At 34.7% G+C, this 72,089-nt stretch overlaps 1 protein-coding gene across 6 annotated transcripts; it reads right to left on the bottom strand.

Annotated features, from left to right (window-relative positions):
* Positions 1-17,972: 17,972 nt before the first annotated feature.
* On the bottom strand, positions 17,973-71,805 carry LOC129004116 (mucin-5AC-like). 6 transcript variants are annotated; one of them, XM_054432545.1, is made up of 16 exons: positions 71,691-71,805; positions 64,563-64,761; positions 63,301-63,330; positions 62,459-62,488; positions 50,129-50,182; positions 47,910-47,963; positions 44,896-45,000; positions 42,411-42,491; positions 41,046-41,126; positions 38,924-38,986; positions 35,320-35,382; positions 31,525-31,593; positions 28,815-28,901; positions 22,700-22,828; positions 19,116-19,247; positions 17,973-18,424 (listed from the first exon to the last, which is right to left on the bottom strand). In XM_054432545.1, the coding sequence occupies exons 2-16, from the start codon at positions 64,749-64,751 to the stop codon at positions 18,071-18,073; spliced, it is 1,521 nt and encodes a 506-aa protein (XP_054288520.1). In that variant the 5' UTR covers positions 64,752-64,761; positions 71,691-71,805; the 3' UTR covers positions 17,973-18,070. The 6 variants fall into 6 exon arrangements, with proteins under 6 accessions (XP_054288520.1, XP_054288525.1, XP_054288523.1 ...); XM_054432550.1 differs by lacking the exon at positions 22,700-22,828; XM_054432548.1 differs by lacking the exon at positions 41,046-41,126.
* Positions 71,806-72,089: the final 284 nt, after the last annotated feature.

Raw genomic sequence — 72,089 nt, 5'->3', positions numbered from 1 at the left:
TTACTTCATTTATTTTAAACAAAACTTTGCGAAGTTTTTTGCCAGTAACAGTCGTACACTACTCTCGAATACGGATTTTTGAGTGTCCATGAGGATTTCATCTCCGCCCGACAAAATTAAAAGAAAAACAAGTAATTTGGGAAAAGTATGAATTATGTAGGAAATAAGGGTTTATTTTATATTATTTATTTAAAAATGATTCGTTGGTAATGACTAATGAATGAATGATCGGTTATTTATAGTAAGCCTACACTATACACCTTTTATTCCATGACTATGAGCTTCTTTTGTACTTCGTATAACAGAAAAACTATATTCGCGTATGATTGTAAAATGTAAGGGATTAGCTGCTAGTGCTTCGCTGTGCTGGCTGATTAGCTGTACGGCAACATCGGCGCCGGCCGTGTGTTGGGCTCTGGCTTGGGCCATTCTCGCAGACGAATGCTGTCGTTGCGTTGTTCCTCTCATCGCCACGAGGTTGCGCCATTGCACTGATGCCGCCTAGAGCGCTAGTACTAGAAATCCCGGATAGATCGCACTGAAGTTTGCCCCGTTTTAGCCGTCCTCACCTTATAACATGCCGGCGGTGAATCTACTAAGGGAGTATGTTTAATCATAGATTAAACATACTCCCCAAGTAGATTCTCCGCGGGATAGGGGTCGGTATGTTCGAGCGCTTGTACGGCGAAGTTGCGTGCTGCCCACGTAGTTCAGCACGGTCAGGCTAGGAGCGCTAGAGGTCTCGCCGTACAGCCACACACACAAACACACTCTTACAGCTTAACTGCCCACACACGCGCGTCCGCACGTCCCGCGCGCGCGCCATCACACACCCATGGTACACACGCGACACTCACTCACCTCACAACCAGCTTGACTCCCTACAGCGCTCGCCTAATAACTGCATTTTTAACACCAGTTGTTTTATTGCGATTGTTCCATTTACTGTGTTGCGATGGTTGCTGTGATGTTGATTTAATTTTTTATTTTACTCGAATAGCCATCTATTTTATTTAATACTTGTAAGTCATATTTTTATAAGTTTACAACTATTAGTTTGGAAATAGTTTGTTGTGATTCCTTCAAGTCGACACACACTGGATTTATGTTATTGGTAAGTAAATGTGTTTTTACTGCATTCCAAGTTATTATATTCGTATTTACAGGTGAGTTTTAAATGAGCCACCCCCTACTTTTTCTACATTTCTTAATATATCAACTCCGGGCCACGTCAGATCATTGTAGAGTTGTAAGTACGGTACTGAATTTTCATTGGGTATACATTTTTGGCCGCCATCTTGGATTAGCCATATTGGATACAAAGTTTTTTTTCCAATGTAAAGGTTGGGTTTTGACCCATCGTTTCAAACTGCATTTTTATGCTGAATACGATGCTGCAATCCGTAAAAAAAATTGATCCATCCTAAAGTTATGATAACTTGTTATATATTTATTTTAGCCCAGTTTAACGTTGTGCAATTTACAAACTAAGACCATTTAATCTTAAAATAGTGCTAGATAAAGATAAGTATAAACCACCAGTTATTGCCAAACCTATTTTCACTTGGTTTGTTATGGATCTATTTTGTTTGGCCGCCACCTTGGATCCACCATTTTGAAATGCGATAAATAAAATTAAATGTGAAGGTGGTGTTGTGACCCATAATTTAGAAATACTTTTTTATGCCGAACTCAATGCCGCAATCCGTCTTTTCTTATCAAGCTTTCTTTATGGTATATTACAATTATTTTATATAACATGTAAATATTTCAAAAACAAAATATGAAAATAACGGATTGCGGTTATATTTACACTATCCTATATGTTTTGGTCTAAACCCGTTATTGACCAGCTTTCATTTGAGCTGTTGATCATTACAATCGGACGTACCTGAAGGCCTACCTGAAGCACGCTTGTGCATCACGATTCAACAATAATTAAAAATGTTTTACACTTAGGCTAGGATTAAGGATGCTGGCGTCCGAGAGGCTAGCGTCCCAAGTCGAGCCTAACCGGCGCATATTGAGACGCAGTCGGAGCAGCGCAGCGTAATGCAGCGCAGGGCAGTGTTTTGTAAACCATGTATTTGCTAGGACACGCGCATATTATGGCGCAGCGCAGGGCAGTCCCGCACGTGGACTGCGCGCACTTGTGGTCGAGTCACAAGTGTCTGTGCCGCATTGCTCACCTGCGCCGGGTTGACTAGTGTTTTGTGACGGATCTAGAGGATAATTAATAGAAATTGTGTGTTTTTAACCATTTTTTATGTTACCATTCATAGTAAGTATATAAAGAGTAATTACAGGAATGAAATCTGGGAGAAAATACGAAAATCACTAAACATTGCACATTTTTCGCCCTTTCTTTCTTGTTCTCTGGTAAAGAAGTAACAATAAATCTAAATCAGCACCTGAATCTGACTCAGAACTCAAATCCTAATATTTAACAACATGTTCACACAAGAAACTGTATCACCCCTACACGAAAACTGTACGACACTGCTTCCCAATATGCGATGTCAACTGTGCAACACAGACTTTTTGCCCAATTCTGCCCTGTGCTGTGCTGCACTGCCCGGACCGTGCCGCACAGCCCAATGTGCGCCTGGGCTAAAATGACGTGATTTGTGTTGGGATGCTAGCCTCTCGGACTGCCATTTTATTTCAATGTTTTGTCACTTTTTGTTTATATCTATTTAAATAACATTAGGTTTAACGAGTACCCAGATTGGCTGCTTTAAAGAGGCTAATATTGTGTGTTTTTAGTAAAATATTAATAGCTTAATATGAAACAAATTGGCCAAGTTTGACCAAAATATATCCATACACAAGCAAATTCCAACAGTTAAAAATATTTTCTATAAGAATAACATGGGATTTTTTAATTTACACTTATTTGAATTTTATCCGTAACTAATAACCGTACAAAAACACTTTAATATACTTAATGATATGCTTTTAAGCTAATTAAAATTGCCTAGAGAAAAATATGACAAACCCCCTTTTTTACCCCATAAAACCCCGTTCCCAAGGAAGCACAAAATCGAGCGTCCGTTGGCTTTTTTAGCATCCGACGCATCCCTAGTATTATCGCCCCCATTTGATTTAATGCCCCGCTAGCGTCCCGGACGCCGGCCTCCCGGACGCCAGCGTCCTAGCATAATCCTAGCCAACTGCAATCAATAAATTTTCACTTTACACACTTTAAAATAATTGTTATTTTTAGGCTAAACAATGGCGTCCAGTTCATCCAATGCCAAGAAACACAGTCGAAATGTGTGTTCCTTCACTGGCTGTGGAAGAAGCAAGGCAACTTGTCCAAAACTTCATTTCTATTCATTTCCTGTGAATAGGCCTTCCATTTGCGAATTATGGGTTGAAAATTGCGCAAACGAAGTTTTGGATACTGTTGATAAAAAAACATTAAACAAAAGAGTAGTTTGCGAAAAACACTTTGATGAAGACAGCTTCCTAAGTACTCTAAGAAATAGATTACACGCATGTGCAGTTCCAACAATCGTGTCTGTACAAGATGACCTCACAACATTACAAGTTGAAGTGGGACAAAATAGCCAACTGGCCCAAGAACTCGTTCCAGTACAACAAACTTCTACAAATATTTCCTACGAAGATGATCTATCGCCACTACCAACAAACACTGTAGTTGATCAAACACCAACACCAGGAAACAAAGCAAATGGACATAAACTGCCTAAGTCCCCGGGCACACCAGCTCCCGAAGGTCATTCTCGGAGGACTTTGTTTCTAACACCGAAGGACAAAAAGCTGAAAAGTGTCAAAGGACGCAAGCCGACACCTGGTAAAATAATAACTCCAGGAAAGATAAAATTGCAACTAAGGTTGCAATCAACACGAAAGTTGAAAAGAAATTATCAACAAAGATGTAAACGACTGGCAAGTAAGCCGACCACGGTTACCAATGAAATGATTATGGCAGCTATCCAAACTCGATTGCCTGAAAATGTATCAAATTTCTTCATTATGCAATTGGCACATTCTGATAAGAAGAACCGGATATGGACAGAAGGCGAAAAAAAGCAAGCTTTAGCTATGAGGTCAGTTATTTTTAAAATTGTTATAAGCTAGAGTTTTTGTCTGCTCGGAACTAATTTTGCATAGATTTTTAACTAACTTACTGATAAGTAAAGACTTGATACTTTAATCACAGCTCAGAAATGGATTATAATGCAATAATAATTTTCGTTAAAAATCATTTTATTTCAGTTTTAACTCATAATAACCTAAATGCAAACACGTATGGGGATAGGCTACAATAAATCATACTTTTAAGTCTGCTTGTAAGAGGCGCAACCCGCACGCATCTAAGTATATCCGCACGGTTAGTGTCTGACCTTGAGCCGTATCGATCTATACTCCCATGGATAGAGCAGTGTTAAAAAACGGACAGTGCGTACAGTCGGAAATGGTGCCATACTGAGGTGGACGGGTCGAATGATATTTGCAGAGGGGAGACAGTTTAAATTTAAAAAGTTTTGAACTAATTATTTAAAAAAATTATGTTTTCTCCATAAGTGCATGACATAAGATTAGGCAACTACATCTGCTGATAAGGGTTTCGTTTTTATATTATTGTCCCTATAGGCCTACATTATTATTTTGTTGTTTGTTGAACTTCCCCATATTGTTACAGATGGGAATAAATGGTTGTGGATTATTCGTCTAACTATTTTTAAATGTTACAGATACAAATCTCCAGCATTATATGAGCAGATGAGGAAAGATGGGTTTGCTTTACCTAGCCCTTCAACAATAGCTCGCTGGCTACAGGCTGTAGACTTAAGACCCGGCATTTGCCCCGAAATTATGGAGATGGTGAAAACTAAAGTTGAAAATATGGCTGTGTGGGAAAAAAACGCAGTATTGCTATTTGATGAAATGAGCATAAAGTCTAGCCTAGACTATGATTGCAAGAGGGATGTCATAGAAGGTAACGTATGAATCGTAATCGCATGTTACGATGTAATAGAGACAACACTAAAATGTAAAGTAAAATAAAATAAAAAATAATCACCTTTATGAGTAAAAATGATATTTGAAAGAGCGCGAATATTTGTATTCGGCTTTAATGTATATGTTATGCATTTGAAATTTTCTAAATACGCAGGTTTGCTGCAACGGGAGTATTTACCATTCACTTAAGCTCTACGATACAATCATGTAAGATCATGTTACAGTATATAGATTCTGATTCTACTTTTTTTATTTCAGGTTTGCTTGATCTTGGAGAAGATGGCCGTAGACCATATCCAGCGACACATGTCCTCCTGTTTATGGCTAGAGGATTGACATACAGATGGAAGATGCCGATTGCATATTTTGCAACAAACCAAATGGTAGATTCTGCTATAGTGGCAAGACTAATAGCTAAATGTGTAACGGCTTGCCAAACTTCGGGCTTGAAAATCAGAGCTGTTGTCTGTGACCAAAGCTCTGTAAACAGAAAAGCTGCCAAGATATTGAACATTTCTGCAGCCAATCCTCATTTTTTAGTCAACGAAGAAAAGGTGTTCTTCATTTTCGATTTTCCACATGTTATTAAGTGCATTCGGAACAATTTGATGAAGAGGAAAGGCGGATGTTTTGTTGGCCAAATTGCATTCAGCAAGACATCAACTTCTGTTGTAAGTTTAAAATTATTACAAATAAATAATTATTAAATGCACGGAATCATGGAGGGAGGTTAGTTATCGTAGTCAGAACCACAAATACACAATAACCATACAAACATGCAATAAAGTATTATTCTATGATGTCCCACTATGGTATATATAAATAAAACTTCTTAAACGTGTTAAGTTAAATAATAATATCATAACCAAACAATACACTATTTCTATGTAAAAAACTTTATAACCGGAAGTAAACTTGTGAGCGTAAATGCACATGTGATAACAATGTACTGTATGGCGGCAGTCCCAATGCTACCGCTACGTCAAAGTGTTGAGGGGGGGGGGAGCGGAAGCACCAGGCGGCACCGCGTTCACTTCAAAGGACCAAGGACTGGGCCTAGCCCTTCTCTCTATGTTTGAAGTCTTGGTCCATGCCACCGTCACCGCACACACACACTACGACAATACCACAGTGGCTAGTGGGTGGCAGTGGTATGGACCAGGACTTCATAGACACGGGTGACTTGACGTGTTTCAGTCACCAGTTGCATTGCCTCCCATCATTCCCATAATCCATGTTTTTTAATTAAACTAATATACCACTGAAAATCGTTGCTTCGATCAAGTTTGGTGTCATTTTTTAAATCGTCGGTCTGGTTCTGTTGCACAGCTTGGGCTGATTCAAGTGTCGCAGTACCGCGACACGGTAGCGTTCCTTCTTATGACAGTAATGTGGAGAGTTGATGAAAAATTGGGAGACATTTGAATACCTGAGATAGCACGAACGATTATTATTCACTTAATAATTTATATTAAATTGTGTGGGTATAGAAAAAAGAAAAAAATACCAAGGCATTGCGATCCCTTTTATTATTTACTAGCTGTTGTACCCGTGCTTTGCAACGGGAGATGGCACAAAATAGAAACATTTTAATCTTTACATCTGTTACATATAATAGTTACACATCAGCCAATGCTTTTACGCTTTTCTTTGACAACAGCTTGCAGCTACGGCAAGATGGCGGGTCCACAGAATAATGTTCATTAGTTTTAAAGGTTATGTTGCATAATGAGTGAAATTTTTTTCAATGAGGGGGTTATATTATGTAATAAATAATAATTTTAAATTTTATTCCGCGAGGGCAAGTTTGTTCGTATGATTTAAATAGTGAATGTGTAAATTATAATCCGATGTGTACCGTAAATCGGTGAATAACCATTCTGGGATACCAAGACTCTTGCCCCGGGGCGGTACCGGTGAATAAGTCACCGGTTTATCATCACCGGTGCACTGGTACATGTTCCCAGAAGGCGCCCAATATTTCCTTTAAAAATCCTCACCTCAGAACTTTTAAAGCCAAAGGGGCAAAGCCTACGGTCAGTATCAAAATTTGAATAGTCCTATAATGGTCATTGGTATGGTAGCAATATTTTTGTAAAATTTAAGCCCAGTTGGCTTAGTATTTTTTGCACCTATTAGTAACACACATACAGACAGACACCATTAGATTTTTATATAATAGTATAGATAATACTTGGCATTAATCAAGAGTTTACGACAACGAGAAAATATTTGGAAATGTTTCAGGAAACAGACGATGTTAATAGTGAAGAGACCGGCGGTGCCGCTGTGATAAAGACCAGTGAATGTGACAACGTTGGTGTTGCTGATTGGGCACATGTTCAGATGCTATATAACATCGACAGCCAATCTGCATTATCCAGAGCCACCAAACTAACGGAAAAACATGTGAAGCCAAACTGTTTTGAAAAAATGTCTGTAAAGTTGGCAACACAAGTGTTTAGCCTGACTACAAGTGCAGCCATGAGAACGGCGGTTGAAACAGGCGAGTTGCCTTCATCTGCGCTCGACACAGCTTATTTTCTCGAACGGATTAATAATATATTTGATGTCATGAACAGCAAAAATAAGTTCCATCCCAACCCTTACAAATGTGCCATATCAGCGTCGACAAATAGCCACCTGAAAACATCTTTACAGTCACTGCTCGCTGACATTGTTTGGGTAACTAGTTTGAAAATGTTGAGGGACACAAGAAGACCCCCTTGTTTGGAGAGTATTCATCACTCACTGTTCGCCACTAAACTCCTGTGGGATGACCTGAAGGCAGAGGGGATCAAGTACCTGCTTACCGGAAGAATAAATCAAGATCCTATCGAGAATGAATTTTCAGTTGCTAGACACAAGTGTGGGTAAGTAAATGTAAATGACAGCCTTTCTTGATAATTGTCATGTTACAATGATTTATTAAAAATTAATTTCTTTAGTCCTACCTATATTGTTTGTTTGTGACTCCTGAATTAATATTGCAAATATATCCTTGTGATATTCTTAATGTATGATGTACAGTAATATAATCTAAAAATCACATAAGATATAAGTGTAAATTAATTAACTTGGCATACATTTCTGCTTGTCTTTGTCTTCATTTCAATATTGTTTATATGATCTAACGTAATTTTTAATTTTGTTAATAACATAATGAAAACAATAGCAAAAATATTTAGCTTCTGACTGAAGACATTTCATATTTTTAGGTTTGAAAAGAACCCATCTGTACGCTTGTTCCGCCAGAATCTGCGACATAGGATACAGGCAGCCCTGATCCAACCACCAGTGGGAGCCAACTGCGAGCCGGACGAGGACGAGCTCCTGTCAACGATGACAGCCGCTGAGGCCGGGCCCGTGTCCTCCCCAGCCATTCAGTCAGACACGACGTCTCAGAGTCGAAAAATTCACGACTCAGAAGAGAAAAATGAAAGCCCTATAACTGTATCAGATACCGAGGACGAGATCGATGAACCAAAATCACTAACGCCATCCTTGGAATCCTGCTCCGTTAGGTGAGATTGGAATTCATCGCTAAAATTATTATCAAATCAAACATTTATGATGAGTAAAACAATGGTAAAAAATAGCCTCATTTTATAAAAAACTAGCTGTTGTACCCGTACTTTGCAATGGGAAGAGAACACGAAACAGAAACATTTTGATCTTTACACATCAGTCTGTTGATAAAATAGTTACACATCAGCCTTTTAAAAACATAATTTAACCTTTATGACCTTTATAGGATAGATGTTGTCATAAATGTAAAAAAAATACCCCCGCCGCAGCAAACCTGCAGACTAAGCGAATTTCCATTTGCCTGATTGGATTTACACTAAAATGTCTCCTTAAAAATATCACATTTATTCCCTATTTAAATCAAATCAGTTTAACACATACTTAGGTTTGCTGCAACAGGGAGGGTTAAAGTGTTTTTTTATGTAAAATGTTAATAGTTAGTAAGAAATAAAAACATTTTCCAAATTTGGGCAAAATATGTTAATAAATAAGCAAACTACAACAGTTTACTTATCCTCCATAAGAATAACATGGGAATTTTAAATTTAAAATTTTTTTTTATTTTCTCCGTAACCATTAGGCGCATTATAACGCTTCAATATACTAAATTATTTGTTTTTTTAAGCTCTACAAAATGGTTTGGAAAGAAATTGCAAAAATTTAAGTTTTTTGGGTCAAAAATGGGAAAAACCCATTTTTACCCCATAAAAGCCCCCATAAACCCCCGTTCCCATGGTCCGATCATGCTGGTTCGCGAACTCGTTCGAATAAACGTAGGTTTACACATTTGTACCAAATTTCATTGAAATCGGATCATTTTTGCTCGAGTTATCGCGCTAACGGACACATATATAAATATATATATATATATATATATATATATATGAATTTGAACGGATGCTATTTTTGGCCTCTAGGAACCTCAAAATGAAGAAAAAAATCGGTCCCGGGTCCAGGTCTTACCATGAGTACTACGGTAATAGCTTATTCCCTATATGGGAAATTCGCTAATAATAGTACTGCACCCTGTTGGTAAACTGTTTAACTTTTTAATGCTATTCAATATCATAGAACCAACTTGTGTACGGTAGTTGAAACAGCTGTCAAAATTCTTTTATTCCTTTTAAATATGATTACTCATACAGTTAACATGGGAAACTCCAGCCAGCGTCACTGGGGCGGAGCCCGATAGGACTTTTGAGATAAGAATGCGTCTATATGTTAATAGGGAATGTGAGCTATCATCATACCAAATTTCAGCCCAATCCGACCAGTATTTTTCGCGTTTACTTGTCACAAACATACATCCATACATCCAAACTTTCTCATTTATAATATTAGTAGGATTACAAAATTATAAAACATAGCCTAATTTTATTAATACTTAAGGTTAATTAAAAGTTAAGTTGAATTAGAATTTGAAGCCTAGTTTAAAATTTGAAAAAAATAACATGGGCCCTATGGGTCGCCATGTTGATTACGTGTTTTATTTACAGTGTGGGGTGAAAAGAGGGTTGCATATTAAAAACTTGACCACGGGGCGAGCTCTGGTAATCTATAACAATTTTTATTTCTTATTGTAGGTACTTCGCCGGCTACGGTGTCCGAACCTGCTTGAGGCAATTTAATTGCGAGGACTGCAGAAGGGAGTTGATGAAGTCACCATCGAGTTCTGACACTGGCGGAGTTCAAGAGGCCCTGATCCGGAACAGGGAATACAGCGACGACACATCCAGCCTCATCTATCCACAGGATGAAACGGTAGAGGTCGTGGATGCACTTCTGTCAGTGTTTGACGATGTTTTGAAGAAAAGCATCCATGCTTTTATGTTCAAAAACATAGTGCTCTTAAAAGCAAAGCGACGGATTTTTCGGATGCATCCAGATTGGATGAAATGTAACACCGACTGTTACAAACACCGATTTTTCATCCTGAACAAGGTCCTAATAGCTAAAATTAAAAGAAGTCTGCAGGCTATGTCCAAGGATCTGCGTCAGCCCGGTGGTAAATATGGCGGAAAGTGGGAAAAGGTCATGAAACTCACAAACAAATAAATGCCAATGAATCAGTCAATATCAATTCAAAGTGATAGGCATTTAGAAAACGTTTAGATTAATGAAACAGTAAACAGTAAAACGTCATCAAACACACGACTTGAACAGAACCGGTGTGGATTGAATGAAGGAATGAAGTTAAAAGGAATGAAGTTTTTGTCCCGAAAATAAACACACAAACGTGGATATCTTAAGTATAATTCATACACTTGCAGTGGTTGCACTTGAGATTTTTTCATTGCCTACTTACAGTATCGTAGAAGCGAGACGCGCAGGAAACTATGGACGTTTGAATTCAGAGGGCATATTGGTAGAGATCGTTGGAATATGTGGCAAAAGATTCTTCTCCCTTAAATTTTCATTAAAAATTGTTGCTTCTAGCAAATTGGTCACTTTCTTCAGTCTTAATCATGTGCCATTACATAATCGTGGAGGGTTGGTACTCCTTATAACAATAATGGATTCACGGACTTTTAATTTATGTTATGTATGGTTATGTTATGTTAGGATGCATGATAAAAATTTTACTGTGATTAGGTTGTTTGGGGTGTAAGCAGATTAAGTAACCTAAAATGCTGTATGATTTTGATGGGTATTCATAGTATAACAATGTTATTATGTAAATATTAGAGTCAAGTGATTAAATATAAAACGTCAAATTAAATACATTGATGAGTTAATTACATTTCCTAATGATTTCCTTTTGATCCTTAAATTTACATAGGTAGTTTATAAATACTTTCCTAATGTTTCGCAATTACTTTCCAATACAAATAATAATTAATTCTATTTCCAGTTCATAAAGACTTTCAAAATTACACTCTCAAATCACAGACATTACTTAATTTATTTTTAACAGGATGTTGCTGAGTTTTTTGCCAGTAACAGTCGTACACTACTCTCGAAGACGGATTTATGAGTATCCATGAGGAATAAAATGATTCGTTGGTAATGAATGACCTATATCGCGTATGATTGTAAAACATAACAAGGGATTAGCTGCTAGTGCTTTGCTGATGCTGGCGGATACGCTGTAGGGCAACAACGGCGCCGGCCGTGTGCTGGGTTTTGTTTGGCTTGGGCTATTCTCCATCGCAGACGAATGCTGTCGTTGTTCCTCACATTGCCGCGAGGTTGCGCCATTGCACTGATGCCGCCTAGAGCGCTAGTACTACAAATCCCGGATAGAGCGCACTGAAATTCGCCCGTTTTAGCCGTCCTCACCTTGTAACACGCTGGCGAGGAATCTACTTGGGGAGTATGTTTAATCTATGGTTTAATCTATGATTGGACTTACAATCTCACAGTCCCGGGTTCCATCCTACCTTGCAGCAAAATCTTTTTGCTCATTTAAAAATTGTTTAAATATTAATTTGTAACATTTTATTTTCATTTAAGGGTTATTTCATTTTATTTGTAAGCATAATAGTTATTTTCTTTAATACATTTCATTTTGTCATAAATTGTGTTTTGTTATTTTTCACAGCAATCAAGTCTCAGGAATTAGCATAAAATTTCATAAGAGGTTAGAGTTAGGATTGTATTGTTTTAAAAGACCTTAAATTTCCTCTTTGGCTTTAACATAGTGGTCCTTCGAGCCGAATTTTGATTAGTTGTAGAATATTATAATAACAATTTATTTGAAGTAAATAGGCCTAACTATTTAATTGTTTACCAAATAAATATTATTTGTTCACTTATTAATCAATTGAATTGTGTAAGGTTGTTTATACTTGATTAGTGTTTATTACTGTATTCATTACTCATTATTTTATTGTACACTTTGCATTTCAAACTCAAATTGATAACAGCAATCATCAGAATAGTTGTTCAAATATTACATAGCATATAATTTATTGTTGAAATTTCACAGACATTTCAGAACAATTGTTTGTTGTATAGAATAAGTTTTTTAACTATTTTATCTGTCATGGTCCACTGCTTATTTGTCACTTGTATTTTCATAAGATGTATTTTGTTCATTTAATGTTTCATTGCAGGTCAGCACTTACAATCTGTTTTCAATCGTTTATAACTAATTGAATGGTTTCATACTAATGCACTTTTCAGTAGGTTGGTCTACTATTGTACAAGCTGTTTAATCATACTACAGCCGAACTAAATTTATTTTTTCATTCATTTTCAATTTTCCTTTGAACCCAAAACCTATCCCAGTCCAACATGGATGCTGAAGAGTTCAAACGCAAGGCTACCACTTTGAAGTTAAGTTGAAATTAGTAGATAGTTTCAAGGAAGTTCAAGTAATAAATGAAAAGGGCAGAGCAGCACTCAACAATAAGGATCAACATAATTCCTTTAAGGGCATGTTTAAGGTTCTTGAGAAATATTATTCAAGATTTGAAAATATTTGGGATGAGCTCACAGACCTGTATGAAACTGAGAAGTCTGCTGGAAAACAAACCTTTCCTCAAGAAGATGACCTAACAATGCAAACTAAAGCTAAACGTTACTACTATGAAGCACACACTTCACATGAAACTATTCTCTCAGAGGTTAGCACTACTTAATCAAGGCAGAGTATGGGACTTAATGAATCTTTGTCACCAGAAGCCAGAAGCAACAAACATTTGCCTCGCATCAATCTTCCACATTTCAATGGCCAGATTACGAATTGGCCCAAGTTTCGAGATGCCTTCACTTCCATTATCCATAATGATGCCTTATTATCAAAAATGGAGAAATTTCACTATCTCGTCTCTTCTTTAGGGGGAACTGCCTCTGCAGTGATAAGACATCTTCCTTTGGTTGACGACAACTATGATATTGCCTGGAAGGCTTTAAATGAAACTTTCAATAACAAGCGTATGCTTGCTTCAAATTACCTCAATCAATTGATGGCATTCAAACCACAACAGGGGAAAACAACTGTAGATTCACTACAGTCATTTCTTTCTCAAATTTCAGATAATATTGCTGCATTTAAACTTTTGAAAATACCTGACGAAGGTGACTTCATTCTGTTTCATATAGCAGTTAGGCTGTTGGATCATACAACTCGAGAGCAATTTGAGTTGCAGCATAAAGGAAAAGATTTTCCTGTTTTCAATGATTTGACTAAATTTCTCCGTGAACGCTCTCTAGCTCTTCAGTTGGCTGGAGGAAACACACAACAATTGGAGATAAGGCCATCCACTTCTGGGAAGAATAGTGGGAACTTCAAACCATCAAATAGTCATAACTTGAAGACTTCACTCATGTCCAGCTCTTTGCCTAAATCATCGGCTAACTCCGACAGCAATGAGGTATGCTTCATATGCCAAAGGGGGTCTCATGCTCTATTCAAATGCAATAAATTTGCTGATGCATCAGTTGATGATAGACATAAAATGTTGAAGTCTTGGCGTGGATGTAGAAACTGCCTGTCATACTATCACTCAACCAATAGATGCAATTCTAAATGGTCTTGCAAGGTCTGCAAGAAGAGGCATAATTCACTTTTGCATCTACCCGTTCCTGATAGCAACACAACCTCATTGGAACATGAAGATACAACCGCAATCAAGGCTAATGTCGTGAATCCACCAGATTCTGCATTAACAGCAACCCTGCCTGAACAAAGTCAAGTCTTTTTGGGTACAGTTGTTGCTGAAATTCAGGATGTTCATGGCAACTTCACTCAAGTGAGACTCGTAGTGGACTCAGGTAGTCAGCACTCATTCATCACAAAGAAATGTGCAAATAAACTTGGCTTGATAATTAAATCATTCCCTCACAAAATCAGTGCTATTGGCCAGACAGTTTTTAATGGCACTAAAGGCAAAGTACGCTGTCACCTTAAACCACGCAACTTGCAGTCACCTATTGTTGAAACTGAAGCAATAGTCGTAAATAACATTACATCTCACTTACCTAATTTTGTCATGCCCTCCAATATTTGGAAAAATTACGCTACCTTTGACTTAGCTGACCCTAACTTTTGGCAACCAGGTCCTGTAGATTTTCTGCTGGGATCAGATTTGTTCTCAGATATTTGGGATGGATCCACCGTGACAGTACAAGACAACCAGCCAAGGCTATTTTCTTCTATATTTGGTTATATAGTCATAGGACGAGTTTCTGGAACTTGTTTATTATCCGTTGATGGTAACAACTCCTTCTTCACTGTTAACAATGAAGCTCATGACTTGAGACAACAGATCCAACGCTTTTGGGAACTTGAAGAGCCCCATACTGACATTAGTTTCACAAACCCTGAAGACGAAGCATGTGAAGCTCATTTCAAGAACACACACTTCAGGATGGACGATGGTCAATATGTTGTACGCCTACCTTTCAAGACGCCTAGTCCACAATTAGGAAATTTTGAAGGAACATCACTGAAGAGATTCTACAATCTTGAAGGAAAACTTATTAAAGACAAGAATTTGATGTCAGAGTATTATGATTTCATGAAAGACTATCAAGATCTGGGTCACATGAATATCACAACTTCCCCTTCAAAGTATGTCATTCCTCACCACTGTGTGATAAAAGAGGATAGAGGCAAAACAAAGTACGTGTGGTCTTTGACGCTTCTGCTCAGTCATCGCCCTTTCCTTCTTTGAACAGCCAACTCATGGTGGGTGCAAAGCTGCAACAAGACATTAGGGACATTCTTCTGAGATTTCGTTTGCACCCAGTTGTCTTCGTGGCTGATATTGTCAAAATGTATCGGCAAATTTTTATTGGAGATTTGATCCAGCAGACCCAATAAAAAAGAATGAATTATGCACTGTCACGTATGGATTGACTTCTGCACCCTTTCTAGCACTTAGAGTTATGAAGCAACTCGCTTTAGACGAAGGCGAGAACCATCCAAGAGCTGCTCAAGCTATATCGCAGGATATGTATGTGGATGATATAGTGACTGGCACACTTCACTGAATGAAGCCTTGAAGCTTCAACAAGAAACTATCCAATTATTAGAAAAAGGACACTTTTCACTAAGTAAATGGGCGAGTAACCAAGAAGAACTTATAAAAGTGGCCAATTCAGGACAACAAGCAGACTCAGTTAACTTCTCTTCAAACGAAGACTCTAGTGTGAAGATATTAGGACTTCATTGGGATCCAACAAATGATGTCTTCATTTTTAAGCTTCAGGACTTCTCTCCAGCATCTACTAAGCGATCTATCCTATCTACTGTTGCTAAAATATATGACCCTTTAGGATTCCTGGCACCAGTCACATTTTTAGCTAAAGGGATCATGCAGGAGTTATGGAAGCTTGGCTTGAATTGGGATGAAGAAATACCCTTTCATCTAAATCATTTTGGGAAGAGTTCATCAAACAGCTTAGGAATTTGTCAGACCTCACCATACCAAGACTTGTTGTACCCAATAAACCCCTTTCTTATCAACTCGTGGGATTTTCAGATGCATCAGCACAAGGATACTGTAATACACTGTATCTCAGAGTTGTCTGTGAGGACCAAATATCCACACACCTTCTCGTCGCTAAAACTAAATTAGCACCAATCAAAACTGTTTCTATACCCCGTCTTGAATTGTGTGGGGCACATCTTTTAGCTAGACTTCATTCTTCAGTATCCAAGATGTTTTCTCTAAATACTGCAATCAAGTTTGAAGATCCAGTCTTCTTTACCGATGCATCAATTGTATTGAGTTGGCTCCATATGCCACTTTACAAGCTCAAGATTTTCATCTCAAATAGAGTGTCACAAATTACAGAGCTCACATCGTTGTCATGTTGGCGACATGTACGTACGAGTGAAAATCCAAGTGATTGTGGATCAAGAGGATTGTCTGTCGACAAGCTCAAGAACAACAGTTTATGGTGGCATGGTCCCCAATGGCTATGTCAACATGCAGAAGAATGGCCGAAATCAAATGTGGACCTGACATTACAAACTGAACTTCCAGACCTGAAGATTGAACACACTACATTGATGTCTACTGACTCAGAACCTCTCATCATAACCTTCATCTCATCACAATCATCATAATACAAGATCTTGACAGCAATTGCTTGGTGGAAAAGATTTATAACTAATGCAATGGCAAAAATAAATTCTGGTCAAATTCGCATCGGTCCACTACACCCTTCTGAAATGAGGGAAGCTTTAATTTATGTAGTGAATAAGCTTCAGTCACACTACATATTTCAAGACGACACTTGCAACAAGGAAGAAATAGCCAATTCCAAGTTTTCCAACCTCTCTCCATTCTTCGATGAAAATGGCACCCTTAGAGTTGGCGGAAGACTAAACAGAGCTTCACTTCCTTCCGATCAACGACATCCTATTCTGCTGCCAAAGTGTCACTTCACTACTTTGCTTGTGGACTATTATCATAAGCTGTATTTACACCCAGGACCTGGTCTCTTGCAAGCATTAATTCAGCTTCGATTCTGGATACCTGCATTACGAAGTCTCGTTCGTCATCGCACATTCAAGTGTTTGACTTGCTACAAAGACAAGGCAAAGAACCTCACACCCAGAATGGCTGATCTTCCTCCATCAAGAGTAAATCCGAGTAGAGCCTTTCTTCATGTAGGTATCGATTTTGCTGGTCCATTCCCCATGAGAGAATCTCAACGAAGGAAAGCGGCAGTCACTAAAGTCTACCTTTGTGTCTTTGTATGTATGGCTACCAAAGCCGTTCATTTGGAAATCGTCAGTGCGCTGAGTACAGATGCATTTCTGGCTGCTCTCAATAGATTTATTGGTCGCAGAGGACTCCCCGAACAGTGTTACTCAGACTGTGGCACAAATTTTCAAGGAGCTGCTAACAAGTTGAGAGAGTTTGGGTCTTGGTATCGCCAAAAATTGTTTAAATATTAATTGTAACATTTTATTTTCATTTAAGGGTTATTTAATTTTATTTGTTAGCATAATAGTTATTTTCTTTAATACATTTCATTTTGTCATAAATTGTGTTTTGTTATTTTTCACAGCAATCAAGTCTCAGGAATTAGCATAAAATTTCATAAGAGGTTAGAGTTAGGATTTTATTGTTTTAAAAGACCTTAAATTTCCTCTTTGGCTTCAACAACTATATTATTACTTTTAATTTGAATGTTTAATTATGTTTCGAAATGTTTTTTTGTGTATAAGATAAAATATTAACTCTATTTATATGGTGAAAGTTTATTTGTCTTAGGAGTATATTAACTTCCTTGTTTGTAATAAGTTTTTATCATTATTTCCTCACCTATGCCACAGACAAGGGAAACTACCTTAGTCAATGCTTATGCTCACTAAAAATCTGAACTCATATTGAAGTCTTTTCTCTAAATTTTCAACTATATAAAATTAATCTTGTAAATATTTCGTATTCTATGTATTATAATTATCTACTTAAAACTTTCCTCGAATTATTTTTAATTACAAAATCATAACAGTAATGCCTTGCATGTGTATTCGAATGAAAACGATATAAAAGATTGATAATAGTTTATTTATTGTATTATCCATATATTGCATTATGCGCACTCAAAAAAGGTGAGGATTTGGCGTTGTTAAGTTAACCAAAAGTTATTGTTGTTTCAACTTCAACAAGACGAGTTTGGTGCGAATGATCTCCCAAAATCCGGTAACAAAGGGATCAGAACAATCTCCTCTCAGACCTTGATCTACCAAATGTTGTATCACTTTTGACTTAACTTCTTCTCTCACCGGGTAGTAGACTTTGATGAGGGACGGATCCTGTTTTTTCAGAGCTCTCAGTATTTCCATAGTATTTTGCTCATCCATTGTTTCCGTGCAGAGATCCATCAGCTTTTCTGTTAGTGTTCTCGAACTAACTAAGCTGGATATTTGATTCCGATTAAGTGTTTTAACGTTTCTAAGTATGGCTTCGGCAAGTTTCTCAGCTTGTGTAGATAGGACCTAAAAATGTTAACACATAAAACTATTAGTGCCTTGGTTGTTTTTTAAACTGCAATGCCCTTCTTTAAGTTTGAGGGTCCTGAAAAAAATGAGATCCCCAGTAAAAGATAAAAGATTTGATGAAGCAACGCTGTTTAAGGTACATATAGGTTATCTAAGTAAAAATTTCACACAGCGCTCACTGAAATCTACAAGGAAAAGAATTTATCGAATGTTTCACTTTGATAGCAATTTTATATTTGACTGATTTTAATAAATATAAGTTAATTCAATAAGGAAAAACAAGTTGTGCAACGGAGTGCGAAACCATGGTGATGTAATATACTATCATCGCAATGCATTACCATTACTGTACATTCTCGTACTAAACGATACGGGCTCACATGCAGGCCCGAAACCCATGTAATCGTGTCAATACAAGGTTAAAAGTCTTGATAAACTCGTAAATCAAAGAATGTTTACATCTTATAACAATAATTTCTTTTACTGCTTCTCAAGCTAAAAAATTCCACGCATTTCTCATTGTTTTCCATGGTACGTTCTCCCAACGGCACTGGTAATATTTACGAAGAGGATTTCTTTGGATACAAAGTTGATTTAATACTCATCATCTCAGAATATACTTGCCAAAGAGCTAGAATTCATATAATACTAGACTATTTTTATATCGGCTTGCAACTCATAGTCTTACCCCCTGGTCGGGCGTAGTTGCTGCTGTTGATGTTTGTTCCTCCTGTTTTCCACCTCCTGAGCTTCTAAAGCTACCAAAGTTAGATCCACCAGCTGGTTTTCCGGTTTGGTATTGTCGTTGTCTTGTTGGTTCCTTCAAATAAAAAAAAAGATGAGTAAAAAAAGATAAGTATTACTTTTGATAGTTTAACATTACAATATAATTTTTTCTGTTAACTTTGTTAGGCTACGATATGCAATTGTTATAGGTTTCTATCAAAGTATGTGATCATATATTTAATGATCGAAACTGTGCCCAGCTTACTATGACCAAGTAACGATCAAGTAGTTATTGGCTTGAATAAATAATCCTGGCTAATGAAACAGCTGATCTTTGTCAGTAACAAAGCTACACAGATCATCACACACCATTTTACTTTCATCCTTCGTATTTGGGATAAAATCCGCAACTATTTGACCCCTTTATTGCAATTTATAACTATAATAATACAATTCTGCGTATTACCTAGGTTATATTGAGCGATGCAAAGCATAAAGTTTAGTCCATTTAAAACTTTGCCTATCCGTACTATAGAATACAGATTGGAACATCTGGTACAGTATAAAACACTCTAAAGTAGGAATTTTTATTTTATGTTTGGCTTTAATTTTAATAATTTAAGTTGAACAAGCCTAATCTGACCATTACAAATAATAACGTTAATAGTTGTAGAATAAATAGTGTTTGTGAACGAACAATTTATTTAATACTTTTGCCTGCCGCAATTGTTTATACGCATTGTCTACTCAAAGTGTAAAGATCCCTACTATTACTCATCTATTACATAGCTTTCATAAAATCTGTAGGCAATGAATACAATGCCTAGTTATTCTATAAAATGTTTTTATTGTATACTTTGCTGATAGCATAGGCCTACAAAGCGTTCCTACTCAATAACAAAAAGAAGGCTAGCATCTACGTGCGTGACTTTGACTATGCCATTAATTTCGAATGGTGTAATTTGTCCTTGTGGATATTACTCTTAGGCGTGCAAAATAATATTTACAGAAAACTATACCTGTAAGTAGAGGATGTGTCATAAAATGCTACACTCGCAATAAGCATATTCAAGCGTTCACGATTAAGGTTTACAATTTTATTTATTTTACAAAATCATACGTATCACGTAAACAATCATCTTAAATGACTCGTTTATTTTTAACAAATTGTTACTTCATTTATGAAATGAATATAGATTCAAATCAACAAATTAAAAAAATATTATTTAACTGCATTATTAGATATTTATTGTTAAGAAATCTCAGGTTATTTTACGAACTATTATATAAACAGTGTTCGAAAAATTTTGTTTATATCAAATAAGGTTTTATTTGATCATATATGATTACTTTTCGATATGTTGTGCTCCGAAAATGCCTTTCATATGCATTTTTGGTGCACAGCATATCAATATCTTTTTCTTACAGTTACCTGACAAAGTTGGACCCGGGTAGCCATCGCGCATCAAATCAAATCAAATCATTTTATTTGGTTAAAATTGACAATACATATTGCATTAGCTAAGTCATGGTACAAACGTAAATTATTAAAATTATAAAGTTTCCTTATAAAATTATTTACAGTAAGGTATTTACAAACTATAGCTAGACAAAAATAATTTACAAAGCTCAGCTGTCGCTATCTATACGCCAGGGTTTACAGCAGTCCAGTTTCTGTGGTCCAAGAACTCTTGGATGCTGTAACAGGAGATATTATCTAACTGTCTTTTTATGCATCTTTTAAATTTTGAGTGGTCTGATTCCAATTTAAGATAAAGGAGAAGGCTATTATACAGTTTGATGCCATTGTAAAGAGTATGTTTTTTTGAATAAAGATGTAGCATGTTTAGGAATTGGCAGATTATAAATATTTCGAAGTGAATATGGGCAGATGCGGAAGTTTTCTGGAACAGTGAATAGAGGAAGATTTTGTTTGACTAAGGTGAGAGTTTCAGGAATGTATATTAGGAAGAGTTAGGATTTTTGATTCTGAGAATAACTTTCTACATGATTTACGTTTGAGCAGAGATAAAATTGTTCGTACAACCCATTTTTGGAATTTAAATAGAAATTTAGTTTTTAAACTTTCTTAGCCCCATATAGGTATAACATACGCTAAATGAGGATATATCAGTCCGTAATATACAGATATTAGAACTTCGAAGGTAGACGTGTTCTTTAAACTTCGTAGAACAAAAATTCTAGAACTGACTTTTCTTGAAACCTGCTTGATGTGACCTGAGGAATCAAGATGTTTATCTAGTGTCAGTCCCAGAAACCTAACACTGTTAGTTGGATAGCAGTGTCTGTTGTGTCGTCCAGAAGTAGGCTGAATCCATTAGAGGGTCTCTTTGAAATAGAAAAGTGCAAAAGTTGGGGTTTTTCGGCGTTGACGGAGAGAAAGTTGGAATCAAACCACTCTATTAAGTTACTGGCTTCCCGAAAAGTAGTAAACTCCAAGCTTTCAATGTTGTGGCTGGAAATGGAGAGTGAGGTGTCAGCAATAGTGTTGGTTTGGCGGTTGATATGCAAGATGGAAGGGTGTTAATGAAGAGTAGGAATAGGGTAGGTCCTAAAACAGAGTCCTGAGGCACCCCTCTCAAAATGACGGTTTTATCAGAGGAATAAGAGCGAATGAACCTGGTCTCATCTACAGCCTGGATCTCTACATACTGTGTTCTGCCGCACAGGTAGGAAGTAAACCAACTCAAGGCTACTCCTCGTATGCCCACTCTACTCATTCTTTCCAACAGTAGGTTGTGATTGACCGTATCAAACGCCTTTCTCAGATCGAAAAATATTCCTGCAGAATAGTTTTTGGAATCAAGATCGCTTACAACTCCATTAATGAGGTTAAACATAGCAGGTAAGGTGGACTTTCCTTTTAAGAAACCATGCTGTTTTGAGGTGATAATATCATCGATTTCCAGAAAAAAAATTGGTCCTGAAAAAAAAATGATCCCCGGTAAAAGATAAAATATTTGATGAAGCAACGCTGTTTAAGGGACATATACGTTATCAAAGTAAAAATTTCACACAGCGCTCACTGAAATCTACAAAGAAAAGAATTTAGCTAATGTTTCACTTTGATAGCAATTTTATATTTGACTGATTTTTAAGAAATATAAGTTAACTCAATAAGGAAAAACAAGTTGTGCAATGGAGTGTGAAACCATGGCGATGTAATATACTATCATCGCAATGCATTACCATTACTGTACAAACGATACGGGCTCACATGCAGGCCCGAAACCCATGCAATCGGGTCAATACAAGGTTAAAAGTCTTGATAACCTCGTAAATCAAATAATGTTTACATCTTATAACAATAATTTCTTTTACTGCTTCTCAAGCTAAAAGATTCCACGCATTTCTCGTTGTTTTCCATGGTACGTTCTCCCAACGACACTAGTAATATTTACGAAGAGGATTTCTTTGGATACAAAGTAGATTTAATACTTATCATCTCAGAATATACTTGCCAAAGATCTAGAATTCATATAATACTAGACTATTTTTATGTCGGCTTTCAACTCATAGTCTTACCCCCTGGTGGGACGTAGTTGCTGCTGTTGATGTTTCTTCCTCCTGTTTTCCACCTCCTGACCTTCCGAAGCTACCAAAGTTAAAACCACCAGCTGGTTTTCTTGTTTGGTATTGTTGTCTTGCTGTTTCCTTCAAATAAAAAAAATATGAGTAAAAAAAAGATAAGTATTACTTTTGACAGTTTAACATTACAATATAATTTTTTCAGTTAACTTTGTTAGACTACGATATGTAATTGTTATAGGTTTTCATTAAAGTATGTGATCATATATTTAATGATCCTTTAGTATTTGGGTTAAAATACGCACCTAGTTGACCCCTTTATTGCAATTGATAACAATACAAATTCAATTCTGCGTATTACCTAGGTTATATTGAGCCATGCAAAGCATAAAGTTTAGTCCATTTAAAACTTTGCCTATCCGTACTATAGAACACAGATTGGAACTTCTGGTACAGTATAAAACACTCTAAAGTAGGACTTTATATTTTTTGTTTGGCTTTAATTAAAATAATATAAGTTGAACAAGCCTTATCTGACCATTACAATACTATTTGTACTAAGTGTATTTGTGCATTAAGTGTATTTTGTACTATTTGTACTATTTGTGTATTTACTACGTTACTTAATAGTTGTAGAGTAAATAGTGTTTGTGAACAAACAATTTATTTAATACTTTGCCTGCCGCAACTGGTTATACCTACACAATGCCTATTCAAAGTGTAAAGATTCCTACTATTACTCATCTATTACATCAGTTTTCATAAAATCTTGAGGAAATGTATCATAATAAAACACCATTGCAATACGTTTATGCAATGAGGCTATATCTCATTATATACTTTGCTGATAGCATAGGCCTACAAAGCGTTCCTACTCAATAACAAAAAGAAGGCTAGCATCTACGTGCGTGACTTTGACTATGCCTTTAATTTCGAATGGTGTAATTTGGCCTTGTGGATATTACTCTTAGGCGTGCAAAATAATATTTACAGAAAACTATACCTGTTATAGCAGTTAAGGTGGACTTTCCTTTTAAGAAACCATGCTGTTTTGAGGTGATAATATCATTGATTTCCAGAAACTTACAAAGCCGCAGATTCATAGCTTTCTCTAAGACCTTAGAGAATACAGAAATAATCGATATCGGTCTGTAGCTATTGCAAACCATGGCTACACTACATACCCCCTATCAGAGGAATAAGAGAAGTGTTTTTAGTGACTTATTGAGTTTTTGGGTGTTATTGAGTGTTTTTATTGAGTTTGTTGTTTTTAGTTTTTAGTGTTTAGTGAATAAGTTTTTAGAGTTTTAGATATTTTATATTTGGTTAAGTTGACAGTTTAATATGGAACTTTTTGGGTTTGTCGCTGTTATCCTTTCTTAAATATTGGTCTAACTACTGACTCCCTTAGACGCTCAGGGAATTTTCCACTACTTAAAGAGTAGTTAATTAGATGGCACAATGGCTTGAGCAGATGATTAGATACTTTTTTAAGCAAAACAGAACTTATCTCATCGACACCTGAGCTTTTTTTTGTTTTTTAAATTGTTTACTATGGACTTAACTTCTTCCTTCGTTACACGATACAGAAAAAGAGAATCCATATGTTGTCTTATGTTTTAATTGGTGTTTCCTTGACTTAGGGGTGTTTTAACATGCCCTTCAATGTTAGAGAAGAAATCGCAAAATTCAGTACAAATGTTGTCCGGACTTGTGATTTGCTCACCATTGTCACGCTCTGTAACTAACTTTCATTTGGATTCGTTTTTTGAATATTTTTTTGTTTTTATAATATCCCAAATAGCTTTTTTATTATCAGAATTCTCCATTTTATGTAAGTTGTTTTTTGACTTAATTTCTTGAATTATACGTCTGTATTGGCATTTCAGTATTCTATAATGTGAGCTAGCATGAGATGAATCTAGATTTTTAACTTCACAGTAAAGATGAAAGAGTAGATTTTTCAGTTTAAGGACATTATCTGTAAGAATTATCTCGTTGACTCTCTTCTTTTGGATCTTTTTGCTGGTTTTTGGTATTGAGACATTAAAGGAATAGATTATCTTGTCCATGAATTTATTAAATTTTGTGTCTAAATCTACAGCACCATAGACTTTTTCCCAATTTTCTTTGGAGATAAGATGTTCAAATAATGTTGTGTTAAATAATGTTGTGTTTGCATTAGAATAAGTTCTTGAATATTGGTACTGAGCTTTAGGTAAAGTTAGGACAGAGCTGAGGTGAAATTTTAACAGACTTTTGACAAAACTTGTTTCCAAGTCAAAACGAATAATACAATACTTTTTACCTTTCAAGGATTATGTTTGCTCACGATTGTTATTAGGTGAACAAAATTAATTACTAATTTAACATAGATAATTTGATAGCAGATCGTTATCATAAAGAGTTAATTATCTACCTGAATCTGTTACAAATCACAAAAAGAAGCCTAAGCTATTTAAATTATTTTTCATAAACTACCGTACGTACTTTTTTTCCTCTTGTAGACAATCTTATGGTAAATCGTCAAACTGTATTTCGGCTGTTATATTAGTTTACGCAACGATCGCGTTAATATAGTGTTAATGACACGAGTAGAAATTTAAGGTACAAGCCTTGGCAGTGCAAAAAGTGTCGTTAAGACTATTTACGTGGGTCACGTTCGCTACTTTACCTACGACAGTCTTAATTACCACAGTTACTACAATAACCGGTACTTACGTATTAAACGGAGGCCACATATTTTACAGCGCGCTGCAGCGGTTATGTTAGGTTGGGTTATCATAAATATATGTTTTTTTTATCAAATTAAACTATCTTAACCTAACCTAACCAACCAAACTTGCTGATGGTGAAGGTTTACTAATCGAATCGAATCTGTAGGTTAGGTGGCCTCCGTTTAATACGTAAGTACCCAATAACCTTCTAAGAGAGTTTATGTTTTCGTTTATAACCTCCCATTGCCACGAACAGTGATGCGACAAATCAAACAATAATCACACAAATCATTAACAATTAAATTGGCCTTAACAGCTGATTTGTTCGAGGCATTACAATTTTACTTCTTTTCTTTCAGTCCTTGGACCTCATTGGACCGTTTCTCGTGTTGTTAAGTAAAGAACGATGCTGTACCTATGCAAATACTGTATGTATATGATTTCATACCAAGTAAATTAGTATGTCAATTGTTCCGTATTCAAGCGCTACCTAGATATTTCCAGACGTTTCATATCATACAATAACCTTTGTCCTGTCACGTGATGTCTGGAAACCCCAATCTCGCCCCAGTTCTCTTGCATTCATGCAACTACTAACATGTCCCCGGCACAATTAACTCCCAATTGCTGCTCTCATCTCTTAACCCCAAAGTATATTTAATTATTATTAGTGACACATATTAAAAGTAAAAGTGAACTATTGAACATTTGTGAAGTGAAACACTACTACTGCCGGTCCGGGTCTGTGTACGAGCAATACGCAATAGCTGGCCAGCAGAAGAAACTCGTGTACGTCTACCGGCTTCGTCTTCTCAACACTTCAGTTAAAAGGAAGGTACCTCATCAATCTCATTATTGTCTGTTAATTAATTAGTGACAATTTTTTAATATTGCTCTTTCACTATACAGTCCATTTGAACATTTTTAGGCAAGTTTACCCCCCATCCGCTGGTCCTGTCGAGTCGGACGAAAATCTTATCATTAATAATATATTGTGCTTTTATTAGCCTAGCTACTGTAACTGTTAAAATTGTACAACTAAACTCTAAAAAGTGTCACTTCTCTAAATAATTAGAGCAGCATTTGTATTCCCCATTACAAGTTTTGGTGAATAAATAATATTTTATTCCATTCCCCTGTGCCATCTCAGACGTGAATATTTCATGTTAGTTTCATGCTCATGTCCTCCCACTGCTACATGAATCACGTCATATTTCCTTTCAACTAGTTATTTGAAATCAGGAATTAGTTAGGATATTTAATATTTTCTCTAAAGTTTCTCAATCAATTCACCATATCAATTATTGTCATTAACAATAATTTTTGTCTGCACTTTGTTTCGTCCTTAATTTTCTAACATATTTTCACTTATCAGAAAGTCAGCCATTTTATATTTTCTGTCCTTGCGATGCACCTTGGTAGCGAACTTCTCCACTAGAGCGCTCTGCCTACAGTCTGCACGTCGCAAGAACCAATGAGCGTCGAGATTCGTAAAACAGAATAAATCGCCCAATGATATTGCTTCTTCAAATTGATCATATGTAAAACCATAGATGAAGTATTATATTACTTCATCTATGGTAAAACTCTGTTTCAAGCACAGGAAATCAGCTGACTGAATATAAAACACACTCCAGCTACATACAGCTGTGTGAATTGAATCAAAATATAAACGTAACCTTCAAGTTTATTTACATCTTGGAAAATATTGTTTTGTGTGAATATTAAACGAAATATTAGTGGTTGAATCGATTCTTGTCTACATTAAGGATATTGCTCATAATAAATACTTCCCTACTCAATTTATTCTGCGAAAATACTGATTCAAATGAAATGACTTGTGTTTAATAGACTTTACTTTTATTTACTATGTCTATCTTGGGTCTGATGGTAAAGTGAAATATAATTTTACATTCATTATTTCTTATAGAGTGAATGTAAATGAATTGATTTATTCTGAGCTATTAATTTGCATTATTGTTAGGTCTAAGACTTGGAGTTATTTTGATATTTAGGTGTTGGTGAATATTTACGTAGGCCTAAACTTATGATAAACTTAGGCCTATAGCTTACTCTTTTGATTACATAAATGGTCTGTTAAAATGAGATTCTCTACACTAGAGAAAAAGGCAAAACTTGTCAAAAATAGGCTTCAGAAAATAAGCAAGTTTGTGTCAGCCCAAATTACTCTCTCAGAAACTCAATCATTAAATGTTGTTTCCATTCAGCGCTTACACAACTATGATGATGAAGTTAGAGGTTTATTCTCTGATTTTAAAGCTTTATTCGATAAAGTGGTTTATGATGATCCTGGTTCTGATTATGACGAAACTGAAGCATGCTCTATGCAAGATGAAATTTCGGACTTGTACATTTCTCTGATTAGTGACTTGAAAATAGTGTTACCTGCTAAAACTAAAGAAGTAACACCTCCCACCCAACCATCTCTGCGACTGCCCAAATTTGAGTTGCCCAAATTCAGCGGTAACTACGAAGAATGGGTTAGCTACTACAATATTTTTGAGGCTTCTATTAATAGGAATGAAACTTTGGCCCCTGTGAGTAAGTTCCAATATCTGCTTAGTTCTTTAAGTGGTGAACCCTTAGATTTAGTAAAGAGCTTAAGCATAACTGCAGAAAACTTTGATGTTGCACTTAGGCTGCTTAAGGATCGCTATGATAACAAAAGGCGTGTTGTAACTCAGCTTGTTACAAAAATCATTGATTTGCCATGCATATGTAGTGGTTCTCTCAAAAGTCTCCAACATTTTCTCACAGTTTATAAAGAGAACACACAAGTTTTGAAAAATCTCAACCATGACATAACAGCTGAAAATACTCTGCTTGTCCTAACGCTTTTGAAAAAGTTACCTACTGATTTAAGAAAATCTTTTGAGGATTCTCGCATCACAAACAATGACATACCTGCAGTAAATGATCTAATTCAATTCCTTGAAAGAGAATTTAAACGATTAGAAGGAGCTAGTATCGGTCTTGGTCCCTCAGCTAACACAAGATACCCTTCAGTGCAAAAGACTCAATCTAATAGTTATAGCCTAAACCTCTTCGAGATAGTAAACCTTACTCCTCTCAAGCTAAAACAGCTTTCGTCACAGTGACTAACACTTGTGAGTTTTGTCAAGCATCTGATCACAATATATACAAGTGTCAAGCCTTTCAGGCTAAAAGTAGAGGTGATAGAGTTGAATTCACTTGTAAAAATAATCTATGCGCCAACTGCGCTAGATATAACTAAAATATATGTTCTGTATATTTTAGTTAGTAAAGACCTAAAATAGCCGTATTTTGTAATTGTTAATTACTACGATACATTGTATCAATGTTAATATTCAAGTGTTTTAAGTGTGTAAATATTAACACGGATTATCACTTACCGGATTAGGATAAGATTGTTCCCGCGAACCTCCCGAAGACGTACTACCAGGCAATGGTGTAGAAGGCACTGCGGTTGCGGGTTTGTCCTGGAATATTTATAAAACTGCAATATCCTTATGGCTTCAAAATATTTTCTAGAAACTTAGGCAAAAGTTAGCGCTTTTTTCTTTTCTTTTCTTGTTACACCTTATCTTATATGGTATTTTATTTTTATTTTAACGTCATGGCAATACGTCTTATTGCAGCTTTTCTAATAAGTTACATAAACGTATTTCATAGTCGTGTGTACAATAATCTATAGGCAGGTTACGAGATCCTAATGCAGACACTCCGAATATAATAACCTGAAGAATACCTAAATTATCAAATACCTCAAAATTATCAAACTTGTGTTTTTATGATATAAATACCAAGGTTTCTAAATCCCTAATACCGTTCAAAGGGAACACGTCACTTGGTTGAAAGAAACATAACCATTATAACGTTTATAACCACGTTTATTTTAATTCGTTTTTTAATTATGTAGGCCTATCTCAGTTTTGTGTGCAAATGGATGTTTTTGTTTGACTTTATTCCATTACCTGTTGTTGAACTTTAACTTAATTATTTTCACTTTTGTATTAATCAGGCTAATTTGTAATAATAAGACAATATCAAATATCTAACAAAGAAAAGTCTCGGTATGCCGATGTCAGTAACTAAATAATACTTTATGGTTCAAAACCAAACCCAGTTATTTCTGGGTTTTAAAATAAATAGATCATGACTGATGAAACAGCTGATCTTAGTCAGTAACAGAGCTACACATCTTACACCATTCTACACTCATCCTTCACTCATATTTGGGTTAAAATACGCACCTAGAACCCATCTCAAATAATTGAAATTATTTATAATTGCTTTTTCGTCGTAAGTTTCCAAGTTTTCTTATAAATTGTAATGTTCTTATACCATTTTTTTTAAACCGAATCAAATAAAATTGAAAGAAATAAAGTTGACAGTTTAATATGGAATTTAACCTTGATTTTGTTGGGTAAGTTTATTACAATATAACATTTAAAAACCTGTTAGCAGTAAAGACTCAGTAACACTATTTATGATCACTGTTGAAGTTCAGATGAAAAATCCTACTAATATTATAAATGAGAAAGTTTGGATGTATGGATGTATGGATGTATGTTTGTGACAAGTGAACGCGAAAAATACTGGTCGGATTGGGCTGAAATTTGGCATGATGATAGCTCACATTCCCGATTAACATATAGGCATATTCTTATTTCAAAAATCCTTTCGGGCTCCGCCCCATTGGCTCTGGAGTTTCCCATGTTAACCTTATGAGAAATGGAATTATTGAATCTTAACAGCTGTTTCAATTAAACAAGTTGGTTCTGTTCTATGATGTTCAATAGCATTAAAGTTACAAGGATTACCATCAGGGTGCAGCACTATTATTTCTTTTACATTTTTGACAACAGCTAATTTGCAACCAAAAGGTGAGTGAGCGTAGCGAACGAACTTAAACCTGGAGGCGAGTTAGCGTAGCGAACGAGCTAACCTGAAGGCAAGTGAGCCCAGCGAACGAGCTCCAACCTAAAGGTGAGTGAGCGTAGCGAACAAACTTCAACCAAAACGTGATTGAGCCATGCGAACGAGATAATCTTGAAAATTAAGAAGTTAAACGGGGCAAAGCCCGCGGGTTACAGCTAGTATCTAAATAGTCCGTGACTAGTGCTGCTGCCTAGCAACGCATTGAACGAATAGGTTGTCGCGCCGTCGGGTGGATGCACCTTATTAGCAATTGTTGACTTCAGCTTCTAAAGCACATATAGCCGATAAGGCTAGGACGTGTGTCACATGGCAAGGGTCATTCATTCGCTCGGGTTCGATTCCCATCCTGTGTGGCAAATAATTGGTGACATGTGTGCTTGTGGCGATATATTACAACCACTGGGGCATAGTGAGGTGTGGGTGTGTGTGTGTGTGTGTGTGTGAGGTGTCCTTGGTTTAGACATACACGTCAAATTATCGGATTAGGCAAATCCATTGACTGATTGGTTGATATTGTATCATATGATGACCATTGGCAGTTATGCTACTTTTTGTTAAATTAATAAATGAGGAAAAACAATTTTTATAAAAAAAATACCGTATACAATTGTTATACCCACAGGCTTGTGTATTTTTCTGTTAAACCTGGGCTACCTGGCATTATATAAAATTGGTGCTGATGTACCTATAAAAATACTGTATGTATATGATTTATTGATCAATGTCCACCTATTTATGAGAGCATTTCAATAAAAACTCCTTATGTAAGACTAAATTACGTAATCCCCCCACAGCTCAAAAATTATTGAGTCTTACATTATGTCCAACAGCTCAGGGGCTACACAAAGATTTTATAACCCCATTAAAAAAAAATCTATTAATGGGACAAATTAATCTTATAATCTAGGTTACTGTAACCTAAATAATTGATTGTTTAAGCTAAAAGCCATCAATGTAACATAAAACAGCTACTCTAAATTACAAATGGTTTCATTTTAGTAAAGCATCTTTCACTTGCAGTTCATTGAGTAATGGTTCATCAGTAAGCGAAAGAAAATGTTAATTTTGACTTATTTCTTTTGTAAAGCATAACCGTATAATTATCCTTGTAAATATTTAAGTGTGCTCAGTGTGTAAATAAAAACACGGATTCACGCTTACCTGTGCAAGTTTAGTTGGGCCCCAGAGAGGCCTATTAGACGATGGTGTAGAAGGCTCCATAGGTTTGTCCTGGAACACATATAAAAATGCAATATAATAAAGATTTCAAAATATATTTTTTAACTTAACCCTCCAACTGGCAATGGGTAGAGACAAATTATTTTTGGCAATTTCGCAGTCATGTATTTTTTTTATCATTTATACTAAACCAATAAATTAAACATTTTGGACCATATACTTGAATTATTTGTAACAAAACAAATCATTTGAAAATTACCACAGAATAAATATTTAAAACACTGTGTATTGGCATTAGTAAAAAAAAGTTTTTGAATTTTAAAGTTTTTAGAGTAAAACTTTGTTCCATGAACCAAACAGTTTTATACGGAATTAAATATATTAACAATGTTTGGAATTTATTTTTATAAATGAAAATGTACAAAAATCAATTATAATTTTGTTTTAGAAAATTATAACACAAAAACAAAAGAATGGAAATGGCATGCTTTTGTGCTATAAATTTCAGACAAAAACCAAATAAATGTGTTCACAAGAAATTTTGTAAAAGTACAAATTTTTTAAAGACCATAAGTAAGAGTTTTCATGGAAAGTGATTTTTCCTATAAATATTTTATAAATCTATATATTTATATTAATTTTTATATATTTAAGAATGGAAAACAAACATACTAAAAGGGGCCGCCAACCTAAAAAAAATCTATATTATTTTTCAAATACATAAAACCCAAAACCAACTTTATACAATTAAATTAAATTAATTCCTCGACATGAATATATATAGTGACAAAGGCAAATAGAAATCAATAATTGTGTTATTGTGTTTTATAAAAAATGCTGCTGCACCTTTTTTACGTGGTGATAAAATCGTTTAATCACTAAGACGGAATGTTTCAAACGAGCTAATTAGTTGTAATGCCTCAAACCTAAAATTTAGTAAGTGAATCACAAGAAACAGTTTATGTACAAATATTACTAAATATGTACAAATTTAAAACTAATAATAATACGATTCAAAGTTCAAAGTAATTAAGTTACACTCCTGATATTCGTTGTTGGCAAATAGTAATTAAAGTTCAAAAAATCCAACTGAAATATATTTTAATCTCAGTAATGTTTAGTTGATTATTGTAAAATTCTGTTTTAATAAATGTTTTCTCAGATTTTTTATAAATCTGTTTGCTTCTTTTGTAATTATAGATTCAAAACAACAAATTGAAAATTGTAAAGTGTTATAACTGCAAAGTTACATATTATTTTTAAGACATTTTGGCTTATTTGATACACCATATCAACGGTGACATAACAACTTTTGTTTTTCTCAAATAAAGTCGTAGTCACTGAAAATATGTTCATTTTTGACATGTTGTGCTCAGGAAACCCATATAAAAGTATGGTTAAGCAAGATATTTCTTATCAAAAACTCAACACACCACGGTGTTTTGGCCGTATTCTGGTGTGTTTGCGCTTGCCGAGGTCTGAAAAAACTCAAACTGTTGTTTGTTGTGTTTTTGTCAATAATAATAGGCTTTACTGTGGGTACACGTCTTTGTGACGCATAGTGGCACGCTATTATATACTGTATAGTGTTGGCAACCATGAACCTTTGCAAATACTTTATGTACATGATTTGTTCAATATATGCCTATTTATAATATATATAATATATATTTTTTTATATATTTAAATAAAACCCCATTGTTAAAAGTAATTTATTAGGTCAAAAAAATCTTACAATCCAAGGTTAATGTTTGCTAACAACCATTAATGTAACATAAAAGAGATACAAATCATTACTTAAATATTTTAATTTTAGTAAAACACATTTGATCTGCAGCTCATTAGGTAAAGTTTACAGTTAGAGAAAGAAAATCTCAATAATCTGCAATACACTTATAGCTTCAAAATATTTTCTAGAAACTTAAGGAAAAACCATTATTTATCTTTTTCTCTTATTTTCTTGTTACAGCAGATCTTATAGGTATACTATTTTTTATTTTTACGTCATAGTAATACGTCTTATTGCAGTTTTTCTAATAATTTACATAAACGTATTTCATAGTCGTGTGTATAATTATCTATAGGCAGGTTTTAACTTATATTAGTTTTTACATATTAGTTTTTACTTATTATTGTGTTTAAAGTTTAAATAGTGTTACAAAAATGTATCGTTTAGTTTACATTTACTTCATAAGAGGCAAATGTTAACTAACAGTTGTGCTCTCTGGAATCGGCGTAGTTTTTGGTTTGGTAGAAACTCCATCAGAAGAGGAACTGAATGCCTATGAACTTTATGTCTTAAAATTTGTATGAAAAGTTAGTTTTAATTAATCTATTATTTCTTTTAGTAGTTTCAACAAACCCTTATCCTACACACATTTTGCCAAATCAAATCAATTTTATCCATACACATTGTTTAAATGCATATATATATTTTTTTTTTAGTAGGCCTGATACAGTTCAAGATAGGTTTTTGCTAGGTCAAATAATGTAGGACTTAACTGTAATATTTTATTATAAGATTTTGTCATTATTTTATTATTATTTTTTTATTTTATTGAACATTTTAAACATGTATAAACGAGTTCATTAAAACCGTGATGTATAAAATGTTGAAATCATTATGCAGTGTGTAAATTAAGTCTTGAAACAAATCTGTCTTTTTAAAACCGAAATAGATGGAAATATTCTGTTTGTAGCATTGATTATTATCAAAGGTTTCACAATTTTTTACACTAACAAAGTTTTTTTACCCCGCTAACAGGGTAGGGGGTATGGGGTGACTTATTTTTTCAAATATAGCAACCCCTATTGAGTGAACCCTCATTTTGAACGGCTTATCAAAAGAAACACAATGACGCAAATCTGAGGTGAATATCTTACCCCTAGCCAAAATGGCGGGTATTCCAAAATGGGTGTTTCACAAAATCAAACTTTGAAATACACACCATTTAGGCTAGGGATGAAATATCTACCTCGGGTTTGCGTGATTGTATTTATTTTGACAAACCATTCAAACTGAGGGGTCACTCGATAGGGGTTGTTATTAAAAAAATATAAATCACCCCAACCACTACCATGTTAAAGGGGTTAAAAAATATTGTTGATTTAAAAATCGTGGAACCTATGTCAACAATCAATTCAACAAACAGAATATTTCTATCTATTTTGGTTTTAAAAATACAGATTTATTTCCATATTTGTGAACTTGGTGTTTTTCATATACAGTAAATCAAATTTTGGAATACCTGCCATTTCGGCTAGGGGTGAAATATCTACCTCGGGTTTGCGTCATTGTGTTTCTTTTGACAAATCCTTAAAAATGAGGGGTCACTCAATAGGGGTCGCTATTTGAAAAAAGTCACCCCCTACCCCTTAAGCTGTTAGGGGGGTTAAACAATATTTTTGATGTAAAAAATTACGGAATACTGTGAATAATCAACGCCACAAACAGGATATTTCTATCTATTTCAGTTTAAAAAATACAGATTTGTTTCAAGACTTAATTTACACACTGTATATAAATACACATTATCAATGGGAAACTAATGTTCCAGCTGAGTTCAACCAACATATGAATTAAAGTTGTTTTTTTTTTCAAAAGAGATGGTCATTTAGGAAAGTTGGTTGAATTTTAACAGATTTATGTTTACTTGATTACTATACATGATTTGAAAACTAACTGTTCACCAATCCTGTAAAATTGTGAGCTTATATTTATAAAATTTAACCTTAACTTTTAACTCTAAATACCAAATACACATATCAAATGTTTACCTGTTGAGCCCAAGGTAATCTGAAGCTAGATGGCTGTTTGGTTAGTTGAGGTTGAGGAGAAGGCTGCAATAATTTGTAAAACTTAAATATCCAAATAAATCATATGTTTCAATCTCAAAAACTATTAGTCACTAGTCACTAAAAAGATATTAAGTAGACATGATATTAAGTGAGTAGCTGGTGAGCTAGTGACGTAATTTGGTTATGTTAGTGATCCACACCGTTACCCGTTCCAAAATCCATGATAATTACTCGCCTTTTTTAAATCCATGTATGTACATTGTTATTTCCCATATGCATTTATTTAAAATATAAGAAATTTAGTTGTATCCATATTTTCATTTAGCCCAGTCAATAAAGGTTTTGTGTCGAAACAAATTAACGACAGGCAAAACTATATACCAATCGTTAGTACCCAACTAGATATACATTTTCCCAAAAGTCCCTAAAAATCCCCCCGGTGCTTTCCCCCCCCCCCACCCCCCCTCAAAGTCAAAATTGCATGGTTTTTCTAAAACGCGTCTAGTTTACTTACGAGTTGTCCAAATTGGTAAAATAATAGCTTTTTGTTTTAAGAATGAAATTTCCTACAAAAAATAATTCCTAATCCAAGCAAAGTTTAGGCAGTTAAACATTTATTTTGGCCTAAACAAAAAGCTGCCAAAATAAATTAAAACGGGTAAACATTGTTATTTTGATATTCTTTCCTCAAAAAGTCGAACAGTAAAATAATTTGCATAAGCTTTCCTTTGAAGGTCAGAGCCTTGATTTGTATACAGCAATTGTTATAGAATCTTACTTATTGACTACAATCAATGACAAAATCACATAGTTAATTAAGTAACCTTATAGGTCTATAGAATATTTTTATATTCAACCAGCTGTTAGTTCAAACAAATTATAGTGCACTAAAACAAACTTAAAATTTTTAAGACTGCTCTAATAAAACTAAATAAGAACATATAGTATTTTACTGTGTATATTTTAAATAATCTGTCATCCCCTTACCTAATAAATAAATTATCGTATCAATTATTAAAGCATTACACATAATATTAAAATGTCAACCCTACGTATGTCAATATTATCCAAATCTTGAATTTATGTCACACAGCTGAATGTTTACAGCTGTTACGTTAAGCAAATTGTATTAAAGACTACCAAAAGCTAGTCTAGAATGTTAGAGTCAGCTGCTAGTCTTTAACAAAATTAAAACTTAATTTCTAAAAACTGAAACCCTAAACTAAAATTATGGCTTCGACATTCCCTAGTGCTCTTAATTATCTTTCTTTCGTCACAAAAATCATAAAAATCCATCAAGTGGTTGATTCAGAATCGTGAAATAAAAGAAACCCTGCCACGTTTAATATGTACGAGCTTTTACCCCTTCATAAGTCCGGGAATATAGTAGTCAACGAAAACTGGATATAATTCAGAACAGTTTTACACTCATTAAGACTAATTCACGTTTTGAAACCTTGTCACGTATTAATAAATATGATGATGATGATGATTGTTTTTCAATGTTTGTGTAGCTCAATGACGGTCACAACAATCTTTGGTGACGAGTGAAACCATAATAATGACATTATTCAATTTTTAAATATTTAAATTACTTAAATATTTTAATTTTAGTAAAACACATTTGATCTGCAGCTCATTAGGTAAAGTTTACAGTTAGAGAAAGAAAATCTCAATAATCTGCAATACACTTATAGCTTCAAAATATTTTCTAGAAACTTAAGGAAAAACCATTATTTATCTTTTTCTTTTATTTTCTTGTTACAGCAGATCTTATAGGTATACTATTTTTATTTTTACGTCATAGTAATACGTCTTATTGCAGTTTTTCTAATAATTTACATAAACGTATTTCATAGTCGTGTGTATAATTATCTATAGGCAGGTTTTAACTTATATTAGTTTTTACATATTAGTTTTTACTTATTATTGTGTTTAAAGTTTAAATAGTGTTACAAAAATGTATCGTTTAGTTTACATTTACTTCATAAGAGGCAAATGTTAACAAATGTTAACTAACAGTTGTGCTCTCTGGAATCGGCGTAGTTTTTGGTTTGGTAGAAACTCCATCAGAAGAGGAACTGAATGCCTATGAACTTTATGTCTTAAAATTTGTATGAAAAGTTAGTTTTAATTAATCTATTATTTCTTTTAGTAGTTTCAACAAACCCTTATCCTACACACATTTTGCCAAATCAAATCAATTTTATCCATACACATTGTTTAAATGCATATATATATTTTTTTTTTAGTAGGCCTGATACAGTTCAAGATAGGTTTTTGCTAGGTCAAATAATGTAGGACTTAACTGTAATATTTTATTATAAGATTTTGTCATTATTTTATTATTATTTTTTTATTTTATTGAACATTTTAAACATGTATAAACGAGTTCATTAAAACCGTGATGTATAAAATGTTGAAATCATTATGCAGTGTGTAAATTAAGTCTTGAAACAAATCTGTCTTTTTAAAACCGAAATAGATGGAAATATTCTGTTTGTAGCATTGATTATTATCAAAGGTTTCACAATTTTTTACACTAACAAAGTGTTTTTACCCCGCTAACAGGGTAGGGGGTATGGGGTGACTTATTTTTTCAAATATAGCAACCCCTATTGAGTGAACCCTCATTTTGAACGGCTTATCAAAAGAAACACAATGACGCAAATCTGAGGTGAATATCTTACCCCTAGCCAAAATGGCGGGTATTCCAAAATGGGTGTTTCACAAAATCAAACTTTGAAATACACACCATTTAGGCTAGGGATGAAATATCTACCTCGGGTTTGCGTGATTGTATTTATTTTGACAAACCATTCAAACTGAGGGGTCACTCGATAGGGGTTGTTATTAAAAAAATATAAATCACCCCAACCACTACCATGTTAAAGGGGTTAAAAAATATTGTTGATTTAAAAATCGTGGAACCTATGTCAACAATCAATTCAACAAACAGAATATTTCTATCTAATTTGGTTTTAAAAATACAGATTTATTTCCATATTTGTGAACTTGGTGTTTTTCATATACAGTAAATCAAATTTTGGAATACCTGCCATTTCGGCTAGGGGTGAAATATCTACCTCGGGTTTGCGTCATTGTGTTTCTTTTGACAAATCCTTAAAAATGAGGGGTCACTCAATAGGGGTCGCTATTTGAAAAAAGTCACCCCATACCCCTTACCCTGTTAGGGGGGTTAAACAATATTTTTGATGTCAAAAATTACGGAATACTGTTAATAATCAACGCCCCAAACAGGATATTTCTATCTATTTCAGTTTAAAAAATACAGATTTGTTTCAAGACTTAATTTACACACTGTATATAAATACACATTATCAATGGGAAACTAATGTTCCAGCTGAGTTCAACCAACATATGAATTAAAGTTGTTTTTTTTTCAAAAGAGATGGTCATTTAGGAAAGTTGGTTGAATTTTAACAGATTTATGTTTACTTGATTACTATACATGATTTGAAAACTAACTGTTCACCAATCCTGTAAAATTGTGAGCTTATATTTATAAAATTTAAGCTTAACTTTTAACTCTAAATACCAAATACACATATCAAATGTTTACCTGTTGAGCCCAAGGGAATCTGAAGCTAGATGGCTGTTTGGTTAGTTGAGGTTGAGGAGAAGGCTGCAATAATTTGTAAAACTTAAATATCCAAATAAATCATATGTTTCAATCTCAAAAACTATTAGTCACTAGTCACTAAAAAGATATTAAGTAGACATGATATTAAGTGAGTAGCTGGTGAGCTAGTGACGTAATTTGTTTATGTTAGTGATCCACACCGTTACCCGTTCCAAAATCCATGATAATTACTCGCCTTTTTTAAATCCATGTATGTACATTGTTATTTCCCATATGCATTTATTTAAAATATAAGAAATTTAGTTGTATCCATATTTTCATTTAGCCCAGTCAATAAAGGTTTTGTGTCGAAACAAATTAACGACAGGCAAAACTATATACCAATCGTTAGTACCCAACTAGATATACATTTTCCCAAAAGTCCCTAAAAATCCCCCCGGTGCTTTCCCCCCCCCACCCCCCCTCAAAGTCAAAATTGCATGGTTTTTCTAAAACGCGTCTAGTTTACTTACGAGTTGTCCAAATTGGTAAAATAATAGCTTTTTGTTTTAAGAATGAAATTTCCTACAAAAAATATTTCCTAATCCAAGCAAAGTTTAGGCAGTTAAACATTTATTTTGGCCTAAACAAAAAGCTGCCAAAATAAATTAAAACGGGTAAACATTGTTATTTTGATATTCTTTCCTCAAAAAGTCGAACAGTAAAATAATTTGCATAAGCTTTCCTTTGAAGGTCAGAGCCTTGATTTGTATACAGCAATTGTTATAGAATCTTACTTATTGACTACAATCAATGACAAAATCACATAGTTAATTAAGTAACCTTATAGGTCTATAGAATATTTTTATATTCAACCAGCTGTTAGTTCAAACAAATTATAGTGCACTAAAACAAACTTAAAATTTTTAAGACTGCTCTAATAAAAATAAATAAGAACATATAGTATTTTACTGTGTATATTTTAAATAATCTGTCATCCCCTTACCTAATAAATAAATTATCGTATCAATTATTAAAGCATTACACATAATATTAAAATTTCAACCCTACGTATGTCAATATTATCCAAATCTTGAATTTATGTCACACAGCTGAATGTTTACAGCTGTTACGTTAAGCAAATTGTATTAAAGACTACCAAAAGCTAGTCTAGAATGTTAGAGTCAGCTGCTAGTCTTTAACAAAATTAAAACTTAATTTCTAAAAACTGAAACCCTAAACTAAAATTATGGCTTCGACATTCCCTAGTGCTCTTAATTATCTTTCTTTCGTCACAAAAATCATAAAAATCCATCAAGTGGTTGATTCAGAATCGTGAAATAAAAGAAACCCTGCCACGTTTAATATGTACGAGCTTTTTCCCCTTCATAAGTCCGGAAATATAGTAGTCAACGAAAACTGGATATAATTCAGAACAGTTTTACACTCATTAAGACTAATTCACGTTTTGAAACCTTGTCACGTATTAATAAATATGATGATGATGATGATTGTTTTTCAATGTTTGTGTAGCTCAATGACGGTCACAACAATCTTTGGTGACGAGTGAAACCATAATAATGACATTATTCAATCTGATATCAACCTACCCTACTTGCGTAACACAATGCATGCTGCACAGCTCAAGAAATTGTTTTTACTTTTTTAACAGCAACAACAAGAACAGTTTCAACAATTTATTCTCTCACATTTTCATTCTTACAAATATTGCTGCATTTAAAATTTCAAACCCCTACGTGAAACTTTTTATAATTATCTAGAGCGCTTTGAAAACTATTATACTGTGAAAGGTCAAACACAAAAGGAAAGTATTGCTCAACTTTTTGTATATTGTGTATATTTTGTGTATTTACTGGGTCAGTAAATTCTACACATGTACCTACACAGTACATTTTCAGGCCCATAGTAACTAATTAAAAACCTATCTTACGATAATCTTATCAACGTGACTCTGTTTCTGATTAAAATGCTTGTTCCTAAGAAAATATTAGTTGTTGCTCAACATTAATTTTTAAACATTTATCAATGGAATGGTCAGTCGATTGCGTATTTTCAAGAAAAAAAAGTATTTTTTAATTTTTTTTTATATGTTGGTACTCACAGGTGTTGTCCCTCGCGAGTATGTAGAGTATATAGGCATGGCGTAAGAATCTGTTCCCCCATAGCCCGTTGAAGTGGAATGCTGTAAGACAATACTATGATTAAGACTACTTTGAAATGTGGAACCTGTCCAGTACAGTATCAAACTTGCTTAGGGGAATGTTTATAGAACCAAAGTAAAATGTTAATTTAAAAAACAACACGTGCTCCCATATAATATAGTTATAAATTGTTTTCCCTTTTTGGATCGCCATGTAATGCGGTGAAAAGTTCGGATTGGGGACACAACAAATTATATTAACGTAGTTTTTCGTGAATACGTGATAGTTTTGTCTCACCCAATATCAGTCATATATTAAATTTGTTGGATAACCTAGCCTACAATGTAGACAGCTGCCACAAAGTACTGCACTTTAAAAGTAGTTTTTAAAGTCCAGGACTTTAATGAGAACTTATAATAAGTATCATTTCGAGTTTATCAGCTCAGAGTATTGATTACAACAATGCTAATAACTAAAATATTATATTCCCTTTAGAAAGTTAATATTATTATATTACCTTAAACCTACCTTATAACCTTATTACCTTTTATTGACCTTATATTTTACGTCATAACCCCAATACTAATATCATTCAGGTACCTACATTGCAAATTTGAGACCATTGTTAACTTAAACAATTAGGTTAATTGTAAACAAAAGTAAATTTGAATTGATAAAATAAAAGGATTACCTTATCCAACCACAGTTGCTAGTATGACAACTAGTTTCGTTCCTTAGAACTTCGTCAGGTCATTGTATGCAACCACATCTATGTATTAATACATTGTGGTATGTCAAAAGATGCATTAAAATACTGTCAAAATCACAATATTCCAAACTATATAGTCATGTTGATCAAATGATTAAAATGGAATAAAAATTGATAAATTTGGTTAAAACTGTAAAGGCTGGCCAGTAATGTCTTATCACTGTCACAACAAAATTCGTAAATAATATAAATTTGAATTTTTTCCCACCCTTTCTTAATCTAAGAATTTCGCTTTTGAGATCTCGTTATGTATATAAGATGATTTTCTACAAACAAATTGTATGATGTTAGGCTACGCTGCTCTTGAACTCTTTTAATCAAATAATCATCTTTGAATGAAGGAACTCCAATTCAGGTATATTCGAACCTTAGGAGCCCTATTATTTTTCTTTTATGATTTATTTATCAATTAAAGTTGTAAAGGTCAGTTTGCATGGATAATGTATTTAATTAGCATGTGATGGGAAAGACAACTATATTAATTTAACTTACTATTGTAACTGACTGTATTTTCAAGAAAATCTAAGAATTTATTTATATATATGTTGGTACTCACAGGCAAATTCGAAGGGGTCCGTGACGGGTATGAAGTTGGGACGTCTGAGCCTCTATTCCCAAAACCAAATGAAGTGGAAAGCTGTAAGACTATGCATTTGAAATATGTTCATATGTTCACAGGTTAATTGTAAAAAAAGTAAATTTGAATTGATCAAATAAAAGGATTACCTTATCCATCTTTTACTATCTTTGCATTGTATGCAACCACATCATCAACGTATTAATACATTGTGGTATGTCAAAAGATGCATTAAAATACTGTCAAAATAACAATATTCCAAACTATATAGTCATGTTAATAAAATGATCTAAATGGAATACAAATTTATAAAAGTGGTTAAAACTGTAAATGCTGGCCAGCAATGTTTTATCACTGTCACACAATAAATAATAAAAATTTGATTTTTCCCAATCTTTTAATAATTGTAAGAATTTTTCCTTTGGGATCTCTTTATGTATATAAGATCTTAAACATATTTTATAGCTTTTGGAAGCTTGTACATAGTTATAGAGATAATATTTACAGACTGAGACTAAGAAATCCACGAAATATGACGGCACCAAAACCCAGTTTAACATTCTATACTCATACATTTAATTTCATACCACCACGCATTTTTAATAAGTGACCAATTCATGTTAAAGATGAGACCGATAAAAATTAATTTTTTAATATGTAAGGGGATGGCTGTCTCATCAAATTGTAGAGGAGTTGAAAAATGTTATGAGTTAGTGATGTTTAGGCATTAAGCGTAACAACAACTTTTTTTTGTATTTTCAACAAAGAAATTGTATGATGTTAGGCTAACTCTTTTAAATCAACTAATCATCTTTGAATGAAGGAACCCCAATTCAGGTATATTCATACCTTAGGGACCCTATTATTTTTCTTGTATGATTTGTTAATCAATTTAAGTCAGCCTGCATGGATAATGTATTTAATTTGCATGTCATGTGACAGACAGCTATATCAATTAGGGCCCTATTACACTTGGTCACCAGGCGACGTCACCGGTTATTGTACGGGCAGCCAGCCTCAACACCAGAGAAGTCACCAGGAGTGAGACCAACCCCCAAAGTTCCTCCACTCCAGTGTCTACATATATTCAGCGCTGTCACCTCGTTGAAGGACAAAGTGCTTTGTTAATCCGCGTCTTATGTTCCATTAAATTACTCAGTTTAAGTTATATAGTTATAGTTAAGTTATATAGTTATTTCAGTTATTATACTCTTCAGTTTAAAAAATGCCTAGTGATAAAAAATTTGTGAATAAGGGGGGAAGAGATGGAGGGAAGGAAAAAGGGGAAGACGACTCAGTGAAAGAAAGCCAGTCTAGTGTAAAATGTAGTAGTGAAAAAGATACTAAGATAGGTAAAAACCAAGAGGATTGAGTGCAAAGCTCGTCTCCTCCTTTTCCTCAACAAAAGAGCAATAAGTAGCATTTCTTCATATTTTTCCGTCATTACGTCCACTCACTACTGGCATTAAACAATCCGAACCTGCAGAACACAAAAATACAGTGGTGACGCAACCGCGGTGACTGTGTGTAATATGTCCCATTTGATTCAATACCCAGCGGCAAATCTTGGTCACCAGTGGTTACTCGTCTGGTCACGGGGCAGAGTCACCGGTCAGTCACCAAAGGCTGGTGACGCAACCGGTGACCCTAGTGTAATAGGCGCCGTAAGAACCAGTGCCCACCAACCAGTCAGGTCACCGGTGACGCCACCGGTGACGTGGCCTAGTGACCTAGTATAATAGGGCCCTTATACTTACTAAAAAGGTCACCAGTGGCCTCAACGGTTGGTGGGCACTGGTTCTTATGGCGCCTATTACACTAGGGTCACCGGTTGCGTCACCAGCCTTTGGTAACTCACTGGTGACTCTGCCCCGTGACCAGACGAGTAACCACTGGTGACCAGGATTTGTCGCTGGGTATTGAATCAGATGGCAAATATTACACACAGTCGCCGCTGTTGCGTCACCACTGTATTTTTGTGTTCTGCAAGTTCAGATTGTTGCCAGTGTAGTGAGTGGACGTAATGTCGGAAAAATATGAAAAAATGCTATTTCTTTTGTTCAGGAAAAGGAGGAGACGAGCAAGGAAAATGTAGTGGTGTCTTTTTCACCACTACATTTAATACTAGACTGGCTTCCTTTCACTGAGTCGTCTTCCCATTTTCCTTTCCCTGCATCTCTTCTCCGTTTGTTTGTTGTGAATTAATGTTTGTTCGATTTAAACTGAAGAGGTAAGACGTGGATAACAGAGCACGTTGTCCTTCAACGAGGTGAGAGCGCTGAATGTATGTAGACACTGGAGTGGAGGAACTTTGGGGGTTAGTCTCACTCCCTGGTGACTTCTGGTGTTGAAACTGGCTGCCCGGAAAGTAACCGGCGACGTCACCGATTATACCAAGTTATTTGTAGCTAATTGTATTTTCAAGAAAATAAAAGAATTTATTTATATATATGTTGGTACTTACAAGCGGATTGTAAGGGGTCCCTATTGGGTATGCTGAGGTCGCTGGCGGGTATGTTGTAGCCGTGTTGGCTGAGCCTCCATTCAGAAGACCAGATAGAACGGAAGACTGTAAGAGTATGCATTTGAAATATGTTCATTTTTACACCATTTTACATTGAACCTGACATAACAAAATAAAACCAATTTTTTCAGAAATAAGACACTCTGGTGTTAGGTTCCTGCAAAGCAACGCAATGGCCATATAGTTAAATGGTCATATACTTTAATATTGATATTGTACAGTGTGTCCAGTAAGACCATTGCCAAACTGTCCAGTACAGTATCAAACTTACTTAGGGGAGTGTAACCAAACTAAAAAGTAAGTTAAAACACGTTTTCCCATATAACATGGTTATAAATTGTTTCCCCTTCTTGGATCGCCATAAAATGCGGTGAAAAGTTCGGATTGGGGACACAACAAATTATATTACCGTAGGTTTTTGGATAGGAGTGTTTCATATTCCTTTCGAAGAATTAAAAGAAGGTGGTAACAAAGTTTGTTAATTACTTTTGTATGTTTTAAATCTCATTTTACAAACTGGAAAGGAATATGTGATGTTTTCACTTAGTGATTACCACTCTAATAACCAGTTCACGAGTAGCGCTAAATAAAAAAATATATTTTATTTGGTTGATCTCATGGTAGCAGAATCAGATTATTATTTATTTATACAAAATATAAAGTTATCAACTTGAATTAGGTGAACACACAAGAAAAGGTCATAATAGACTAAACGTAATTTATATTGAAAAATAAAAAAAGGTAAAGCAAGTTTTTTTTTATACTTATGATTATAAATATATGTATGGATATCTTCTAATATATAAAATTCTCGTGTCACAGTGTTTGTCTGCAAACTCCTCCGGAACGACTTCACCGATCGTTATGAAATTTGGTGTGTAAATTCTGTAGGTATGCGAATCGGACGTAAACTATTTCCCGTTTCGAAATTCTTAAAAGGGCTCCGCCCCAGTGGCTCTGGAGTTTCCCATGTTAACCTTATGAGAAATGGAATTAATGAATCTTAACAGCTGTTTCAATTAAACAAGTTGGTTCTGTTCTATGATGTTCAATAGCATTAAAGTTACAAGGATTACCAACAGGGTGCAGCACTATTATTTCTTTTACATTTATGACAACAGCTAATTTGCAACCAAAAGGTGAGTGAGCGTAGCGAATGAACTTCAACCAGGACGTGATTGAGCGATGCGAACGAGATCATCTTGAAAATTAAACGTAACGGTACTTTCTTTCCATCGGTCTGTCTTAGGGGAAACCTATAACTTAGGCGATACGAAGTTCGCCGGGTCAGCTAGTAATATTATAATATTATAAATATGTATGTGAAATATTAATTATATTGAGAAATACTGTAGTACCATAACTGTACTATATCATACTTTTGAAAAATATACAAACAGGTTCACTAGCCACTAATCCAGTAATCTAGCTGCTTGGAGGTCAAGAATTGTTTTTTATAGGCATGCACTGTGGATGCGATCTTCCCTGGCGTGGATTACCGTAGTGAGTACTACGACTATCCGCAGTATTATCCTGATAATTAGACCAATTCGATAACTACAAGGAAAAAAATTTGTTCGCAGTCCACTATAAACTGTAGGTCGCTTAGTTGCCATTGGCTGTATGGGATATTAATTAACGCATGTCTTCAAATCTGTAATGTGGAATTTAAATACTTTGATATCAATTTTTTTGTTGTTTCTATTCACATTATCATCGTGAAACTAATGTTCCATCACAGCCATGTTAGATACACGACGCAATTGCAGAAAGAAAAACACATTCATAAACACATATGTTTACTAGGTTGTCTTTAATTTTTATTTCTTTCTTTTTAGAATGGGGCCCATAATCAACATGGATTAGTGTAATGAAGCCTACTAAATAGTAGGGTTAGTTTAGTTTGTGTAGCCATAGTTTTTAACTTGTGGTCAACATTATTGTAACTTATTGTATAACAAAGCTTCAATATATGATTACAAACAAATTTGTTTTAGGCTTATATTTACTAATCATACAATCCACTTTCGACTCTTGTTCTATCTCAGAATGGTTACCTATTGCCTAGTAAGAACAGTACCAAACTCAGGGCAGTGGTTCTTGGATTAAAATAAATATAAAATTATTAAAACACAGTTTCCCCAAATAAAAACTTCATAACCTTATTAGCCTATACAACGTTCACCAAATATCCACTATTTAGTATTTTCCTTGCAAAAATGAATGCCTTTGTTACTGTGTGGGCGTCAGTCAAGAGTATAAATTTAAAGTGCTTTATTAAAAACGTACAGTATATTAAAATATTGTGGCATTAATAAAGTTAAATAAACATTTATTTTAACTGTCTGTGACTAAACCTTTTCAAGAATGAATTGAAATTACAAAATGCAAATGAACTTTAAAATGTAATATAAACATGTTTTGTTGCTTAATAGGTAATTTCTCCCGTAGCTCCAACAAACATGTATCCGACGGTTTTAATCAATTTTGTCTTTTTTAACATGGAAACTTTGTACTTACATGTGTATAAGTTTCGAGTACACTGATGGGGTTAAAAATCGATATTTGCCAGGTAAAGTTATGTAAGCGTACAGCTGTACTTCTATACAACATATTTTAACCCTGTATAAACTAATTCGTTTAATATTTAATGATAAATTTGAATAAATAGCAATTTTAGGATTTTTAATCCGGTGTCTATTTGTATTATCAATGTAAAAATGGTTCAGCACAATTCAACTAATAATAAACTATATACATAGTGCAATAACAGTTCAAGGACAACACTGTCATAAGAAATATAATTTTTACCAGGTTAACAACAACACTTAAGATAACTTAACACTTAAGATCTTAAGATCTTAAGATTTGTTTAGTTTTTTTTATTATAACATAAATCTTAATGTTGCTATAACTACTCGATACAAATCTAAGTAAGATTAGTTGACTTTTACCTGTGGAAATGTACGAACACTGGATAATACGCGAATTGGATATCCAGCCACGCTCTGCAATAAAATTTAAACTTAATTATCCGCATAAGTAATGAAACCTCTATCTGTCAAATAGTTATACACTTGATACTAGTCACTAGTCAAAAGTCCTATGTCCTCTTATCCCTTCGTCTTCGTTATCTACATTTCTAAAAATGTTGTAGCGTCCTATTAGAAACATACAATGGGAGACTGGGATCCGGTAGAGTCCAGGCCAAGTGCAGTTAATCTGTACACAACACTTTTTTGGGTTAGGTTTAATCAAGGCATTGAACTAAATTGGAAATGTTGCACCAGCTGATCGTAGTTGTAGTGTCTTTAAGAGTTGCCAAATTATTTTCATGCGTACACTGATTACGTGCCTAATGAAAACATGCTGTTTTGTGTTGTTTAGTTGGAATACTGGAGTGTGGCAAAAAACGAGTGTGGCAAAAGTAAAAAGAGTGCGGTAAAAGTAAGGAAATGCAGCAATTAGCAAACTTTCTGTACTATGATCAGTGCAAGGAAGCCCACGTTGTCAGGTGATTGTAGGAAAAAGTCTTTGTTATAAATTAACTTTCATGTTTCATTCTCTTTTTCCTTGTTCATGAAAAAATACTCTTGTCTAAAGTTCTGCAAATTTATTTTAACTGTTTTCTATGATTCAAGACAATGCTAGATTTTGACATATTAGTCACTTGGAATTAATTTAAAAAGTATGTTTCCTGAGAAAATATATTTCTGAGGAAGAACCAAAGAATCCTTTTCAAACAAATGTTCTTCCAAGTTGGTTTTTGATATTTTTTTGTAGAAAATATGACATAGTAGAGTATATTAAGAACAGTACAGCAGTACATAATAATGGGCCGCGAGAGCATTGAATAAATTCCCAGGAATCAGGTAGATTTTCTCTACTTATCAGTCGAGTGAGCTATTAGTCTGGTTGGATAGTATTTCAGTATTGTAGAAAACTTTAACCAAATTCCATTGTGATTATTCTCAACTAGAAATGTAATAGTTGCTCTGATTTAGTATAAACTAAAATCACAAATACTAAAACACTATATTAAGTAATTTAAATAAAGTGTTTTCAATTTGTGCAAAATTAGATATGGTAGACTATTAAGAGTTGTTCAAGTATTCGTGTAGTATTACTTTTTTATATAAATCTCAAACTTGTTTTCAATTAAATTCTTATTAAGTTAAAGGCTTAAAATATTTCTCTAAACTTTAAAATTTATTTTGCAGTGATAATTTATGTGTAACTAATGTGAATTATGATAATACTGTATTCTTGTATCGACTCATGATTTATTATTGTATACTTAGAATTCTTCATGACTAAGAAATTTATATACAAATTAAATCTGCTTTTGACTAAAATAGTATTGTAAGAGTTTGTTCTCCAAAATTTCGTGGCTGGTGAATGTCGACTTCTCTCTGGAGTGGCTCCTCGACCCAATCCCTAACTAACTTGTGACTTGGACGTATTCGTATGGATTGGTCCGCACCGGATAGGATGATAATTTGAACGGATGAGGTTTCTTAGCCACTGAAGGAATAAAACAAAAAGAAATTGATCCCGGGTCTAGGTGTTGCTTAGAGAGTTACGGTAATAAATCATTTCTTAAATGATAAATGCTTGGTTTGAAGTTCATTTTTGGCGATGGTGGGCTTATAGTGTGTCTAGAGATTATTATGGAAGATTTTTCATAATGCCTAGAAAAATATCTCCCTCACTGCAAACCTACAGAGTAAGCGAACTACCATAAGGTGTAATTGGATTTTGACTCAAATAGTTTTTTTAATTCTGTCATATCAAACCCTTTTTATCAAAAATTAGATTTAACGAGTACTCAGGTTTGCTGCAACAAGAAAGGAAACAAGTGTTTTTATAATAAAATGTTAATAGTATGGCATAGAATAAATTAATTGACAAAATTTGATTCAATTGTATAAAAAAAAAACAAGTAAACTAAAAAAGTTATTTTTTTATCAATAGAATTAACATAGATATTTCAACTTTTGTTTTTAAATTGGGGACAACCTGACTGTAATTCTAAGTTATACACAATTTTTTAAACAAACTTGTTGCTAATCTAATAATACGTGTAACCTATCTTAATTTACTATTGATAAAATAAACTATTGACTCTAAATACAGGATACATATTTTAAGAAGAGTAGTAGTTGACGTTTACCTGGCCATATGAAAATACTTTGCGAATCGGGAGTGTGCCAAAACCAATCCAGCCCTGCAATAAGTATTTTTTTACAAAACTACCAACATAAATAATAAACCCAGTATCTTCCAAACTGTAAGTTTTAGTTTTAGTCAATGGCTATTTCTGAAGCTGTGACACTATCACTTTCACGCCTCCTTACCTCTTGGCTAAAGCCATCACCGACCCAGCGTCTCCTGTTAGTTGCTACATCTCCCGATCTTCCCCTTACCTCACGTCTCCTACCTCAGTCCCAAGTCACCTTCCCCGACCCAGCGTCTCCTTCCGCTAAGCTGCGTGAACTTTCACAACAAACATGTACGTGTGTACGCCAAAATAGGAAAAAAACTTTCGTTGAACGTTCGGTGAACATTATTTAAGCTGTTCGACGGACAAAATATGCTGTTTACTCTAAACTCAGTTTTTTAGAGTTTTCAAGTGAAGATGGATTTGCGTAAGCACTGCGTAGGCGTCGGCTTTTACTTGCTTGTACTGTTGTTTATGCTGTATATTACATAATCAGCTTTCGGTTGCCTATGAATATCGAAGTTAAGTAATGTCGGTGACGACAACCAAAACCAGTTCAATCAAAAGAAGACATTTGGAGGGTGAGGGGGTCTAAGGGTCAATGATTTTTAGTCAGATGATTTTTTTGGTCTTATCAAAGTCTCGGCCTCTTCTATGGCAATGGAGTGCAGTAAAACAAGAATATGACTCTTGAATTCCTGTAATGAGGGTAAACTAAAAACGTGTTGAATATCATATTTTTGAATTTAATTTCGACAGAGGATCTGAGCAACATAAAAACAGCAGTTGGTAGTTAGAACTGATTTATGTAGCTGAGGAACAGATATTCTAACATTGTGGGAGTATCTTGTGAAGTGTTGATGTGTGACTGCTGTAAGAATCGTGTTTGAGTTTTTGAATGTGTGATTAAGAAGAAACTGGATTAAAATATGTCTTACCGGTAGTATTCCCGTCTCACGGAATAGAGCGTCAGTGGAGTACCTTTTATTTTTTTCTAAAAGCAACTTTAAAAATTGATCTTTGGATTACATTCAAGGGTTCCAAGGTGGTGTGATAGCATGCTCCCCAGCAGATAATACCAAATTAAATCAAGGATTGCACATAAGCGAAATAAGCTCGCTTTACGTCATCCTCGTCTAAAATTTCACTCAATTGGTTAAAAGCATAGATATATTTACGAATCTTTTTCTTCAAGAAATCTACATGCTCTGTCCACTTCATTCGATAGTCAAAATAAACACCCAAATATTTATAATAATCCACCCTTTCAATGTATTCACAATCACAAGATAAACTGTTATGGTTGCCGCAGCAATGAATCTTCAAATTGTCTAGACTATAATCAGTGCTGATACTGAGTGATATGGGAAGAAATTTAGTCATGGTTACATTAAGTGAGAGCACATTTTGATCTAACCATTTCTTTAGAAGTAAGAGGTCACCAAGAGCTTTGGACCTGACATCCTCCCATGATCAACTCTTTATCAAAACTAATGTGTCGTCGGCAAATAAAAACAGTTCATCATTTAGGTTGAATTTAGAAATGTTGTTTATATAAATTAGAAAAAGTATAGGCCCCAGAGTACTTCCCTGAATAACCCCATAATCAATTGAATTTGCATCACTATTCACACCACAGATGGAAACCACTTGATGTCTGTGAGATAAATAGTTTCTAAACCATGTGAGAGCAGTGCCTCTGACACCGATCTGTTCCAATTTTGTTAGCAATAACTTTCTGTCAATTGAGTCGAATGGTTTTTTTTATCTAAAAACATTAACATAGATCGATTGTTATTTATGATTGAGTTATTTATAGATTTACAAACTTCAAAAAGTGCATCAGAGTTGTTTTTATCTTTTCTGAACCCAAATTGTGAATTAGATAGTATATTGTTTGTTACTTTGAAGGTACTCCACCAGCTGTTCCTTAACAATACGCTTCAAAACCTTGGAAAATAATTAGACCACTGTCTAGGTGCTCTTGACGGTAAACACTGTTGCAGTCACTATCGTATATTAGATATACTTTTCACGCAAAAACACGCTGCAAGGGACCGCAACAAGGGCTGTTCTCTCCGAACTGCACAAAAGTTCGCTCATATAAAGAACACGTTGGCTGAACAAAAACACACCGTACGTCGATCCGTCTATACTTAACGGACATCGAACCTTCGCTGGCGATCAGGGAAATGTTAGCGAACGTTGTTCAGCGAACATTGTTCGTCAAGTGTGGACGCACCTCTACATACCCTGAACTCTCCCTTGTCTCCTTCCAATACCCCACGTCGGCTTCCGCTGCCCCACGTCACCTTCCACTGCTCCACATCGCCTTCCCCGACCAAGCGTCTCCTTCCGCTACATTTCCCGACCTTCCCCTGACCTCACGTCTCCTTCCAATACCCCACGTCACATTCCGACACAAGTGCCAGAGCAATCTAATAATCCGACTTCAGTGCTAGAGCAATCTACGCATCCGATCCCCAGTGCTAGAGCAATCAAAGCATCCGATCCCCAGTGCTAGAGCAATCAAAGCATCCGATCCCCAGTGCTAGAGCAATCTAACCATCCGATCCCCAGTGCTAGAGCAATCTGAGCCTCCGACTCCAATGCTAGAGCAATCTTTGCATCCGACTCCAATGCTAGAGAAATATTAGCATCCGATCCCAGTGATTGAGCAATCTTAGCATCCGATCCCCAGTGCTAGAGCAATCAAAGAATCCGATCCCCAGTGCTAGAGCATTCTTACCATCCGATCCCCAGTGCTAGAGCAATCTGAGCCTCCGACTCCAATGCTAGAGCAATCTTTTCATCCGACTCCAATGCTAGAGAAATATTAGCATCCGATCCCAGTGATTGAGCAATCTTAGCATCCGATCCCCAGTGCTAGAGCAATCAAAGAATCCGATCCCCAGTGCTAGAGCAATCAAACCATCCGATCCCCAGTGCTAGAGCAATCAAAGAATCCGATCCCCAGAGCTAGAGCAATCTAACCATCTGATCCCCAGTGCTAGAGCAATTTACGCATCCGATCCCCAGTGCTAGAGCAATCTAACCATCCGATCCCCAGTGCTAGAGCAATCTAACCATCCGATCCCCAGTGCTAGAGCAATCTTTGCATCCGACTCCAATGCTAGAGAAATATTAGCATCCGATCCCAGTGATTGAGCAATCTTAGCATCCGATCCCTAGTGCTAGAGCAATCAAAGAATCCAATCCCCAGTGCTAGAGCAATCTAACCATCTGATCCCCAGTGCTAGAGCAATCTAACCATCTGATCCCCAGTGCTAGAGCAATCTACGCATCCGATCCCCAGTGCTAGAGCAATCTAACCATCCGATCCCCAGTGCTAGAGCAATCTTTGCATCCGACTCCAATGCTAGAGAAATATTAGCATCCGATCCCAGTGATTGAGCAATCTTAGCATCCGATCCCCAGTGCTAGAGCAATTAAAGAATCCGATCCCCAGTGCTAGAGCAATCTAACCATCTGATCCCCAGTGCTAGAGCAATCTAACCATCTGATCCCCAGTGCTAGAGCAATCTACGCATCCGATCCCCAGTGCTAGAGCAATCTAACCATCTGATCCCCAGTGCTAGAGCAATCTAACCATCTGATCCCCAGTGCTAGAGCAATCTACGCATCCGATCCCCAGTGCTAGAGCAATCTAACCACAGACAATATATCTAACCATCCGATCCCCAGTGCTAGAGCAATCTTAGCATCCGACCCTAGTGCTAGAGCAACCTTTGCATCCGACTCCACTGCTAGAGCAATCTTTGCATCCGACTCCAATGCTAGAGAAATATTAGCATCCGATCCCAGTGATTGAGCAATCTTAGCATCCGATCCCCAGTGCTAGAGCAATCAAAGAATCCGATCCCCAGTGCTAGAGCAATCTAACCATCTGATCCCCAGTGCTAGAGCAATCTAACCATCTGATCCCCAGTGCTAGAGCAATCTAACCATCTGATCCCCAGTGCTAGAGCAATCTAACCATCTGATCCCCAGTGCTAGAGCAATCTAACCATCTGATCCCCAGTGCTAGAGCAATCTAACCATCTGATCCCCAGTGCTAGAGCAATCTACGCATCCGATCCCCAGTGCTAGAGCAATCTAACCACAGACAATATATCTAACCATCCGATCCCCAGTGCTAGAGCAATCTTAGCATCCGACCCTAGTGCTAGAGCAACCTTTGCATCCGACTCCACTGCTAGAGCAATCTACGCATCTTTTCCCAGTGCTAGATTAGTTTTAGCATAGACTAACCAACACAAGTAGACTTCTCATCCCATTGTTAATTTTGAAGCTCGTTTTTCATGTCTAGTTCATGTACGCCACACTGGGCGCTAGTGTCAACGAAATTTTGTTTCTATTATTTTAGGGTTAATTTCTTGATTTGTGCTTTACTGTTTGGTTAAATAATTAGGGGACAATTTATTGTTTATGATTAGATCGTATTATTTGGTTAAACGAGGTTTTAAATGACTGTATTAACGGGAAACAAATTGTAAACAAAACACGACCTCTACATAAACCGTACATGAACTAACAATAAAATTGTCTTCAGCTGTTCCATTAGGATGAGAAATCTACTAAGGGAGTATGTTTTTTCTATGGTTTTAGCTATTAATTTGTTTCTTTACTGCAGTACTTGAGCAATCCGAGCGATCTCTACCTCCCACTGTCTGTAATGATACTGGCATATTTGAAGTCTCAGGACTTAAAGCCACGTATCTGAGTATATTCCTTTTACTTTCCATAGATCCTTGGAATATTCAACCTAGCGACGACCTTTTTATCCGTAGCACCTTTTGAGACGACTCACGTGAAGGTACATCACAACCTAATTAAAGTGAATAGGTAAACAAAATCATAAAACAAAGTGTACTGTAGAGAAGCTACAAATCAAGAAGTTGATATTGGTTTATTTATGTCAAAACATAAATAAATAAAAACGATTGTTCACCACACTATGATGTTTTTAGCTGTTTTACATACGTTAATTGGTGGATGAAAGTTACGTTTTGCTGGCCGTGCGAGCTGTCATCGTCATTTGAGAATCGAGCAGGTTTTTACATCCCAAGGGCCGCAAAATCTACTGTTCGCTTATTTACTCAATACAATAATGTACTGTATATTAAATACACAAGATGTATTGCAATGCAATAGTCTTGTTTTTGTCACCGCTGCCTAGCAACTGTTTATTATTATTTTTGCTGATTCTTCAAATTATTTCTTTACATAACCTTAAAGTTGTAGTTGTATTGACTGTTAGTGTACAGTACATTATTATTGTGGTGAATAGTGGTAATTAATAGGGTATAGTGTGGTGAAAAATAGCGTTCGTACCACGGACCGAAATGGTTTTGCAGCTCTCGATCGTTTTAAAATCTCGACTTCGTTTCGAACTTTCGGCTCTAGGTACAAAATATACTATTATTGATCATGCCAGTACAACTGGGTTTCAGCCTAACTAGAGTTTTGGTTCACAAATAAGTACAGCAAATGCTTTTTGAGTCAGCTGTAATATTGACATTCGTTAATTAATTTTGCCATGAGGTCAACCTTTAGGTACCCTGAGCAATGACATTGCACACTTCAACTGCTAATATTACAAACAATAAGAAAAACAAGGAAGCAAGGCAAGACTGCCTCACATTGGACGCTCGATAGGCCACACATAAACCGAATCTCTCATCCCTCAATTTCAAAATGATATAAAGTGCCTCTATGCCAGGGTTAAAACGACCTTTAAAGCTGTGGTTTTAAATATGCATCCTATCTTTGATGTCGATGGCAACACAACTACTTCCTTGTTCTTCTTCAAATTCTACATTTTGTGTTACGACCAGCTTGCAATAACTGACACCCAGGCATAGAGAAGTTTTTTCATGGTATTCCAGGACAGAGCTACGTCTCTGACCCTCCAAAAACATCGAAGTCATGTCATGCACTAGTGAGTATTCAGAGAGCGCATGTTTAGGTGAGCGAATTTGAGGTCAATTATCAATTATCAATTATTTAAGATGGGGACGCCACTATGTGGGTATTTTAACCTAAATAGGAGTAAAGGATGAGTGTAGGATGAGTGGCGCGATCTTGTAGTCTTGTTAGTGACTAAGGCCGACATGTTCCTTAGACACAGCTGTTAATTAATAGCCCATACAGCTAATGGCAACTAAGGGACCTACAGTTTATTGTGGAATCCGAACCACATTTTTTCCTCGTAATAAACGAATTGGTCTAATTATTAGGATAGTACTGCGGTTAGTCGTAGTACTCACTAGCGCGGACATTAATCCACACCAGGGAGCATCGCACCCACAGTGCATCCCTACAAATATCCACAATTCGTGACCTCCTAGTAGCTGGATTACTGGTCCCTCCCCCTCCTAGCAAATATACCAAAAGCCTCGACCTGGGCGGGTCCCCATGTTGTCTGGAGCCACCATGATGACCACCATCAGCCTCGACAACAGTCTCCTTTCCAAGAGCAACATACATTTACACATACACTACATATCGTAATTAACTTCTTTGCTTTTAATCAATTCTTTTTATATACAGCTATAAATATTTAACATAAACACATACATAAATATTAAATATGATAGGAAATGAAAATAAAATAGCATCATACAACCAAAACAATAAAGACAAAAATGTCATCAATATCAATAAAACATCAACAAAAAACATATACAAACAACTGGTTAAACCCAATATTTTATCTCTAACATGAAACTTAACCGTTCCATAGTTCATGGAATTTACTTACTGTTGATCACACTTACTGTTGATCTAGAGAATCAAAAACAGTTACACGACTTATATTATTTTATAATCAAAAGTTAACAAAGTGCATTGATCATTGAAATAAGCTTTATACTATTCTCTAAGTTTTAATCATGCAGCTGTCTAGGTAAACACGACCACTTCATTGATCGAATAGCAGAAAATGTAACGTCAAGTGAAACAGTAAACCTTTTACAATCATCAGGGCACTTAAACGTGACCACGCATGAATCACAGGCCAAGAAATGTTTCAGATTTTACAATAGAATGCTAAGTTCAATATTTTAGCCTGATAGTAGTTTCATTTGCCAAAGTCAATAAATGAAGAAAAAATTACAAGCCACCTCTTGTAAAATCCCTCAGAATTCGTGGAAATAATTACTAAAGATTTATATTTACTAAATTGTGTAACAAGTCTAATGTCGGAAACATGAGTTCTCTTATGTGAATAAACATTTAACTAAAGCCTAGTATTTTTTAAACGTCTCTATTTTAAGAACTAATCAAAACAACGTTAAGCAGCTTAAATTTACCAAAGAATCTGTAAAAATTACTTTAAGTGCTGTTTCTATGGAATTCTGTCAATAAAACAACTATCAGCTTGTAGAATAAAAAACTTGAAAAAGCAACGGATATAGAGCCTTAATTATGCAATCAATTACATGAAATTTATATAATAAATAGATTTTCCAAACAGTTAAACAATTATTAAAAAATATTTAATTTAATTGGCTTAAGCCAGTAGTCTGGAATAGGGAATAACTAACTCTTGTCGTTTATTTTGTTATGTATTACATATTTACCCATATCTTATATATATCAACGCTTTTTTGTAAAATGGTGTTACTATTATGATTGAAATAAGTGAATAGAGAAACTAGGTAAACAAAGTGAGTTTTCTGATTTTCTTATGGAAACCAATAACAACAATTATTGAAAAAAATAAATAAAAATTATTTACTGGTTATTTACATTTAAAAGCCTCATCTCAGAACTTTGTATCTGTTACATATTTTGCTATTTTGCTTCTGTACTTTTTATATTAATCCATGTGTTAATTATTTACAATTTTCATATCATAATATTTACTATTCAGTTATGAACAAATAGTTATGCAAGTTACAAGTGCTTGTATTTATTAATTGGCGACGAGGATAAAAAAAAGAAACTACACTTTATTACCTTCAATTTTTTACCTTTTATTATCTAATCACCAATCTAAATTGTTCATATCTTCACTAGTCAACTACAGAATGGAAATTTTACAGAACATTGATTTACTAGTAGATTTGAGGAAAGTACGGGCTATTGTTAAAGGCCATATTACAAGGGCAGACAGACTGTTAGATGATGTATCCACCATACCAACAGAAGTCTTACAAAACAGAATGGATTTATTAGAAAAAAAACTGGAAAAGGTTTGAAGCTGTTCAACTGAAAATAGAATTGAATTCAAAAGAAGAAGATGTTTGATGAGGAAGTAAGATACAGAGTTGACATGGAAGACCGATATTACAAAGTAAAAGATCAGTTACAAATCAGAAAAACACAATTAGAACTAGAGAAAGATCTACAACAAGGTAGTATGACCAACAGAAGTAATCATATGTACCGTTCACTTACTTCAGCTATATCATTCACACCCTTTCAAGATGATGAAACGTTCAAGAACTTTATCAGGCGCTTAGAGATGTTTATGCATTTACATGGACATGGACTGCAACCCAAGGACAAGGTTTACACTCTTCTTCACGCCTTGTCTCCTACCCTACATCAGAAATTGTATGATTTGTGTGCGCCTGAGGACCCACTTGATAAGACCTACTCAGATCTGGTAAAGTTACTATCAGATTATGTTGATCCTCAGCCGAGTACATGGGCACTGCAGCATAGATTTTTATCAAGAGTACAGGACCTATCAGAATCAGTGAAAATATATTCCTCTGAACTCCAAAAATTAACAACAGATTGTGATTTTTCATGTGAGAGTTGTGGGAAAACCATCGCCAACACTTTTACGCATGCGGTTCATCAGAGGAATTAAAGATGCTGATGTAAGAGCGAGGATACTACAGGAAAAAACCACTAAATGATTTCATGATGTTGTTAAATTGGCAACAGCAATGGAACTAGCCAAAGATGAAAGCTCCCTGGTCAAAACTTCAACAGATTTTACAAAAAATACTGTTCACAAGATTGGAAACAAAAAACTGAACTATGTATCCAAGAAATCTCAGCCTTCATCCTTTGACAAACTGAGAGGAAGATGCTACCGTTGCGGTTCAAGGGAACATAGAGCCAACAACTGCAAGTTTGCTTCTGAAACGTGTCACAAATGCAAAAAACAGGGTCACATTGCCAATGTCTGTATGCAAGCAAAGGAAACCAAAGTTCATCAGACTGAAAAAGATGGAAACGATAATTTTCAAGAAGAAACTCATGAAATTTACAAATTGAACAATAGCAGTAGTGATAAAATACTTATTGATGTTTTGCTAGAGGGAAATCCAGTTCAGATGGAGCTGGATACAGGTTCAGCTATTAGCGCCTTACCGTATAATATGTTCAAGAAACTTAATACGAACAAAAGACTTTTTAATACACAGCTACGACTTAAAACCTGTACAGGCGAATTATTCAAGCCCAAAGGCGTAGTGTTTGTTCAATGTTCATACAAAAACCAGAGTTTTATGGGTAAACTCTATATTGTAGACGGTCACTTGGATCCTATTTTCGGTCGAGACTGGCTACGGGAAGTAGAGTTGGACTGGAAAGAAATAAAAGCAATCAAACAAGAAACAGGAGGACGTTTAGATGAACTTCTAAACAAATACATGGATGTTTTCGAGCCAGATATAGGCCAAATACCTGATCAACTTGGCCACTTACAACTGGTACCTGAAGCTCGACCAATATTTATGAAAGCAAGGCCAATACCTTATTCCTTGAAACAAAAGGTAGAAACTGAACTAGAGCGCTTAGAAACTGCAGGAATATTAACACAGACGGACAATTTCGAATGGGGAACACCCATAGTACCAGTAATGAAACCCTATGGTGAAATTAGAATATGTGCCGATTATAAGGTTACGGTGAACAGACAAATTCAAGACGAACACTATCCGATACCAAGAATTGAAGATATCTTCGCAAATATGAGCGGTGGCAAAACTTTCTGTACTCTGGACTTAAAGAGGGCTTACTTACACCTACAAATGGATGAAGCAAGTGCTGACATCCAAACCTTAAGTACACATAAGGGACAATTCAGAGTTAATCGACTCATGTTTGGCGTTGAAGTAGCTCCTGGAATTTGGCAAAGAATCATGGACAAGGTCTTATCAGGTATAGAAGGCACTCAATGCTTCTTCGATGACATAATCATCTAAGGAAAATCAGAAGAAGAGTTGCTCACTCGGTTGGAAATGGTACTTCAAAGAATAAAAATGAACTAAGGTTGAACAGAGATGAATGCAAGTTTCTACACAAACAAATTGAGTACTTAGGTCACACTATAGATGCCCATGGAATCCACAAATCAGAAGATAAAGTTAAGGCTATCAGACAAGCAAGAAGACCCCAGAATGTTAGTGAACTGCGAACCTTCTTAGGTCTTGTCAACTATTATAACAGAGTTATCGAGGACCTGGCAACGATTCTCAATCCGTTACATGGACTACTGAAAAAGGAGAAGAAATACAAGTGGACAGATCAATGTGAACAAAGATTTCAGAAAGTCAAGGAGATCATTACAAATGAAATTGTCCTTACTCATTTTGATCCAGTCTTACCTTTGGTATTGGCAACAGACGCATCTCCGGTGGGACTTGGTGCAGTACTGTCACATAGATTTCCAGATGGAAGTGAAAGACCCATAGCCTTCGCTTCAAGAACACTGACAAAACCGGAAGAGAAATATAGCCAAATTGACAAAGAGGCCACTGGAATTTATTGGGGACTAAAAAAGTTCTTCCAATATTGCTATGGACGTAAATTCGTCCTAGTAACGGATCACAAGCCATTAGTTACAATATTCAATCCTGATAAAAACCTACCTTCTATGTCAGCTACACGACTTTTTAACTATTCACACTTCTTATCAGGTTTTGACTACAAAATAGAGTTTAGACGAACAAATGATCATGGAAATGCGGACTTCCTTTCAAGATTCCCTATTGAAAAACATTCAAATACCAGCATGGACCAGACTGATGTTTTCTATATGTACCAAATTGCAACGATCAACCTAAACCATAACCTAATTGCTCAAGAAACGAAAAAGGATGAAAACATGCAACACTTGCTACTAGCTTTGGAAACTGGAAAATCGCTGGAGCACCATGGTTATCATGACGGTGAGCTATGTCTACATGATGGTTGTATCATGAAAGGTTGGAGAGTGATGATTCCTAGATCTTTACAAAAACATGTCCTCGAAGAACTACATTTTGGTCATCTGGGAAAGGTAAAAACCAAAGACATAGCACGAAGCTTTTGCTACTGGAAAGGTTTGGACAAAGATATAGAAGATAATATTTCAAAATGCAGACAGTGCAGGGAAAAACAAAATTTACCGAAGAAAGAAATTAACCATCCCTGGGAGCCAGCAAGTGAACCATGGGAGCGGGTCCACATAGATTTCGCTGGGCCAACCAACGGAAATTACTTTCTGTTGGTAGTAGACGCATTCAGCAAGTGGGTTGAAGTCATACCTACGAAGAGTATTACATCTTCATGGACAATCAGAGAGCTGCGTAAAATATTCACCACCTTTGGAGTACCAAGTGTTATAGTCTCTGATAATGGTCGTCAGTTCAACTTCTCTGAATTTAGTAACTTTTTTAAGAAATGTGGAACTTTGCACAAAATGACAGCTCCTTACCATCCTTCTTCGAACGGCCAAGTCGAAGGCTTCGTACAAACGATAAAGAAACTTATCAACTGCATGTCAGACGAGCCTGGTACACTGGAAGAAAAGCTTCTCCAACTGCTGATGAAACTACGTCAAGCTCCGAATTCAACTGGAAACAGGTCATACTTCTTGATGTTCAACAGAAGGATCCGCACGTACTTAAGTTTACTCTTACCTAAGACAGAGAAAGAAACAAAACCACCCAAAGGAATAGTGAGATACTTCAAACCAGGTGAACGAGTACAAGTACGGAACTATTCCGGGAAATGTAAATGGGGTTAAGGAAATGTCCAAAGTAGAGACGGTCACATTCACTATTTTATCAAGATGGACGATGGACAAATTTGGAGACGCCACATTGATCAAATGTTGCGTACGAAAGTTTGAGGGGAGACCATTGTTAAGGGGAGACCACTGTTACATATTTTGCTATTTTGCTTCTGTACTTTTTATATTAATCCATGTGTTAATTATTTACAATTTTCATATCATAATATTTACAGTCTGACCTTAATACATAGGGAGCCTAGACAAGGCCAATTAAATAATAATTTATAAAGTCAACTTACTTGTTGCTGGTTCTGGGGCGCTCGTACAACCTAAAATAATGTCGAAATTAAATTTAGTTCTACTGTTTTCTATTCAGTTATGAATAAATAGTTATGCAAGTTACAAATGCTTGTATTTATTAGTATCTCCTCAGCGTTTAGCATTAGGGATATTTAGAGAAGAGAATAGGCCTGTGACATTCCTAGGTATTATATTTATACATAATATTTATGCTAAATTTCAACTATATTGGTAAAGTATTTTAGTAGTGGCAACCGGAGAGACAAACAGACAAACACCGCCTTATAGTTATAATATTATAGATTACTCATATTGTATTTTGAGAAATAGTTTTTTTATTAACATTTTAGATTTTCTAGCATATTTCCATTTCACTGCCCTTGCAATTTCAACTTTTTTTATCTCTGTTTGGTATCATTTTAGTTTTAATTCCCTTCAGTTCAAAGTCAATGCAGACATGAATAATTTGTGGTAATTTATAACTCTCCTAAGGGGTCTTACGTTTGACGATGACGTGGTCTATAAGAGTGGTCGACTCGGTGGTGACCCTGGTTGGCTTTCATCAGTTGGGCATTTGAAGGAAAGCCAGGAATATTTTTGGTATTCGATGAAGTGTGCATTTTACCTGATAGGCCTACCATTAAACTGGGGAATAAATCAAGATCCAATAAGGAAAGTGGATATTCTCTTGGTCTGCAGGTTTTCTACGGGGATGTGCCTTCCATAAACGAAAACTGGTTTTTTTATTGTATTTTATGAGTTTTTAAAGTTACAGTCTGACCTTAATACATAGGGAGCCTAGACAAGGCCAATTAAATAATAATTTATAAAGTCAACTTACTTGTTGCTGGTTCTGGGGCGCTCGTACAACCTAAAATAATGTCGAAATTAAATTTAGTTCTACTGTTTATTTTTCTATCCACACACACAAGCGTTTTCTTCTAAATATTGATCTACTATTCAATATCTTTTCTGCACAAAAATGACTATCAAACTAAGTAGGACTGTGTACAACTACTACAAAACCCATTTTGCCTTATAGGCCTACTGAAAGTTCTTTTTTTATATAACAATAATGCAATTTTTTTTTGCTGCACAGAATTTATCCTACCTATAATTAAATAGGCTTAATTAAAAGGCCTAAGTACGTTAGAGGCCGAGTACAAAAATAAATTCATAATTTTGTTCTCAATTATATACATTAATTACAACACAAATTCAAATATGTTTTATTGTAATAAATGCTTTTCTTTATAATCAATTTAGTACGTCATTTGTTAGGTTTATCATATATTTAAAAGTCCGTAGTCTCAAGTTATCTTTAAAGTTTTGGGTGTTTTTCTTTTAATGATTACGAAGAGACAATTTTCTTGTTCACCATATTTAGGAGATCATGATGATACAGTTTCTTAACATAAGACATAATTTGTGTCTCTTTGTATGTTAGAGAAGATGAAGAAATGTATAGAATTTTATTTTCTTATGTTACAGACTGTACTGTACTGTTTTGTTGTTGTTTTATTTAAATGTTTTGTTTATTATTTATTTAGATTTTAACTGTATGAAAGGACCATTATGTGCTAATTTAACCATAATAAAGAAGGATTTTAATTTTAATTTTAACTATACAGATATCGTTTTATGATACATTACATCCAGGGTGGAAAAAAGTCCCGGGAGAGTTACAGTATATAATTTAAAAAAAATTTTCAAGATGGAGCTACAAAACGTGGTACACAGTAATTGGTCGTTAAAATCATTTTTACACGTCATTATTCTATAATACGCCACCCCATAAGGGAGACGGTCTACTAGGAGTCAGAAAATCATCATTTAGCTAACCATAAAACCGTGTTTAAAAAGTCTTTTAAATTAATTTTCTACAGTAAACTAAAACTGTAATTACCTATCCCTAATCCACACGCCAATCACTGGAACAATTTTCAAGATACCGATGACACTATAAAGCACTGAAAGAACACCCTTATAACATTTTAAATTTCTTATTCTTAGGCAAATACTTAAATAAATAACAAAATTGAGCTTAGTTTTATTAATAAGTTCCGTTTATTCTCACTTATTCGTAATAAGTATGGTAAATACCTGTACAGAACACCTTCCACCGCTACAAGGGGGTACCATATCCTCAAGTCGACCCTTTCTATTCGAAACTATCACGCCTGGCATCCCGAGTAGATCATCACTGGTAAGGGTGCCATCTTCAAGAGGTGCAGAGACCAAACCTATCCAGCAGATCAATGTTGCGAGTGCCAAAGTAGGCCTGACTTCCATAGTGTTTTGTCTGAAAATAATTAATTGGAATTGTAACAAATATTTCTTAGGTGTAAACTATAGTGATAGGCGTTGTTTTTTTTAATACTCAATTTAATCCCACGGATAATTTTTACTATAACTTGCGAAACTGAATCATTCTGAAAGCCAAATTCCACATAAATAAACATATTACAAATATAATTTATTAAATTTCCTTTTTTATCTAACTTAGAACCCACGGTTATATCAGATATAATTCTGTGTATATATTATATAGATTCTGTATATATATTATATAGATTCTGTATATATATTATATAGATTCTGTATATTATGCAAGGACGACCAAACAGACAACAAATTACGTCAACCTATAAAGCAAAAGTTATTACCCCGCTAAAACAATAATTTTCCAATTATGAATTTTAAAGTATTTCAAATACGAATTTTTATTGGTAAAGGTATAGGACGTAATTTTATAAGGTAATTTTTGCAACTTTATTGTATTCCCGACAGTTCCTGCCTGCCAGTGACTAGCGGTGGCTATAGTTTAATTTGAAATTACGACCGTCCCGTTTACCTAGTAAATAGCTACGTCTAAATTATTTCTCGTTTTTTCGCCGTTTAAATACCCCGAGACTTGTCACCTGAGCTCTAAACTTCGTCGTTGCGGGTGATCTTAGGAGCATCCCGATTCGAATTCACCTTTAGCCTATACTTTTAACTGAAATGGCGACAAAGTTTGATCTATTGACGTACGTAATACACCTTACAATACTTAACCAGAGCCTTTAGTCAGATAATTTAAAGTATAACACGAGTTGTTTATCGAATTTACAAGAAAAAAACATTCGTCTGACCTACAGAGTCGTTCTAAAAGTTAGGCAACATTTTGAAGACACTTACACGAAGAGGAAGAGGATAAACAAGAATGACCTGATCGTCTGAACACTTCTAGATCTCTGAACCTTCGGATAGTTAAAATAATGAATCTCTCAAAACCGTGAGCAGCTTCGTCCCCTGGATTTTTCTACTCCTTTTGAACACTCCAGGGAAGATATTCGAGTGGAGGCAATTCTAAGAAGGCCTATCCTGCCTTTGTGAGTACAATTTTATCCCCCCCCCCCTTAAAGTTTTACGTCACAAAGGAGGTAATGACATTCTAGTGGACTCCACCAACAGAAGGAAATCATTTATAAAGCAAATTTTTACAGTTAGTTAAACAATATAGAAATTTATGTCTAGTGAATTATTTAGCTTGAACAAAGAGTAGGCCTAATATGATATAAAATATAGTCTAACGATGTTGATTAGAATGTTGTAGTCCTTTTAAATGTTAAAATTCGTCTAGCCATTCGTCCACCCATGCCGTAAAAATTACCTATTTCTGTGATTTTATCAATAACATATGATGGTTATTCCCATATCTTACTCATTATTGTTTTTGACAAGCTATTGGGAGAAAGTATGTGTCAGTTTGCCGATCCTTTTTATTTCTTGTTGTACTATATTAGATGGTAGGTTAGCTTGTTGATTAAGATAACTATAATAATCTTTTTACATTTACGTAGTTATTTGTTAGCAGCTAAACTATACAAAACGGTAGCCTATTTACCGTTTATCACACTATCAATAAGTTCCACATTGGTTTAGGGGTTCTTTTAGGCTTTAAAATTGGTTCACATTATTCTTATGTATTTTACTTATAAGAATCCATGGAATCAATGAAATGAGATAAACCAAATTCTTTTACAACCATACGGCCAACTAGTTTTCCTAAATAACAAATACATGTACACCTTAAAAATCAAAACTAATAATTTGATTAATTTTAGGTCAATATTTTTATATTAATGTACAATCAATTTACTGGACACCATTAAATAAAATCAAAGCAAATTAGTTGAACAGTAGATCGGCTTTGTTAATGTAAAGTCAATTTACTGGGCACTATCATACATAACAAAATCAATGCAAATTATTTAAATAATACATTGTAAATGTAAAATAAATTGATTGGAAGTAGTGACAATATGGCAAAGAGTCCTCACTTTAGGCACGTTTTCCCCATAAGAATAACATGGGGATCATTTTTTGGCCACCAATTCTAAAAATCCTGATCTCGACCTATATCCCCTATATAAATGTTCAATACCATTGTACAACTTCATTACTATTTCAAATCCACATGCATTCACATGTATATTCTCAAAATCATCAACTTGACAGTGTGAGGTTTGTACGCGAACTCGGGCGCGCTCCCGGCTCATGGCGCGCTCCCTTGGACATCCTTAGTGGAAATCCATGAATTCTGGCTACTTGGGAACCCAAGCCATTTGACATATAATAAATCACCTTTTCTCCTAATAACCTTTTCTATCAAATACATGTCTTTATATTTGGTCTTTAACAATTCCTCTGTATTGAAGCCTCCCCTGATTATATTCCCATTTTCATCTTTCAAGATATAAGTCACAGGCTTTGTATTCTTAACTTCTGCTATTGTAAATAGCTCCCCTGTCCAATTTGGAGTATAACCTTTACTAAACACATGTTTATACTTGGAAATTCTCACGCTATCACCTACCTTATATCTTGGCTTTTTAACTTGCACTACTTTAGAAGTCAACCTCTCATGCACATATTTACTATTCTTAATACTCACTTGGTTAGGCTTCATTCCTATAGATCTGTGTACCTTATTATTATATTTTCGAATTAACTTTGGAAGTAAATCCAACCATTTATAACTTCCCTGAGCACTAAATTCCCTATATAACCAATTCTTTAAAGTTCTCTGAAACCTCTCCACAATTGCAGCCTTAGTTGTAGAAAAAGTGTGGTAATGATATATATTTAGTTTTGCTGAAATATTAATTAAAAAATTATTTTCCATTGTCAGATTGAATGTTTCTAACCCTCTTGGTAGAATGGTTTTAATGGCTTCTGTAACTACTAACCCTGTCTTATTCTTTAGTGGAGCAGCATAAGCTTTTTTAGAAAATGTATCTATTAAAGTTAAGATATATTTAATGCTGGACTTTTAACCATTTTGCCAAATCTCAAATAGTTTTCAAGATATAAGTATTTAAAATAATATTATGTACTTAGAACATTTTGAGATGTTTAAAATGTCAAGAGTCAAGACTTTGAAAATTTTCGTGATAACTGTAATTGCGCCCATATAAAATAATGTTTAATTTTTTTTGGATTTTTTGAAATTTTTATGTTGTAATATTGTTTAAAATAAAAAGTTGACACCCACTATGTGTGCCAGAATTTCAACCATTTTGCCGTATCTCATGCCGTTTTCGAGATATAAGCGTTTTAACAGTTTTACGGACTTAGAAAATTTCGAGGTGTGCAAAAATGTCAAAAAGTCTAGATTTTGAAGATTTTTCATGGTAAATTTTATTTGTACCCATATAAAATAATGTTAAATTTTTTTGGAATTTTAGATTTTTTTATGTTGTATTATTGTTTATAATCAAAAGTTGACACCCACTATGTGTGCCAGAATTTCAACAGTTTTGTCGTATCTCAAGCAGTTTTCAAGATACAAGCATTTTAAAACTATATAATGGACTTAAACAATTTTAGGTGTGCAAAAATGTTAAAAACACAATGAATAAGAAAGTACTATCTTTTGATGATAACAAAGGCTTATTCTGGAAGATGACATCAGTACTCTTGCTCTTAGTCATTATAAAATAGATCAAACATAAATCTATATTTGTCATTATTATTTAGCCTTTCCATTTCTATTATGAAAAAACCATATTTAGTTTTATTCCAACTTTAGAGGAAGAGATCACTAAATTGGTTAAATGAAACGTCATTGCCAACATGATTGTCATACACATGTTTTAAAACTTAAATCGTCTTGTCTGGATAATATTAGGAAATTTACACTATCACGTAAATGTTTGTGTACTTTGCTGCAAGATTAACACAAGTAAAAGCAGTCAATAATTTTATGTCGACCTTTTGACAAAAATGGTGTAATATTTGGACTATTCATGTTATCAAACACAACAATTGACTGCGGCCTGTGACTGTGATGTGAATTTTTGTGTACTTGTTTACTTCATCACACAAATTTCACATTTTTTTCACAAATGTTACATGAATTGTGAATGTGACTGTGATGTGAATTTACGTGTATTTCGTCACACACATTTCACACAATTTTTATAAATTTCACACACATTTCACACAATTTAACACAAATTTTTATAATGTGTGTCAAATTGTGTGAAATTTGTGTGAAATTTATAAAAATTGTGTGAAATGTGTGTGACGAAATACACGTAAATTCACATCACAGTCACATTCACAATTCATGTAACATTTGTGAAAAAAATGTGAAATTTGTGTGATGAAGTAAACAAGTACACAAAAATTCACATCACAGTCACAGGCCGCAGTCAATTGTTGTGTTTGATAACATGAATAGTCCAAATATTACACCATTTTTGTCAAAAGGTCGACATAAAATTATTGACTGCTTTTACTTGTGTTAATCTTGCAGCAAAGTACACAAACATTTACGTGATAGTGTAAATTTCCTAATATTATCCAGACAAGACGATTTAAGTTTTAAAACATGTGTATGACAATCATGTTGGCAATGACGTTTCATTTAACCAATTTAGTGATCTCTTCCTCTAAAGTTGGAATAAAACTAAATATGGTTTTTTCATAATAGAAATGGAAAGGCTAAATAATAATGACAAATATAGATTTATGTTTGATCTATTTTATAATGACTAAGAGCAAGAGTACTGATGTCATCTTCCAGAATAAGCCTTTGTTATCATCAAAAGATAGTACTTTCTTATTCATTGTGTTTTTAACATTTTTGCACACCTAAAATTGTTTAAGTCCATTATATAGTTTTAAAATGCTTGTATCTTGAAAACTGCTTGAGATACGACAAAACTGTTGAAATTCTGGCACACATAGTGGGTGTCAACTTTTGATTATAAACAATAATACAACATAAAAAAATCTAAAATTCCAAAAAAATTTAACATTATTTTATATGGGTACAAATAAAATTTACCATGAAAAATCTTCAAAATCTAGACTTTTTGACATTTTTGCACACCTCGAAATTTTCTAAGTCCGTAAAACTGTTAAAACGCTTATATCTCGAAAACGGCATGAGATACGGCAAAATGGTTGAAATTCTGGCACACATAGTGGGTGTCAACTTTTTATTTTAAACAATATTACAACATAAAAATTTCAAAAAATCCAAAAAAAATTAAACATTATTTTATATGGGCGCAATTACAGTTATCACGAAAATTTTCAAAGTCTTGACTCTTGACATTTTAAACATCTCAAAATGTTCTAAGTACATAATATTATTTTAAATACTTATATCTTGAAAACTATTTGAGATTTGGCAAAATGGTTAAAAGTCCAGCATTAAATATATCTTAACTTTAATAGATACATTTTCTAAAAAAGCTTATGCTGCTCCACTAAAGAATAAGACAGGGTTAGTAGTTACAGAAGCCATTAAAACCATTCTACCAAGGGGGTTAGAAACATTCAATCTGACAATGGAAAATAATTTTTTAATTAATATTTCAGCAAAACTAAATATATATCATTACCACACTTTTTCTACAACTAAGGCTGCAATTGTGGAGAGGTTTCAGAGAACTTTAAAGAATTGGTTATATAGGGAATTTAGTGCTCAGGGAAGTTATAAATGGTTGGATTTACTTCCAAAGTTAATTCGAAAATATAATAATAAGGTACACAGATCTATAGGAATGAAGCCTAACCAAGTGAGTATTAAGAATAGTAAATATGTGCATGAGAGGTTGACTTCTAAAGTAGTGCAAGTTAAAAAGCCAAGATATAAGGTAGGTGATAGCGTGAGAATTTCCAAGTATAAACATGTGTTTAGTAAAGGTTATACTCCAAATTGGACAGGGGAGCTATTTACAATAGCAGAAGTTAAGAATACAAAGCCTGTGACTTATATCTTGAAAGATGAAAATGGGAATATAATCAGGGGAGGCTTCAATACAGAGGAATTGTTAAAGACCAAATATAAAGACATGTATTTGATAGAAAAGGTTATTAGGAGAAAAGGTGATTTATTATATGTCAAATGGCTTGGGTTCCCAAGTAGCCAGAATTCATGGATTTCCACTAAGGATGTCCAAGGGAGCGCGCCATGAGCCGGGAGCGCGCCCGAGTTCGCGTACAAACCTCACACTGTCAAGTTGATGATTTTGAGAATATACATGTGAATGCATGTGGATTTGAAATAGTAATGAAGTTGTACAATGGTATTGAACATTTATATAGGGGATATAGGTCGAGATCAGGATTTTTAGAATTGGTGGCCAAAAAATGATCCCCATGTTATTCTTATGGGGAAAACGTGCCTAAAGTGAGGACTCTTTGCCATATTGTCACTACTATTGGACACAATCATACATAGCTAATGATTTGAATTATAGGTCGAATTTTTTGTAGAAAATATATAATATACACTGTCACACATATTACAATCAAAGCAAATGATTTGAATAATAATATGTTGATATTAATTTTTACAACATATGATTTACGATTTTTTAAATATGTCCGGCCTGTTATCTTACTCCATGTTCACCTACATCTGATCATTTCTGTGTATTCAAATAAAATAACTGACCGATTAAATCGTAAAAATATAATTTAAATAGTCATAGAACTTGTTCAGCCTACAATTAGTTAGACTGGATAATTCAATTGCCGTCCCATAATATTTAACACCTATTTAAAACCAGAGTGAAGTCCCGAGAATAATATAGTTACAACTCAAAAGAATATGTATTCCTATAGTTATATAAAATAAAATAAATTGTAATTGAAAATCTGTATGTAATTGACATAGTACATATCTAATCAAATTCTACGTTAAAACTGTTATTTTTAATAACTAACCTGTTGTGCAAGTTGCTCAGCCAAGTTTCAACGCTGAAGTAACGGTTGTATTCGGCAAAAACAAGTTGACGATACAAGATGGTTAACACTTGCTGTTACCGAGCAATTTACTCAATTACGATGTCACTTTGACAAATGTATGTGTTGCCAAAAAATGTGTTGAGCATTGGTAAACACGTGAAAAAATTGTTGGTTCGAACATTCTTTCTAGAGAGTATTTGATATTGATAACATTTATACTTTAGATTCACTAAAGAATCGGACAGTTTTTAAGGAGAGAATGCAATTAAATACGCTTGACGCCATGACAACCATCATTTATATCAAGGACACTGAATAGGCTAGAACTTGAAATTTATTAAAAGCTTTCAGAACAAACGTTGATTGCCTTTTACATTG

This window comes from Macrosteles quadrilineatus, unplaced genomic scaffold (genome assembly GCF_028750875.1).
Source record: "Macrosteles quadrilineatus isolate MER2022 unplaced genomic scaffold, UCM_ALF_1.0 Scaffold_9__3_contigs__length_116548681, whole genome shotgun sequence".
Taxonomy (NCBI): Eukaryota; Metazoa; Arthropoda; class Insecta; order Hemiptera; family Cicadellidae; genus Macrosteles; species Macrosteles quadrilineatus.
The sequence above is the reverse complement of the archived record's forward strand: the minus strand, read 5'-3'. Positions and strand labels throughout refer to the sequence as shown.

Bases quoted from the DNA above. Each gene is read 5' to 3' on its own strand.
- LOC129004116 (XM_054432545.1), bottom strand. From the start codon at position 64,751: ATGGAAGTCAGGCCTACTTTGGCACTCGCAACATTGATCTGCTGGATA. The intron at 62,489-63,300 runs GTAAGTTGACTT...ACATTATTTTAG, and splicing joins CGCCCCAGAACCAGCAACAA to GTTGTACGAGCGCCCCAGAA. The intron at 45,001-47,909 runs GTAAAAGTCAAC...ATACTCTTACAG, and splicing joins GTGTTCGTACATTTCCACAG to TCTTCCGTTCTATCTGGTCT.